At 14.6% G+C, this 72,089-nt stretch overlaps 4 protein-coding genes across 4 annotated transcripts; 3 read left to right on the top strand and 1 right to left on the bottom strand.

Annotated features, from left to right (window-relative positions):
* Positions 1–21,717: 21,717 nt before the first annotated feature.
* CORC01_04101 (uncharacterized protein) lies at positions 21,718–21,849 on the bottom strand (the record flags this gene model as incomplete). The annotated part of the gene is made up of 1 exon (XM_022615749.1): positions 21,718–21,849. A coding segment is annotated over one exon (132 nt), but the record flags the coding sequence as incomplete, so codon positions are not given.
* An 8,507-nt stretch (positions 21,850–30,356) lies between these two features.
* CORC01_04100 (uncharacterized protein) lies at positions 30,357–30,527 on the top strand (the record flags this gene model as incomplete). Its single annotated transcript, XM_022615748.1, has 1 exon — positions 30,357–30,527. A coding segment is annotated over one exon (171 nt), but the record flags the coding sequence as incomplete, so codon positions are not given.
* Positions 30,528–56,503: 25,976 nt separating this feature from the next.
* On the top strand, positions 56,504–56,653 carry CORC01_04099 (uncharacterized protein; the record flags this gene model as incomplete). The annotated part of the gene is made up of 1 exon (XM_022615747.1): positions 56,504–56,653. A coding segment is annotated over one exon (150 nt), but the record flags the coding sequence as incomplete, so codon positions are not given.
* A 452-nt stretch (positions 56,654–57,105) lies between these two features.
* CORC01_04098 (uncharacterized protein) lies at positions 57,106–57,309 on the top strand (the record flags this gene model as incomplete). Its single annotated transcript, XM_022615746.1, has 1 exon — positions 57,106–57,309. A coding segment is annotated over one exon (204 nt), but the record flags the coding sequence as incomplete, so codon positions are not given.
* Positions 57,310–72,089: the final 14,780 nt, after the last annotated feature.

The raw sequence follows: 72,089 nt of genomic DNA, 5'->3' as shown, positions 1-72,089 counted from the left end.
AAGTTATAAAGATAAAGCGCAAAAGGAATTTTTTCTTTTTTAAATCTTTTTATATTATTTTTAATAAAATTAATATATTAATACTTAATAAAAACTTTAATAATAAAACTATAAAGACAAGGCGTAAAGGGATCTTTTTTTTTTTTAAATCTCTCCGTAATACTTTTAATTAATTTTATAATTAATATAAAACGCTCAACAGAACTAAATATAAATATAAACTTTTTAAAAAAAAAAGACATAATAATAATATTAAAAGCGATAATATCGGGAATAATAATATTAAAAATAAATTCACGTCGAAATCATTATTATAAATCTTATTAAAATTATTAAAAATAGTAAAAAAGGGCCGTAAGTTAAACCGGTAAACGCTTAATAAAAAATTACTATTAGGGTTAATAATAAAGTTATATTAAAACGGTTTAATAACGCTTCGATTAAAAAAAGGATTAATAATAAGGTCGATAAAAAAACTACGAAGGTTTAATTTACTAGACTTAATAAAAGATATTTTATTCTTAAACGAATTTTTATTATTAAATATAGTTTAATAAAATGATTTTATATTAAAACTTTTATATTAATATTTAAACAACGGCTTCGCGGTAACGATATTATTATTAAAACTAAATTCTATTTAACGCTTCGTAAATTTTTAAAAAGTTTAAATATAAATATTATAAAAAATAAAAACGGAGCTAATAATTATTATAACGTAAATCGGAATTAAATTATTAAAATAGTTAATAATAATAATATAAAAAGTAATTTAAATTTTAAATCGTAATAGCGGACGAACTTTTTTATTTTTAAGATTTTAAAAATAGAGCTTATTAATAATGAATCGGTTAATATTTTTATATAAAACGGAAGTATAATTATTATTTTAAAAATAGGTCGGCTATATAAAAATAAGCCGGTTAGTAATCTTTTTAAAAGTAGTTATTATACCGGCCTAGGTATTAATTAGTAGCGAATATACGCAAAGAGCTTATTAAATAAACTTATAAATATTTAAATAAAAAGTATTAAATAGTTTTTAATAGATATCGCTTTTTAAATTATAATTTATTTAAAATACGCTTTGCTTATATTAAAAGAAGGATCTTTAATATAAATATTAATTAAACCCTAAGCTAAACTTAACGTTTTAAAAACGTCGATAATATATTAGTACGCTTAAAAAAGAAGTCGGTTTTAAACCTTAAGTTTATAAAACTTTATAAACCGGTTTTAAATCGCTTAAGCGGCGCCGTGAAGCTTAATAAGGATCTAAATAAATTAATTAATAAATATATATAAAAAAAAGGCGAGGATAAACGTACTATAAAACATTTTTTTTTTAAAACAGAGTAAATAATATATTTCTTTATATAATCTTTATAAACATATATAAATATCTCAATATCGCGATAAAATAATATTAAATAACTAAAATAAAAAGCATTATTAATAAGGCCGGTAAAGCCGACCTTAAAATCGTAATCCTAATTAATAATTTTAATAATTCGTAAGATAATATTTATTATAACGACGGCGATAATAAAATAAATTAATTAAAATATAAAATTATATAAATAAGTATTAAAAAAATAAGTTTATAAAATTTTAATAAGATTTAGGTATAAAAGAAAAAAAAAAAAAAAAAAAAAATAAAAAAAAAAAAAAAAAATAAAAAAATAAAAAAAAAAATAATAAAAAAAAAAATTTAAAAAATTTTAAAAAGAATTAAGAAAAAAAAAAAAAAAAAAAAAAGAGAGTAATAAGACAAATAAAAAACGAAATATTAAATTATAAAAATAAATAAATTATTTTTATATAATAACGACCGTACGCCGCCGATCCGTTATTAAAAAAAGTAATAATAAAAAGAATTATAATAATAATATTAAAAAAAAAGGGGATATAAAAAACTTATAATATATAATTAAAAACGGTATTATTATAACCGCCACGAATTAATAATATAAAAAAAAAATCATTATAATTATAATAAACGGATTAAAACCTTTATAGCGTTTTAATATTAATAGGTCGCCGGGGGTTACGATGCCGTAAAGCCCCCGATAGGGGCTAGCCGGTCGCCTAACGACGGCACATATTAATAATATTCCATTTTAAAGACCGAAGCTTAAGGAAAAGAAAATAATTATAAAAATATCGCTACCATATACTATATTAATATAACTACTTTATATTTAAATAACGATAACTTAATAAATCTTTAGCCTTACCGGGCTAGGTTAAATTTTAAAAAACCGGCGATAGTTTTAAAAATTTTTAAATTTAAGTTTTAAAATTACGATAAGCCTATTTTTATATTTTTCTTAATCTAAGTACTTAGCTATATTTTTATATATATTTAAATCTTAATTATAAATAGATTTTTTATAATATCTTATTTATTATTATTTAATTATTTATTAAACGGTCGTCCGTTTTATAATTTTATAATTATTTATTTTATTTATTTATAAACGTCCGTTTTTTATTTTATTATATAATTATAATTACGTAATATATTTATAATTCTTTTATTTTAAAAAAAGTCGTTTAGGTTTTATAAAATAGGGCCTTAGTTTAGTAATCCGTATTAAATTAAAATATTAACTTTTTTTTTAAAAAAGTTTAGTTTTTAAACTTATAAATAAGTTATTTATTCTTAAATTAAAAAATTATTAAAAAAGAAATTTGAAATATACTAATATTATATTAAATTAAATTAAAAAATTAAAATCGTAAATAATTACGTTTCGTCGTCGTTTATTATATATTATTTATTTTTTAATAAAAGTATAAAAATAATATTATATTTAAATTATCGTTTTTAAAATATTTATTATTGAATTCTTTTTAATTTTAATATTTATAAAATATATTATTATTTAAATATTTTATATATCATTTTTACTAATATTATTTATATTTATAAATATTTATAAGCCGTTTTTTATAAATTTTAATTAATAAATATAATATTTAATAATAAAATCCGATCGTTTTAATTATAAAAAATAAATAAAAAAATCACGTTTTTAAAAGAAAATTATAAAGTTATAAAAAAAACTAAAAGTTATTAAAAAACTTAAATTAAATTAAATAAGTTATTATTTAAATTAGAACGTTTTTATTTTTTAAAACGAATAATATTTAAAAAGAGTTATATTATATTAAAAAAGTTTTTTAAAAACACCGAGAGCGTCTCGTTAATAGCTTAAAAAATATAAGCTAATAATATTTTAAATATTTTTAATTAGGATACTATAATAATTAAAAGTTTTAAATTTAATTTTAATTTCAATATTTTTTAAAAAGTTATTAAAAGTTTTAAAAGTTCGTAATAAGTTTTTATATATTATTTTTGTATTCGTAATCTTTTTATTTGATAAAATATTTTTATTATTTATTTTTGGTTCGGTAGTTAATAATTTATTTTAATTTTATATTTTAATTTATTAATTTTAATAATAATATGATTCGTTATATATAAGTTTTTAAATATTAATTTGAAAAATAAAATATAAAAAACTAATATTACGATTTAATACGTATTACTAGATTAGGGCCCTACCCTATAGGACCTACGGCGGCTATTATATTATATAAATAATAATAAAAACTTAAACAGCTCGTTTTAAAATAAAAAAACTATAAATAAATTAGGTAATTATAACTATATAATAAAATAAAAAACGAATATTTATGAATATATAAAACGGATAATTATAATAATATAAAACGGACGATCGTTTAATAAATAGTTAAATAATAATAAATAAAATATTATAAAGAATATATTTATAATTAGAATTTATATTAAAAATAAATAAAGCTAAGTTTAAAAATAAACATTTATAGTTTTTTTAATAATTAATTTCGTATTAAATTTTATAATTATTTTTTATTATTTTTATTAAAAACTTATTTAATAAGATTATAATTAATTATTAAAAGCTTTATTTATTTTATAATTTATAAATAATAATTTCTTTAAAACTATTTTTATAACGATTATTATTTATAAATATTATAGCCCCGACTTTTATTAATATAAACTTAATTATAATTAATTAGTTATAATATTTTAATTATTTTTATTTAATACGTTAATTTTATAAAACTTAATTAAATAGTATAAACGATATTTTTTAAAATAACTTTATTAACTTCTTTATTTAATTTTTTTAAAAAAAGCTTATTTTTTTTAAAATTTTAAATAAAAAATAAAAAGTATTAAAAATTTTAATAAAAAAATCGATTTTATTTTAAAAATTTATTTTAAAATAAAGAATCGTTTTAAAAAAAAAACGAAAATATCGTTTAAATATAAATAATATTTAACGAAATTATAAATAATTTAAAAACGAAAATTAAAAAAACCGAATTTTTAATTAAATAAGTTTATAAATTTTAAATAGTTATTAATATTATTATTACTTTTTTTAATAAAAAATAATAAAAACTTAAATTTAATATATTTATTATTTTTAATAATACTTTTAAAACTTTAAAAAGATTTTTAATTTAAATTAAAAAAATTTAAAATTTTTATTATAAAGATTTTAATAATAAAATGAAAAAAGTTATATATATTATTAATATTTTTAAAAAACGAGCTTTTAAATAATTTAAACCTTTTTAAAAAAAAGTATTTTAAAAAAAAAACTTTTAATAAATACTTTATTAAAATTTAAGATATTTATTATAATTTTAAAGGGTTTAAAAAAGCTTTTAAATTATATTTTTTAAAACTTAAATAAGAAATAGTAAGCTAAGCGCGATATATTATAACTTTAATAAATTAAATTAATAAAGGATTATTATTAAAATAGTAAATACGTTAACCTTTTTTATTTACTTTATTTAATAATATTATGTCGCAAGAGGTCCAGCGCACAGCCACGTGTAGCTAAGGTAATACCCGCTTAAATACGCCTACTAACTTATTTCCTAAGCGCCCTTAGCCGGTATATTTACCTAATTAGTTTATAAAATATCCTTTTAAAAAAATAAATATTTTAAATTATAAAAACGACGTTTCTACGCTCCCGGCCTATTATAATTATAAATTTAGCTCTTATAAACCCCTTTTTTAAAATATAAAAACGGACGAGTATTTTTATTATTTTAAAATTTACGAAAACGTAAAACGCTTATTAATAATATTAATAACTATTTAAATTTTTATATTTAACAATAATTAATATTTTAATATAAAAACGGATTAATTAATTTAATATATTAGTTTTTAAATATATATAAAAAACGCGTTCGTTTAAAATCTTATCGATTTAAATATAAAAAACGTTAATAACGACGATATACGATTATTAAAAAGATTAAATTTTATTAAATTAATCGCTAAGCGTATTATTAAATTAAAAAATAATTATTATAAATAGTTAACCGTTTAAAAAAATAATAATAATAAAAACGAAATCTAAACGCTTAACGATAATAAAATTAATTAAATTTAAATTCTTTTAATTAATAAGCTTACGAAACTACGTTTTATTAAGTTTAACGATATTAAAAATAAATATAAACGACTTATTAAAAACTATATTAATTAAAACTAAATATAAATAATAATTATAATAAATTACCGAACGATTAAATTTTTTATTTTTTAAATAGTTAATTTATAAAAGTTTATAAATACCTAAATAAAATTCTTATATAAAAATAAAATTAACTTTTAAAAGTTTATATATATATTAATATATAATTTAATACTTTTTAAATTTACGACTTTTTTTATAATTTATAAAGAGTATAATAATATACTTTTTAAAACTTTTTAAAATAACGTCTTTTTAACTATTTAGTATTTTAATTAATATAAAGTATATAAGCGATCTCGGGCTTATAATATATTTAAAATCTAAAGGGTTTTAATAATAAAAAGCTTTTTTAAAATTATTAAAACCCGCTTCGTATTAACTTAAGTAATATAAATATTTAACGAGCTTATTATAAATAAAAATCTTAAGCGTTTTATTTTAATTTTAAAAAAATATAAACGGATTTTTAAAATCTTTTATTAAAAAAACTAGTTTTTAAAAAACGGTAATAAAGGTTTTAGCTTTTTTATTATTTTTAAAAGACATTTAGATAAGTTTAATAATTAAAAAACGATATTTAAAACCTATTTATATAAAAAAATTATTATTAGTTTTTATAAAACTATAGAAAAATCTAAAAAGCTTTTATAAAAATATTTAAATATATAAAAGAGCTTATAAATAAAAAAGCGGTTAAAATAAAAGACTGAGTAATATTATTAGTTTTCGATTATATTTAAATTAAATATTAAAAAAAGAGTAGTTAATTAATAATATTAAAAGCGTATATTAAAAAAATTAAAAAGATAATAAAACCCGTTTAGAAAATTATTTTAAAAACGTTATAACGGTTATTATTTTTAATAATAATAAAAGATTATAAAAAAGCGGTTTTATAAGCTTTTTAATATTTTTAATACTTTTTAAAAAACGCTATACCTTATTAAATAATATAGTTTATAATAATTATAAAAAATACTATTTAATTAATAATAAGGCCTTATTAAAAAAAGGTTTTTATAAACCTTATTTAAAAAAAGAATTTATAAAAGCGGGTATTATTTATATTTATATTATAAGAATAGGTATTAAGGTCCTTAAGAAAGCTTTTTATAATAAAAAAGGCTTTAATATTAAAAACCTCGTCTTAAAAAACGTCGTTATTATAAAAAGATTTTACATTAATATTATTTTTAAAACGCACCTATCGAAAACTAAAATTTAATATTATAACCTCGATACGACTTTATATTTTAAAAATATAAATAAAAATATAATAATAGCTTAACTATTTAAAAAAAACAATTTTTTTTTAATATAAGCTTATTATTTATTATATTATAACCCGCTTTTTAATATTAATAAGCTTTTTATATTTTATAATAACGGTTTAGTTTAATATTTTATTATACTGTAAACCCGATTTTAACATAGCTTATACGAATAGAATAAATAATATAATAATTTAGTATTTTTAAATTAGTTATTTAAAACTAAAAGCTTTTTAAAATCTAATTCGTAACGTTTAAAAAGTAAATATAAAAAGGCTATTAAAAATAGAATACGAATACTACGCTTTTATATATATATAAAAAGTAATTTTTAAATCCTTTTTAAAAAATCAAGTTTTAAAACCGTATTATTATATATTTTAAAACTTTTTTGACTTTTTAAAATTTTTTAAAAACTATTTTTAATTATTTATAATTAAAAATAAATACTTTATAAAGCTTTTTAAATTCTTTTTAAAAAATAAATAAATAAAATTAATTTTTAAAATCGTAAAAACTTTTAAATTTTAAATACGCCGTTAAAAAAACTTAGTAATTTATAAAATCTATATAAATAATAAAAAAACAATAATCGTTATATATAAAAAAACCCCGTTTTAAATATAAATAAAAAATAAAAAGATCGATTTAAAACTCTTTTTTATATATATAAAAAACTAATAAAAAAAGATAAGCGTATAGAAAAAAAAACGATTATTAAAATATTAAAATAAAGCTAATAATTAAATTTTTAAAAGGCTTATAAAACGAATATATATTAATAAAAATATTCCTTTATAATATTTTACTATATTAAAATATAATCTAAAAATCGCTTAACTAAATAAAGAAAAAGTAATTTAAATAATATTTTAAATAGTAAGCGCTTAAGTTTATTTATAAATCAATTTAAGACCTATATTTATATTAAAAAGGCCTTTATACTTATAATTATAAAGCTTATTTATTTTTTAAAAAATTATAAAAAAGGAATTTAAAAAAAATATTATAAAATATTTCCGTAAGGGTATATTGGATATTTTATTAAATACGTAATAAATATTTATAACTTATATAAGATTTAAGTTTTTATATTTAAATAAGTAATAATTATACGTAATATATATTTTAATAAGACTACCTTTTATTTAAAAAATATTATTACGGAAGCACTATTTATTATTACGGCTAATTTAATTATCGAAAATATTTAAAAACCTATAAATATTACGAATATTATTTTTAAGCTCCTAAGCGTTTCAAATATAAATAAAAGCGAGCTTATTTAAAAAACTATTAAATTTAAAATATTTATTTAACTAATTTAAATTATAATTCCTATGTTAAAAAACGTTAAAATATTTAAGATAATTTTTATAAAAAAAAAGAAGATTAATAACCCCTAAATAAACCTTTAATACCGAAAGTATATTAATAGTTATAAATAAAGAACCGACTATTATAAAATCTAAAAGTTTAGGAATTATATTATTAAACATATAAATAATTAATAACTTAAAAATAATATTTAATAATAACGACGGAGCTGAGTACTTAGACTTAATATTATAAAAAAGGCCGGGTAAATTAAAAACGTAATTATTAACGTTATTTTAATAAATTATATTAAAAAAAAAACGAAAAAGAATAATAAAAGTATATAAACCGTTTATATATAAAAACGTACGGATTTAAAAAACGATAATAAATTTTATAATTATATATAATTTCGTTAGGTAATTAAAAAGTATAAAAAACGGATTTTTAAACGGCCTAAATTATAATTTTTTATAAACTTACTTTTTTAATTAAAAAGTACGATATTACGATTATAATTTTATATATCGTATACTTTATAAAATATTATAAGCCGTAATATAAAATAATTAAATTAAATATAATACGACTATTAACTAAAAAGTAATATATATTAAAAATCTCTTAAAAGTTTTAAAAAGTTAAAAAGAACTTTTTAAACTTTTAAACTATTTATAAAAACCTTTTATTAAAATAGTTTATAAAGAATTAAAAAAGTTAAAAAAAAAAAAAAACTTAAACGGTTATTAACCGTTTAAAAGCGTATATAAAGCTATTTTTATTAAAATAAGTATTTATATATAAGCTCGATTAATATAATAAACTTAAACGTTATAAAACGCGGATCTATATTTATATCGACTTATAATTAATTATAATTTATAATATATACATAATAACGCTTATAACTAAGATTTTCAAATTAATAATAGCTTTAGTAACGTAATTCGATTTAAAATTATTTTAATATAATATTATAAACGCCTTCTTAAATATAAAAGTTAATAAATACAATAAACTAATTACTTATAAGCTTTTAAATAAATTTAAAATTAATAAAAAATATATTTAACTTAAGAAAGTTTTATATAGACTTTATAACGCGCTTTATTTATAATATAAAACGTTCTTAAATATACTTAAAGGCCTAGGCCTATTTTTAATAATTAAAAATCCTTATATATATTAAAATCCGAACTATAAAATTATTATTATTTTCTATATAAATAATATCTTTATACTCTTTTATAAAAATTATAAATAATACATAGCTACTATCGTTAATATTATAAAAATAATATATAAATTATAAAATAAAAAACTTATAAAATACTATTTAAAAGTTTAAATTATATAAAATAAAAAAAATAAAAAGATCTATTTTATATATAACGCTTATATAAAAAATATAACTAAAAAATTCGACTTTATAAATAATATTTATTTAGCTACGCTATTATAAACAATTTAAAAATATATAAAAACTAATTTATACTTATATAAATAAAAATATATTAAAAAAAAATAAAATCGGTTTTTTATATTTTAATATTAATACGTCTAGACTATATATAAACGGTTTTAACACTATTTAAATATTTTAAAAACCTAAATCCTAAATACTTTTAAATAATAAACTAAGTTATTAAATATTTATATAAAATACGCTATTTAATAATTTATTATGATATATAAAAAAGTAAAATAAACTAAGGATTTAATTATAACCTATCTTTATTTATAACCAGCGATACTTTTTTTATAAACGATAAAGCTATAAGAAAATCGTTATAAAAATATATTATAATACTTTTTAATAACCTAATTTAATAAAAAGCGTTTAAATAATTAATAATAACGACCTTTATAACTAAAATAAAACTCCTTTATTTATAAAAAACTATTAAAAAAATAATAATATTATAAAGACTTTTTTATAACTTTATATTTAATTTAAAAACCCCTTATATAGTTTATTACGATAATAAATAAATAATTAAATTAATAATAACGGATATAAAAAAGGTTTTTATACGCTTATATTATATAAATATTTAAAATATATAACTTTATTAAAAATACGTTATTAACCGCTTAAAAATTAAATATATAATTACGAAAAATATATTAATAAACGGTTTTATAAAGAACTTAAATAAAAAGAATTCTTAAATTTTAAAACTTGTTTAAATTTAATAAATATATAAAAAATAATTATAAAAGAAATATAAATATAAAAAATTAATAATTTAATTATAACCTAAACTTTAAAAAGCGCTTACCAAAAAATAATTTACCTTATAAGGCTATATTAAATAAAGATTAATTACTTTATAAAACTATATTAAAAATAAAAATAATAAAATAAAAACAATAGCTTTAAAAAGCATATTAAATCGCTATTATTAATAATAACGTAAATAAAAAATCGCTTTTTTAATAACGTTAAAATATAACGGCTTTTAATAATAAAATTAATAAAATATATAAAAGCGTTATTATTATTATTTTATTAAAAAGAATTATTTATAATAATAAACTTAGCCTTTTTTTTAATTTTTTTAAAAATAAAAAAGGATTTAAAACCCTCGGCCTTATAAACAGTAGCGTAAATATAATTAAAAATTTAATATTATTAATTAAAAATTTATAAAATAGATTTTTAAAAATTTATATAAAAGTTAATAAGGGGGTTATTAATTAAAAAGCTTATTAAACAAACTATAAATAAATAAATATTAAACTAAATAATTATATAAATACGATTATTTTAAAAATATTTAATATATTTATTTTTAATATAAAAAGCCTTTTTTATAATAATAAAACGTATATAATACCCTCCGGTATTTTTATTAAACTTTATTAAAATAAAATAAAAAATATAAAAAACGGGATTTAAAATATTAAACTTTTTTTTACGCTCTTTTTTATTATAATAATTTTATTTTTAATTTTATTTTTAAATATAATTATAAATAAAACTATATTAATTTTAAATTTAATTAAAAATTTAACCGTTTTAATAAAAATAATATAAATATTAATACTTTTTTTCAAAAAGAAATTATTTAAATATATTAAAAATAACGTTTTAAAAAGTTTAAAAAAAAATTTATAGGCTTTAATAACGGTTTTTTTAAAAACGTTATTAAAAACGGTTTTATAATTTATTTTCTTAACCCGTTATTTAAGTTTTAAACGTAAAAGCTTTTCTTTTTTAAAGTCGGTAGCGTCGGGGTTTTTAAAATTTTATAACTCTTTACCCTCCACCACCTCCTCCTTAGGATCCTCAAGGCCCTTATTAATAAGCTCATTAACCTCCTCCTCGGCGACCTTTTTAATAATAGCGTCGGCGGCGCGTCTAACGGCGGCGGCGGCGTAAGCAACGGCCCTCTCGGCCTTAGCGGCGTAGGCCTTCTCGGCGGCGGCCTATTTAAAAAAAGTAATGCCGGCTATTATATATATATATATTTAATTACTATATTATAATCTATTAATATTAAAAAAGGGTTACGTAAGGCTAAAAACTAATTTAAAAAACTTATAAAAACGATTTATAAAAAAGTTAAAAAAAAAAAGACATTTAATAAAAAAGTAAATAATAAAAAAAAGGTATTTTTATTATTTATTAACCCGTTTAAATAATAGCTTAATAACCGACCTTATAATAATTTATTTATTAATAAATACGTATAATAATAATAATAACGCGCTTATACGAATATATTATAACGCTATTATTTATAAAATAATATAAGATTATTATTTTTAACGAGTTCCTTTTATTAAACTTATTTTTTTTTATTAATTATTTTTATATTTATTTAAAAAAGGATATAAAAAGGATTTATATACGTAATTTAATTATAAATAGCTTTATAATTAAAAAGGTATATCGTAAAAGGTTTAATATATAGCTATATATAATTAAGGTAGTACTTATTTAAATACGCTTATTAACTTATTTCTTAAGCGCCCTTAGCCGGTATATTTACCTAATCGGTTTATAAAATATTTTTTTAAAAGGATAAGTATTTTAAATTATAAAAACGACGTTTCTACGCTCCCGGCCTATTATATATTATATAAGTAAACTATATATTATATTAATTTATGGAAAATGTAAATTAATATAGATATTAATTATATAAGCAAAACTGCTTATATAAGCTTACGTAAGTAATCGAACGTATTAAAAATTAACGGAACGCTTTTATTACAACTAGTTAGTCGTAATAAGGTTTATATTAATAAAAATCGGGGCTACGATATTCGTAAATAATAGTCGTCATTAAAATAGCTTTAAAAAAGTTATTATTTATAAATCGTTAAGTAAAAAGGCTTCGGTAATTAATTATAGTTTTATTAATAAAGTTTTTAATAAAAATAACTAAAAATAATCATTAAATTTAATATAAAAATTAATTATTAAAAAAGTTATAAAAGTTTATTTTTAAACCTAACTTAAGCTATTTTATATATAAATCTTAATCGTAAATATATTTTTTATAATATTTTATTTATTATTATCTAATCGTTTATTAAATAATCGTCCGTTTTATATTTTTATAATCGCTTATTTTATTTATTTATAAGCGTTCGTTTTTTATTTTATTATATAATCGTAATTATAAAATTTATTTATAATTTTTTAATTTTAAAAGGAGCTATTTAAATTCTTATTATTATATATATAATATAATAGCCGTTATAAGTTTTATAAAATAAGGCCTTAATTTAATAATACGTATTAAATTATAATGTTAACTTTTTTTTTAAAAATTTAATCCTTAAGTTTATAAATAAGTTATTCGTTCCTAAATTAAAAAATCGTTAAATATTTTTATTAAAATATATTAATATTATATTAAATCGAATTAAAAAATCAAAATCGTAAATAATTACGTTTTATTATTATTTATTATATATTATTCGTTTTTTTAATAAAAATATAAAAATAATACCGTATTTAAATTATTGTTTTTAAAATATTCGTTATTTAGTTCTTTTTAATTTTAATATTTATAAGATATATTATTATTTAAATATTTCGTACGATATTTCTATTAATATTATTTATATTTATAAGCTTTTTATAAATAGTTTTTTATAAATTTTAATTAATAAATATAATAAATCGTTTAATAATAAAATTTGATTATTTTAATTATAAAAAATAAACGGAAGAGTTACGATTTTAAAAAAAAGTTATAAAATTATAAAAAAAAGCTAAGGGTTATTAAAAAGCTTAAATTAAATTAAATAAATTATTATTTAAATTAAAATATTTTCCTTTTTAAAAGCAAATAATATTTAAAAAAAGTCGTATTATATTAAAGGAATTTCTTAAGGATATTAAGAGTATTTTTTTAATAGCTTAGGAGGTATAAGTTAATAATATTTTTAACGTTATTAATTAAGACGCCGTAATAACTAAGAGTTTTAAATTTAAATTTAATTTTAATATTCTTTAAAAAGCTATTAAAAATTTTAAAAGTTCGTAATAAGTTTTTATATATTATTTTTATATTTATAATTTTTCTATTTAATAAAATATTTTTTATGTTCTTTTTTAATTCGATAGTTAATAACTTATTTAACTTCGTATTTTAATTTATTAAGTTTAATAATAATACGATTTTTAATATATAATTTTTTAAATATTAATTTTAAAAATAAAATATAAAAAATTAAATAATATCGTTATTACGACCCAACACATATTGCCAAACTAAGGCCCTACCCTATAGGACCTACGGCGGCTACTATACTATATATATAATAATAACGGCTCCCCTTAAAATAAAAGAATTATAAATAAATTATATAACTACGATCGTATAATAAAATAAAAAACGGACGCTTATAAATAAATAGAATAAGCGATTAAAAAAATATAAAACGGATAATCGTTTAATAAACTGTTAAATATTAAATAAATAAAATATTATAAAAAATATATTTATAATTAAGATTTATATATAAAATAGCCTAAGCTAGGCTTAAAGATAGATTTTTATAGCTTTTTTAATAATTAATTCTTATATTAAATTTAATAATCGCTTTTAATTAATTTTATTAAAAATTTATTTAATAAAATTATAATTAATTACCGAAGCTTTACTTATTTTATAATTTATAAATAATAGTTTTATTAAAACTATTTTTATAATAATTATTATTTATAAATATTATAGCCCTGATTTTTATTAATATAAACTTTATTATAATTAATTAATTATAATATTTTAATTATCTTTATTTAATAAGTCGACTTTACGAAAACTTATTAAATAATACGAACGATATCTATCGAATCCTTTTTTAATAAAGGTAAAAAGCTTTAGGTTTTAGACGCCGAGCTAGCCTAAGCCGAAAGAGATATAAAAATACCCGACGTTAAAAATAATTTTAATAAGGACGCGGTCTTTAATAAAATAATATATATTAAAATACGTTATATTATTAATTAAAATATTTAATATAATAAAAAACTAACGGACTTTTTTAATATTATTATAATTTAATTAACGGAAGCTTAAGCTAAAAACGATTACGATATCGTTTATATATAAAGATTATTTAACGCTATATTTAAAAAACTTAATATTAAATATAAAAAGATTTTAAAACTTACTAAATAAATAAATACGCTTTAAAACGCCGTTAATATTATTATTACCCTTTTTACCAAGGGACAATAAAAGCTTAAATTTAACATATTTATTATTTTCGACAATATTTTTAAAACCTTAAAAAGATTTTTAATTTAAATTAAAATTTTTTAAAATTTTTATTAAAAAGATTTTAATTACGAAATTAAGAAAATAATATACGCCGTTAGCTTTTTTAAAAAATAAGTTTTTAAATAGTTCGAACTTTTTTAAAAAGAATATTTTAAAAAGGAAACCCTTAATAAATATTTTACTAAAATATAAAATATTTATTATAATTTTAAAAGATTTAAAAAAGTTTTTAAATCGCTTTTTTAAAACCTAAATAAAAAATAATAAACTAAACGTAATATATTATAATTTTAATAAATTAAATTAGTAAAGGACTATTTAGCTAAATTTAAACGACTTAGCGCTTAATTTAATCTTATTAACGATATTAAGATTTTTATATTTTATTAAGGATTAAAAGACGAAGTTAAGGACGAAATTATTAAACTTAATAAGCTAAAAAAGATTTTTTAATATATTAAACTTACGATTAAAATTAATAATCGCTTTTATAAAAAAAAAAAAGAAAAAAAAATAATAATAAAAACTTAACTTAGGACGTAAATATTAATAACAACCTTAATATAATTTTAACTAAAAAAACTATTATAATAAGAATAATAATCTTTAATAAATTATTACTTATAAATAACATAACGGACTTATAAATCTTAATATAATAAATCGAGACTAATCCTATTAAAAAAAAAAATTTAAATATTATAATTACGATAAGTTAAGATATATAGCTAAGGACTATAAATAACTTAAACGAATTTAATAACGATTTATTCTTAAAAAATAAATTAATATTATTTTTAAAAAAGTACTTTATAAATTATTTTTTTAGACCGTATATTATAACGATAACTACTTTATTTATTAAGATAATAAAGAATAATTAGGATAGTATTTTAAAAAACCTTTTAATAGGACCTTTACTATAATAAATAAATAAAAAGTAGTCTAACGCTTTAAAATTATTAAAAATTATAATAAAGAGTATATTTAAATATTATTAATAATATACGAAGTAGTTAAGATATAACTTATTAACTTTCTTAACTAAGTATAAACCTTTACGATAATAAAAAATAGATTAAAAAAAAAATAATAATTAAAAATAAAAACGACTTATTTTAATTAAAAAATAAGATTTTAACCCGTAAAATACGGATTCTAAATAAATCTATTTATATAATATAACGAATACCTAATAAAATAATTTAATATTATAAATATCGCTTTTTAACGATAAAAAATTATAATAAAAACTATATCCGTATTTTAATTAATTATTATAAAGTTAGCCGATTATTAAAAAAAAACGATTAAATATAAAAATAATACTCGCCTTATTTTAATAACGATTTTAAAAACGATTAAAAACTAAAATAAAAAAAGACTATTTTTAATTAAAATATAAAATCGATAAAAAAATAGATATTATATATTTAATCTACGGACTTTAAATATTAAAAAAACGTTATTATTAATATATTAAAAAACTAAACAAGGCTTATTATATAATAAACGTTTATATTCCTTAATATCTAATTATAAAGATAGTCCTTATTATTTTATAATAGCGGTTATATAAATAATTTAAAATAATAACGAAAAACGATATATTCTACTTAAAACAAAACTTTTTTATATTTAAAAAAAAATTAAATTAAATAACTTAAATAAAAAAATTATTAACGATATATTTATAAAATCTAGTATTAAAAGATTAAATTATAACCCCTTTTTAAATAATATTAATATATTAAACTACGAATAGCTAATAAGTTAATAATCGCTTTATAACTTAGACGAACCTCGCGACGTTGTTTAATAATATATTTAATTAAAAATCGATTATAAAATACTATCTAATATTAACGATTTTATTATTAAAAAAAAAGCCGATTTAAATAAACAACTAAAATAATAAAAATCTATAAGCTTTTAAAAAGAACTAAATTAATTCACTAAGGACCTAAAGGACTACCTATATAACCGATATATTCTAAATATATAATTTAATATTAAAATATTTAAAAACTATAAATTATTTTTTAAAAAGAGAGAACTTATTAATAAAGAAATAAACGATATTTACGATATTATTAACGTATTATAATTATTTATTAAAAGATAAAAGCGTCCTAATTTAATAATTAATTACGAACGGCTTATAAAAAAAAAACGGGTATTAACCTTCAAAATATTAAAAAACTAAATATATTAATTATAAAAGAATAACGAAAGGCGGCTAAAATAAATAAGTTTTTATATTTTATAATACTTTTTAATAAAGAATATTTATAATTTAATTTTTAAATAAATAGATACGATATAAACGCTATTATTAATAATAGTACTTAAGGAATTTTTATTTTATTAAAAACGATAAATAAATATAAATTATTATAAGTATAGAAAATAAACCCGTATACTTTATAAACAATAAAAAAAGAATAAGTTAATTATAACGATAAATATATTAACTAAAAGACTATATACCTCACAATATATATTAATAATTAACTAAAATAATTAAAATACGATATTATAAAGATTAAAAATACTAACGTTATTTTAAGAATTTCATAGTTACGAAAATATAATTTATAAATAAATTAGAAAACCGGCCAACTTTATTAAATAGACTTAGTTATTAAACGATTTAAAAAACAGGGTTTAAACGAATCTTATATAATACTTAATAAATAAAAATAAATTAAATATATCGCTTTTATTAAAACGATAAAACTTATTAAAATATTTATATTTAATACGGACAATTAAGGATCGGACTTATTTTAAACTATATTTAAAAAATATTAAATTTATATAAAACTATTCGTTTTAAAAAAAGAAATAGGACTATTAAAATATAATAATTAGGATATAAAAATCGAATTAAAAAAAAGAATATAATTTAAGTTTTTTTTATTATACTTTATAAATTAATTTAAACGCAATAAATTCAATAAGTATATCGACAATAAATTTAAAAAAGGTTATATTAAACTATTATCCTTTTTAATAAAAATATTAATCTTTTTTATATTTAAAAAAGTAAAAAAAAGCTTAAACTTATAATTAATTATAAAGGATTTAATAAAATTATTAAAAAAAATTACTACTTATTACTCTTTATTACAAAACTTAAGGAAATATTATACGGAGTTTAATAATTTATTATAATAAACCTTAAAAGAGTATTTAATTAAATTAAAATTAAAAAAAAAAACGAATAGAAAACGGTATTCCGAACTTATAAAGGATTTTATAAATATTTAATTATACTTTTCGGACTTATTAACATACCCGCTATATTTTAAATAATAATTAATTACGTATTTAAAAAGTATATTAATATTTTTATAATCGTTTATCTTAATAATATCCTTATTTTTTTTTTTAATTTCGAAATATATAAAAAATACGTTTATATAATATTTTAAAAACTTTAAAACGTAAAGTTTTTCATTAAGCCTAATAAATACGAATTTTATATATAAAAAATAGATTTCCTTAACTATATAATTATATTAAAATAAATTTATATATAGGTATTTAAAATAATAATAATTAAAAACTAGCCTATATTTATTAATATTAAAAACGTATAATTATTTTTAAAATTTATTAACTTTTATTAATAATTCCTTAAAAACTACGCTAATATTATTAAACTTTTTAATAACTTAATAAAAAAAAACATAACTTTTATTTAAGATAAAAAATATAAAAAAGTTTTTAATAAAATTAAAAATTTAATTACTTTAGAATTAATAATTATAATTCCGGATTTAAAAAAACCGTTTAAAATTAAAACCGACGCCTCGAACTTCGCTATAAAAGCTATTTTAAAATAATAAAATTAATAAAGAGTACTTTATTTTTATATATTCTATTTTAAAACGTTCTATAAAATAGAATTAAATTAATAAATTTATAATAAAAAATTAATAATTATAATTAAAACTTTTAAAAAATAAAAATTATAACTTTTAAATACTAAATACGAAGTTACTATTTATATAGATTATAAAAACCTTATTAACTTTATAATAAATAAAAATCTAAATAAATAATAAATTAAATAAAATAAATTCTTATCCGAATTTAATTTCTAAATTACTTACTAAAAAGGTTTAAAAAATAGTAAAATAAACGCTTTTAATAAATAACTTAATTACGAAGTTATAGTCCTTAAAGAAATATAAATAATCCTTAAATATAACGATAATAGTAATCTTATACCTATTATAAAACTCTTTATAATAGCTAAAAGAGTTAATACTAGCCCGTTTAAAAAAATAACTCCTAAACTTATTATAAAAGTTTATAATATTTAAATATATAGTTATTAAAGTATTATAAAAATATAAAAACGGATTCGTTAATATTATAATAAAACCACTATAAAAGCAAAAGTTATTAAAACTATTAAGGACTACGATATTTATAAGAAAAGTAAAAACAGCCTTTATAAACCTTATAAAGAACTATAATTACTACTAATGCCCCTAGAGGTATAGTACTTAACTTTTTAAGACTTTATTATTAAATTATTAAAATCTAAAGAGCTATTAATAAATATATAATACGATAGTATTTTAGTTATCGTCGACTAACTTAATGGTTTATTTATTTTATATTATATAAAAAAATAAGTAATATTAAAGAATTAATATATACCTTTTTTAAAATAGTTATTACTAACTATAGTTTACCTAAAAAAAATAATATCTAATAAAAATAAGTTATTTATTATTAAGTTTTAAAAATTTTTAATTTCGTAGCTCGGTATAAATTATAAACTATCGACCTTTTTTTATTTATAAACCGATAAATAAACGGAAAAGATTAACTAAATTCTTAAAATATACCTCCGCTATTATATAAATTACGACTAAAATAATTAAATAGTACTATTATTAATAGCTTAATTTATATATAATAGCGTAGTTAACGAAAATATAAAAAAATCCCTTTTTTATTTTAATTATAAATTCTAATTAACTATATATAAAAAAGTACGCAAAGGACTATAGGCTATAAAAGCCGTAATAAACGTAAATAAACTTAAAAAGATTTAAAAAAAAGCCTTTTTAGACCTTAAGTTTATATAATAGTGTATAAAAAAATATATCGATAGATTAAAAATTAATAAATTAATTTTAAAAAAAAGAGATAACGTATATCTCCTTCGCTATAATATTAAAATAAAACGACTAAATAATAAATTAAATTATAAAAAACTTAGACCTTTTAAAATTATTAAAAAAGTTTCATTAATTAATTTTAAATTAAAATTCTTAAATACAATATAATATTACCCGGTTTTTTATATTTTATTTTTAAAACCGATATTTAAAAACTTATATACTAAAGATCGTATTATTATCAAATTTAATAAACTAAAATACGAAGTCGAACGAGTTATCAATTACCGAACTAAAAAAGGACGTAAAAAGTATTTTATTAAATAAAAAGATTATAAATATAAAGATAATATATAAGAACTTATTATGAACTTTTAAAACTCTTAATAGCTTCTTAAGGAATACTAAAATTAAACTTAAACTTAAAATTCCTAACTATTATAATATCTTAATCGATAACACTAAAAATATTATTAACTTACGCCTCCCGGGCTACTAAAGAAATACTCTTAGTATTTTTAAAAAATTCTTTTAATATAATACAACTTTTTTTAAATACTATTTGCTTTTAAAAACGAAAATATTTTAATTTAAATAACGACTTATTTAATTTAATTTAAGTTTTTTAATAGGCCTTAGCTTTTTTTTATAATTTTATAACTCTTTTTTAAAACCGTGACTTTTTTACTTATTTTTTATAATTAAAACGATCGGACTTTATTATTAAACGATTTATTATATTTATTAATCGAGACCTGTAAGAAATAATCCTTAGGAAACTTATAAATATAAATAATATTAATAAAAGTATTGTATAAAATACCTAAATAATAATATATTCCGTAAATATTAAAATTAAAAAAAACTAAATAACGAACGCTTTAAAAACGATAATTTAAATATAATATTATTTTTATATTTTTATTAAAAAAGCGAATAATACGTAATAAATAATAACGAGATATAGCTATTTACGATTTTAATTTTTTAATTCGGTTTAATATAGCGTTAGCGTATTTTAATAAAAATATTTAATAATTCCTTAATTTAAAAATAAATAACTTATTTATAAACTTAAGGACTAGACTTTTAAAAAGAGGAGTTAATATTACGATTTAATATATATTATTAAATTAAGGCCCTGCCCTATAAGACCTATAACGGCTATTATATTATATATATAATAATAACGGCTCTTTTTAAAATAAAAAAACTATAAATAAGTTATATAACTACGATCGTACGATAAAATAAAAAACGGACGCCTATAAATAAATAAAACGAGCGATTAAAAAAATATAGGATAGACGACCGTTTAATAAACTATTAAATAATAAATAAATAAAATATTATAAAAGATATATTTACGATTAGGACTTATATATAGGATAGCCCGAGCTAGGCTCGAGGATAGATTTTTATAACTTTTTTAATAATTAATTTTTATATTAAATTTAATAATTATTTTTAATTAACTTTATTAAGAACTTATTTAATAAGATTATAATTAATTACCGAAGCCTTACTTATTTTATAATTTATAAATAATAGTTTTATTAAAGCTATTTTTACGATGACTATTGTTTATAAGTATCGTAGCCCCGACTTGTGTTAATATAAACTTTACTACGACTAGCTGGCCGTAATAATCGTATCGTATTTAAGAGTTTTATTTAAAATTAATTAATAAAACTTTTTTAATAATTTTAAAAGGTTTAAGTTTTTTATAATTTAACTTATTATTTAATCGTTTCGGTTTAATATTATAATAAAAAAGATATATATTATTTCCTTTTTTTAAAATTATTTTATTAATTTTTAATTTATTAACGTATTTTTCTATATATTATTATATAAATTTAAAATTTAAAAAAGCTTTTTTTTTAAATTCTTTTAAATTTATTTACGTTTATTACGGCCTTTATAATTTATAATCCTTTATATACTTTTTTATATATAATTAATTAGAATCCGTAATTAAAATAAAAAAGAGATTTTTTATATTTTTATTAATTACGCTATTATATATAAATTAACTTATTAATAATAATAATATTTAATTATTTTAATCGTAATTTATATAATAAAAACATATTTTAAAAATTTAGTTAATTTTTTTCGTTTATTTATCGATTTATAAATAAAAAAAAATTAATAATTTATAATTTATATCGAATTATAAAATTAAAATTTTTTAAAATTTAATAATAAATAGCTTATTTTTATTAAAAATTATTTTTTTTAAATAAACTATAGTTAATAATAATTATTTTAAAAAAAATATATTAATTCTTTAATATTACTTACTTTTTTATATAATATAAAATAAATAAACTTAATAAATCGGTCGACGATAATTAAAATACTATTATATTATATATTTATTAATGATTTTTTAAATTTTAATAATTTAATAATAAAGTTTTAAAAAATTAAATACTATATTTTTAGCGGTATTAATAAAAGTTATAGTTTTTTATAAAGTTTAGAAAAACTATTTTTATTCTTTTATAAATATCGTAATTTTTAATAATTTTAATAACTTTTATTTTTATAACGGATTTATTATAATATTAATAAATCCGTTTTTATATTTTTATAATACTTTAATAATTATTTATTTAAATATTATAAATTCTTATAATAAGTTTAAAAATTATTTTTTTAAATAAGTTAATATTAAATTTTTTAATTATTATAAAAAGTTTTATAATAAATATAAAATTACCGTTATTATTATATTTAAAAATTATTTATATTTTTTTAAAAACCGTAATTTCGTAATTAAGTTATTTATTAAAAATATCCGTTTTATTATTTTTTAAACCTTTTTAATAAATAATTTAAAAATTAAATTTTAATAAGAATTTACTTTATCTAATTTATTATTTATTTAAATTTTTATTTATTATAAAATTCGTAAAACTTTTATAATTTATATAAATAATAACTTTATATTTAATATTTAAAAATTATAATTTCTTTTTTTTTAAAAATTTTAATTATAATTATCAATTTTTTATTATAAATTTATTAATTTAATTTTATTTTATAAAATATTTTAAAATAAAATATATAAAAATAAGATACTTTTTATTAATTTTATTATTTTAAAATAGCTTTTATAACAAAATCCGAGGCGTTAATCTCGATTTTAAATAAATTTTTTAAATTTAAAATCGTAATTATTAATTTTAAAATAATTAGGTTTTTAATTTTATTAAAAACTTATTTATATTTTTTATTTTAAATAAAAGTTATATTTTTTTTATTAAGTTATTAAAAGGTTTAATAATATTAATATAATTTTTAAAAAATCGTTAATAAAAGTTAATGAATTTAAAAAATAATTATATATTCTTAATATTAATAAATATAAACTAATTCTTAATTATTATTATTTTAAATATTTATATATAAATTTATTTTAATATAATTATATAACTAAAGAAATCTATTTTTTATATATAAAATTTGTATTTATTAAACTTAGTAAAGAGTTTTATATTTTAAAGTTTGTAAAATATTATATAATCGTATTTTTTATACGTTTTAAAATTAAAAAAGAATAAAAATATTATTAAAATAAACGATTATAAAAATATTAACGTACTTTTTAAATACGTAATTAACTATTATTTAAAATATAACGGGTGCGTTAATAAGTTTAAAAAATATAATTAAGTATTTATAAAATCTTTTATAAATTTAAAATATCGTTTTTTATTTATCTCTTTTTTTAATTTTAATTTAATTAAATATTCTTTTAAGGTTTATTATAATAAATTATTAAACTCTATATAATATTTCCTTAAGTTTTATAATAAAAAGCAATAAATAATAATTCTTCTTAATAATTTCGTTAAAGTTTTTATAATTAATTATAAATTTAAGCTTTTTTTTACTTTTTTTTAAATATAAAAAAGATTAGTATTTTTATTAAAAGAAATAATAGTTTAATATAACCCCTTTTAAGTTTATTATTAATATATTTATTTAATTCGTTACGTTTAAATTAATTTATAAAGTATAATAAATAAAACTTAGGTTATATTCTTTTTTTAATTCGATTATTATATTTTAATTACTATATTTTAATAATCCTATTTTTTTTAAAGCGAATAGTTTTATATAAATCTAGTACTTTTTAAATATAATTTAAAATAAGTCCGATTTTTAATCGTTTATACCGAGTATAAATATTTTAATAAGTTTTATTATTTTAATAAAAACGATATATTTAATTTATTTTCGTTTATTAAATATTACGTAAGATTCGTTTAAACCTTTTTTTTAAATCGTTTAATAATTAAATTTATTTATTAAAATTAGCCGGTTTTTTAATTTATTTATAAATTATATTTTTATAATTATAAGATTTTTAAAATTACGTCGGTACTTTTAATCTTTATAATATCGTATTTTAGTTATTTTAATTAATTATTAATATACATTATAAAGTATATAGTCTCTTAGTTAATATATCCGTTATTATAATTAAATTCTTTTTTATTATTCGTAAGGTATATAAGTTCGTTTTTTATATTTATAATAAGCTATATTTATTTACTATTTTTAATAAAATAAAAGTTCCTTAAACGCCGCTATTAATAATAACGCTTATATCGTATCTATTTATTTAAAATTTAATTTATAAATATTCTCTATTAAAGAATATTATAAAATATAAAAAATTATTTATTTTAGCCGTTTTTCGTTATTTCTTTATAATTAGCGTACTTAGTTTTTTAATATCTCGAGGGTTAATACTCGTTTTTCTTTTATAAGCCGTTAGTAATTAGTTATTAAATTAAAACGCTTTTATTTTTAATAAGTAAATATAATATATTAATATTATCGCGAATATCGTTTATTCTTTTATTAATAAGTTCTCTCCTTTTAAGAAATAATTTATAATCTTTAAGTATTTTAATATTAAATTATATATTTAGAATATATTAGTTATATAAGTAGTTTTTTAAATCCTTAATAAGCTAATTTAGCTTTTTTTAAAAGCTTATAAGTTTTTATTATTTTAATTATTTATTTAAATCGGTTTCTTTTTTAATAATAAAATCGTTAATATTAAGTAATATTTTATAATCGATTTTTAATTAAATACGTCGTCGAGCAACGTCACGGGTTTTATTTAAATTATAAAATAATTATTAGCTTATTAGCTATTTATAATTTAATATATTAATATTATTTAAGAGGGGGTCGTAATTTAGTCCTTTAATATTAAATTCTATAAATATATCGTCAGTAATTCTTTTATTTAAATTATTTAGTTTAATACTTTTTTTAAATATAAAAAAGTTTTATTTCAAACGAAATATATTATCTTTTATTATTATTTTAAATTATTTATTTATTTATTATTATAAAATAATAAGGACTATTTTTATAATTAAATATTAAAAAATATAGGCGTTTATTATATAATAAGCCTCGCTTAGTTCTTTAATACGTTATTAATAACGTTTTTTTAACATTTAAAATTTATAAATTAAATTTATTTCTTTATCGATCTTATCCTTTAACTAAAAAAGATCTTTTTTTATCTTAACTTTTAGTCGTTTTTAAAATTATTATTAAAATAAAGCGAGTATTACTTTTACATCTAATCGTTTTTTCCTTAATAATCGGCCTGCTTTATAATAACTAATTAAAATATAAATATAATCTTTATTATAATCTTTTATTATTAAAAAGCGTTATCTATAATATTAAATTATTTTATTAAGTATTCGTCGTATTATATAAATAGATTTACTTAAAATCCGTATTTTATAAGCTAAAATCTCGGTTTTTAATTAAATTAAGTCGTCTTTAATTTTAATTATTATCTTTTTTTCTAATTTATTTTTTATTATTATAAAGGTTCGCGCTCGATTAAAAAAACTAATAGGTTATATTCTAGCTACTTTATATACTATTAATAATATTTAAATATATTCCTTATTATAATTTTATAGCTAGCTAAGAGTATAGAAACGTAATTTTTATAATTTAAAATACTTATCCTTTTAAAAAGATTTTTTATAAACTAATTAAATAAATATACTATTTAAAAGCATTTAAAAAGTAAGCTAATAAGCACACTTAAACAGGTATTACCTTAGCTATATATAGCTATATATTAAACTTTTTATAATATACCTTTTTAATTATAAAGCTATTCGTAATTAAATCGCGTATATAAATCCTTTTTTTATTATTTTTAAATAAATATAAAAATAGTTAATAAAAAAATAGGTTTAATAAAAAGAACTTATTAAAAATAATAATCCTATACTATTTTATAAATAATAGCGTTATAATATATTTATATAAACGCGTTATTATTATTATTATATATATTTATTAATAAATAAATTATTATAAGGTCGGTCGTTAAGTTATTATTTAAATAAGCTAATAAATAATAGAAATTTCTTTTTTTATTATTTACCTTTTTATTAAATCTTTTTTTTTTAATTTTTTTATAAATCGTTTTTATAAATCTTTTAAATTAAATTTTAGCTTTATATAACCCTTTTTTAATACTAATAAATTATAATATAATAATTAAATATATATATATAATAGCTAATATTACCCTTATTAAAAAGGGCGCTGCTGAGCGTGCTAAGGCCGCCTACGCCGCTAAAGCTAAAAAAGCCGCTATTTACGTCGCCGCTACTATTAAATACACTATTAACGCCGCCGCTATTAAAAAGCGCACCGCTAAGGCCGCTATTAAAGCCGCTATTAACAAAAAGGTTAACGAGTTTATTAATAAAAACCTTAAGGACCTTAAAAAAAAAATAAAAAAAAAAAAAGAGTTAAAAGATTTTAATAATCTTTTTATTACCGACTCCGAGAGCGAAAAGTTTTTATATTAATAATTTAAAAAATAAAAAGCTAAAAAGGTAATTAATAAAGCCGTTTTTAAATATTATTAAAACCGCCGCTATTAAATGTAATAAATTTTTCTTTTTTTTAAACTTTTTAAAACGTTATTTTTAATATTAAAATAATTTATAAATAAAAAAAATATTAATATTTATATTGTTTTTATTAAAACGGTTAAATTTTATTTAAATTTAAAATTAATATAGTTTTATTTACGGTTATATTTAAAAATAAAATTAAAAATAAAACTATTATAATAAAAAAAATATAAAAAAAAAGCTTAATATTTTAAATTTTATTTTTTATATTTTTTATTTTATTTTAATAAAGTTTAATAAAAGTATCGGAATATATTATATATATTCTATTATTATAAAAAAGGCCTTTTATATTGAAAATAAATATATTAAATATTTTTAAAACGATCGTATTTATATTATTATTTTATTTAATATTTATTTATTTATAATTTATTTAATAAGCTTTTTAATTAATAACCCGTTTATTAATTTTTATATAAAGTTTTAAAAATCCATTTTATAAACTTTTAATTAATAATTTTAAACTTTTATTTACGCCCGCTCCGTTATTTATATAACTAAAAGCCTTAAGTTTTTTTTTATTTTTAAAAAAGTTAAAAAAAAAGTTAAGTTTATTATTATAAATAGTTTTTTTTAATAAAATAATAATAATAACGCTTTTATATACCTTATTCGTTTTATTATTAAAAGCTATTATATTTTTAATAATATTAAAAAAAAGACTTTTTATTTACGCTATTATTAATAATAATAATTAAATACGCTTTCCGAGGCTATTATTTTCGTTTTTATTATTTTTATTTTTTAATATAATTTTATAAAATAATCAAATTTTATTTAATATAATTTTATAAAGTAAATTATTTTTTAATAAGCGTTTTTTAAAATTCGGGTTATAATTAAATTATTAATTTTTTATATTTATATTTCTTTTATAATTATTTTTTATACGTTTATTAAATTTAAATAAGTTTTAAAATTTAAAAAAATTTTTAATTAGGTTTTTTATAAAACCGTTTATTAATATATTTTTTACAATTATATATTTAATTTTTAAATACTTCATAACGTATTTTTAATAAAACTATATATTTTAAATATTTATATAGCGTAAGTATATAAAAACCTCTTTTATATCCGTTATTATTAATTTAATTATTTATTTATTATTATAATAAATTATATAAAAAGTTTTTAAATTAAATATAAGGTTATAAAAAGGTTTTCGTAACGTTATTATTTTTTTGATAATCTTTTATAAATAAAGGAGTTTTGTTTTAATTATAAAAGTCGTTATTATTAATTATTTAAACGCTTTTTATTAAATTAAGTTATTAAAAAATATTATAATATATTTTTATAACGACCTTTTTATAACTTTATTATTTATAAAAAAGGTATCATTAATTATAAATAAGGATAAGTTATAATTAAATTTTTAACTTATTTTACTTTTTTATATATTATAATAAATCGTTAAATAGCGTATTTTATATAAATATTTAATAATTTAATTTATTATCTAAAAATATTTAAAATTTAGGTTTTTAAAATATTAAAATAATATTAAAACCGTTTATATATAATCCGGACGTATTAATATTAAGGTAAAAAAACCGATTTTTTTTAATATATTTTTATTTATATAAATATAAATTAGTTTTTATATATTTTTAAATTACTTATAAATAATAACTTAATTAAATAAATATTATTTAAAAAGTCGAATATTTTAGTTATATATTTTATATATATATTATATATAAAATAAAGTTTTTTATTTTTTTTATTTTATATAATTCGAACTCTTAAATAATATTTTATAAATCTTTTATTTTATAATTCGTATATTATTTTTATAATACTAACGATAATAGCCGCGTATTATTTATAATTTTTATAAAAAAATATAAAAATATCGTTTATATAAAAAATAATAATAATTTTATAATTCGGATTTTAATATATATAAAGATTTTTAGTTATTAAAAGTAGGCTTAAGTTTTTAAATATATTTAAAAACGTTTTATATTATAAATAAGGCGCGTTACGAAGTCTATATAAAGCTTTTTTAAATTAAACGTATTTATTATTAATTTTAAACTTATTTAAAAATTTATAAATAATTAGTTTATTATATTTATTAATTTCCGCGTTTAGAAAGGCGTTTATAATATTATATTAAAATAATTTTAAATTAAACTATGTTATTAAGGTTATTATTAATTTAAACGTTTTAGCCGTAAGCGTTATTATATATATATTATAAATTATAACTAACGTATATATATAGCGAGTCGCTTATTATAGCGAGTCGCTTACTTCTAAATACCCTTTTACTATTTATATAAGTTAATTAAGTTATATTATATAAAATTAATTAAAACTATTTATTAACTTCTTTTTTAAAAATTTCTTAAACTATTTAATATATTTATATATTATATCTAGTTTTTCTATAGTTATCGTATTACCGCCCGCGCGATTCAACCCTTTTTATATAAATATTTTTTTAATATATATTTTCGTTTTTAATATTAATAACCCTTTTTTTTATTTAGATTACCTCGGCCTTAATAGTATTAAATAAGCTTTTAAAATATAGTTATATGTTTTTAGCCCTCCGGCGTTTATTTAATATTTTATTTACTATATAAAGCCCGTAGTATTTAATTTTAATAAAAGCTAATTTATATATTAATTTATTAATACTTTTAACTTATAAATTAATAGTTTTATATAAATATATTAATAAATTATATTAATAATTATAAATCCGTTTTTTAAATAAAATAAAGCTTTATACGGCGTTATATATTATAATTAATATTTTTAAGTCCTAAAAGCCCTAGCTATTTAAATATAAATTAAATAATATTAACGTTTTTAGCTTAAAATCTAGGCGGGAAATAATTATTTTTAAATTAAAAAATATAATTTTAGCTTATTTAAAACTAATTCGTACGTTTTTTTTATTTATTAAAATAAAAAAGGCTATTTTAAAAATAAGAAAAAAGTCGTTTTTAATAATATACATAATTTATATTTATATTATTTTTTTAATTTTTTTATTATATAAAACTTTTAATAAGCTAAAATAATTAATATTAAAAAACTAAAGCTCGTATAATAAATAGGGAGGTATATAAAAAGCGATAATACTACGCTCTTTATAATAATTATCGAATTTAGTTAATTTATAATTATTATAACTATGAAAAATTAAAAGCCGCTTAATACTTTTTATATAATATTTTATATATTTTTTAAAATACTTTAGTTAATTTAGGCCGATTTTATTTATAATTTATTTATTTTTATTAAAGTAGATACGTTATTCGGGAGGGAATTAATTATTAATATATTATAAAAAAAGGTAATATTTACTTTTTATAATAATATACGGAGACAGCGCTTAGCTATTTATATATATATTTTAAATAATAAAAACCTATTTTTAATTACTAAGCTATTTTATATAAAGCTTTTTATAATAATTAAAAATTATAATAACCTTTATATACGAAAATATTCTTATTAAAAAGCCCGTTTTATTAAAATTATAAATATTATAATTATATATTCCGTATTTTATAATCGTATTTTATACGAAGGTAAATTAAGTTTAGATAATTATAAAATCTTTAATTAATACTTTTTAATAATCGATTTTATATTAAAAACGCGTTTTTAATTATAATTAATATTATATAAAATTCTTTATTTATCGCGGTTTAATATACGTCGCGTCGTATTTATTAAAAAAATAATCGGTTATATTTTATATATTATTAAATCATAATAAAAACTTTTAATTAATTAAGTAAATAACTTATTCGAAAATCACGGTTTTTTTTAAAAAGATTATTTTTTTTAAATTCATATAAATTTTATATTAAAATAATAAGCTAGCGTATCGGTCGTAAAGTATTATTTTTAAAATATTATAAATAAAAGCTATTTTTTGTATAGATAAATTTAAATTGTTTTTAATAATTTAAAATATAAAGATAATACGACGCTTATTTAAAAAAGAATTTATAATTATATATAAAAAAAAATAATTATTAAGATAAAAAGTATAAAAAGAAAAGAAAGTAGGCGACTCGCTATGATAAGCGACTCGCTATGTATATACGTTAGTTATAAGTTATTATAAATATAAATCCGCGCTTTATAATATTTAAGTTTATTATATTAATTAAGTTTATATATAAATATTTATTTTAATAAAAATAGCTTCGTATACACTTTTAAATACTTAATAACTATTTAGGTTTTTTTTTTTTAACTTTTTTAGTTTTTTATAAACTATTTTAATAAAAAGCTTTTATTAATAGTTTAGAAATTTAAAAAATTCTTTTTAACTTTTTAAAACTTTTAAAAAATTATTAATATAAATTATTTTTTAATTAATAATTATATTATATTTAATTTAATTATTTTATATTATAGTTTATAATATTTTATAAAGTATACGGTACGTAGGATTATAATTATAATATCGTATTTTTTAATTAAAAAGGTAAGTTTATAAAAAATCTTAATTTAAGCTATTTAAAAATCCGTTTTTTATACTTTTTAATTATTTAATAAAGTTATATATAAATATAAAATTTATTATTATTTTTTAAATCCGTACGCTTTTATATATAAACGGCTTATATACTTTTATTATCTTTTTTTATTTTATTTTTTAATATAGTCTATTAAAATAACGTTAATAATTATATTTTTAATCCGCTCGGCCTTTTTTATAATATTAAGTTTAAATATTCGGTTTTATTATTATTATTAAATATTATTTTTAAATTATTAATTATTTATATACTTTATAATATAGTTCCTAAACTTTTAAATTCCGTAACAATTGGTTTTTTATTTATAATTATTAATATACTTTCGGTATTAAAAATTTATTTAAAAGTTATTAAATTTCTTTTTTTAAATATTATTTTAAATATTTTAACGTTTTTTAATATAAAAATTACGATTTAAATTAATTAAATAGGTATTTTAAATTTAATAATTTTTTAAATAAGCTTATTTTTATTTATTTTTAAAACGCTTAAGAGTTTAAAAACCGTACTTATAATATTTATAAATTTTTAAATATTTTTAATAATTAAGCTAATTATAACTATAAATAATATTTTTATAATATTCTTTTTTAAATAAAAAGTAGTTTTATCGAAATATATATTACGTATAATTAATATTTATTTAAATATAAAAACTTAGATTTTATATAAGTTATAAATATTTACTATATATTTAATAAAATATTTAATATACCTTTATAGAAATATTTTATAATATTTTTTTTTAATTTCTTTTTTATAATTCTTTTAAAAATAAGTAAGTTTTATAATTATAAATATAAAGGCTTTTTTAATATAAGTATAAGTTTTAAATTATTTTATAAATAAAACTAAGCGTTTATTATTTAAAATACTATTTAAATTATCTTTTTTTTATTTAATTAAATAGTTTTTAAATTATATTTTAATATAATAAGATATTATAAAAGAATATTTTTATTAATATATATTTATTTTATAAGCTTTTTAAAAGTTTAGTTATTAATTTTATTTTAATATTTTTAATAATTGCTTTTTTTTATATATTTATATTTTTTTATTAGTTTTTTTATATATATAAAAAAGAGTTTAAAATCGATCTTTTTATTTTTTATTTATATTTAAAACGGGGTTTTTTAATATATAGCGATTATTTCTTTTTTATTATTTATATAAATCTTATAAAATATTAAGCTTTTTTAATAACGTATTTAAAATTTAAAAACTTTTACGATTTCGAAAATTAATTTTATTTATTTATTTTTTAAAAAGAATTTAAAAAGCTTTATAAAATATTTATTTTTAATTATAAATAGTTAAAAATAGTTTTTAAAAAGTTTTAAAGAATTAAAAAAGTTTTAAAATATATAATAATATAATTTTAAAATTTAATTTTTTAAAAAGGATTTAAAAAGATTTTTTTATATATATATAAAAGCATAATATTCGTATTTTATTTTGAATAATTCTTTTATATTTATTTTTTAAATGTTATAAATTAAATTTTAAAAAGCTTTTAGTTTTATATAGTTAATTTAAAAATATTAAATTATTATATTATTTATTTTATTTATATAAACTATATTAAAATCGGGTTTATAATATAATAAAGTGTTAAATTAAACCGTTATTATAAAATATAAAAAGCTTATTAATATTAAAAAGCGGGCTATAATATAATAAATAATAAGCTTATATTAAAAAAAAAAGTTTTTAAATAATTAAATTATTATTATATTTTTATTTATATTTTTAAAATATAAAATCGTATTAAAACTATAATATTAAATTTTAGTTTCTAATAAACGTATTTTAAAAACGATATTAATATAAAAGTTTTTTATAATAACGACGTTTTTTAAAATAAAGTTTTTAATATTAAAGCTTTTTTTATTATAAAAAGCTTTTTTAAAATTTTTAATTTTAATTTTTATAATATAAATATAGATAATATTCGTTTTTATAAATTTATTTTTTAAATAAAATTTATAAAAACCTTTTTTTAATAAAGCCTTATTATTAATTAAATAATATTTTTTATAATTATTATAAATTATATTATTTAATAAAGTATAGCGTTTTTTAAAAAATATTTAGAATATTAAAAAGCTTATAAAACCGCTTTTTTATAATTTTTTATTATTATTAAAAATAATAATTATTACGACGTTTTTAAAATAATTTTTTAAATAAGTTTTATTATTATTTTAGGTTTTTTAATATACGTTTTTAATATTATTAATTAATTACTTTTTTTTTAATATTTAATTTAAATATAATTAAAAATTAATAACATTATTTAATTTTTTATTTTAACCACTTTTCTATTTATAAATTCTTTTATATATTTAAATACTTTTATAGAAATTTTCTAAACTTTTTTATAATTTTATAAAAATTAATAATAATTCTTTTTATATAAATAAATTTTAAATATTATTTTTTAATTATTAAATTTATTTAAACGTTTTTTAAAAATAATAAAAAAGCTAAAGCTTTTATTATCGTTTTTTAAAAATTAAATTTTTTAATAAAAGATTTTAAAAATTCGTTTACATTTTTTTAAAATTAAAATAAAACGTTTAAGATTTTTATTTATAATAAGTTTATTAAATATTTATATTATTTAAGTCGGTATAAAATGGGTTTTAATAATTTTAAAAAAGCTTTTTATTATTAAAACTTTTTAAATTTTAAATATATTATAAACCTAAAATTATTTATATATTTTATATTAATTAAAATATTAAATAATTAAAAAAACGTTATTTTAAAAAGTTTTAAAAAATACGTTATTATATTTTTTATAAATTATTAAAAAGGTTATAAATTTAAAAAGTATTAAATTACGTTTTAATATATTTATAAACTTTTAAAAATTAATTTTATTTTTATATAAGAGTTTTATTTAAATATTTATAAGTTTTTATAACTTAATTATTTAAAAAATAAAAGATTTAATTATTCAATAATTCGTTATAATTATTTTTTATATTTAATTTTAATTAATATAATTTTTAATAAGTTATTTATATTTATTTTTAATATTATTAAATTCAATAAAACGTAGTTTTATAAGCTTATTAATTAAAAGAATTTAAATTTAATCGATTTTATTATTATTAAGCGTTTAAATTTTATTCTTATTATTACCGTTTTTTTAAATAATTAACTATTTATAATAATTATTTTTTAATTCGATAGTACGCTTAGCGATTAATTTAATAAAGTTTAGTTTTTTTAATAATTATATATTATTATTATTAATATTCTTTATATTTAAATCGATAAGATCTTAAATAAACGTATTTTTTATATATATTTAAAAGTTAATATATTAAATTAATTAAGCTGTTTTCGTATTAAAGCGTTAATTATTATTAAATATAAAAAGTTAAGCGGTTATTAATATTATTAATAAGCGCTTTACGTTTTTATAAATTTTAAAATAATAAAAATATTTATTTGTTTTTATATTTTAAAAAAGGGGTTTATAAAAATTAAGTTTATAATTATAATTAATTAAGAGTATAAAAATATAGTTTTTATAATTTAAAATATTTATTTTTTTTAAAAAGATTTTTTATAAACCGATTAAATAAATATATCGTTTAAGGGCGTTTAAGAAGTAAGTTAAGAGGCGTTTTTAAGCGGGTACTACCTTAGCTATATATAGCTATGCGCTGGACCTCTTGCGATAAGTTTTTAATAATCTTAAAGTATTAAATTACTTTTTACTTATTTATTATAATAAAGGTTTTACTAAAGGGTTTTTTAAAATATTATTTTAATTATTTTTTATTATTTTAATAAATAAAGTAATTATCGTTATAATATATAGTTTAAAAAAGTAATTTATAAAGTATTTCTTTAAAAATAATATTAATTTGTTTTTTAAAAATAGGTCGTTATTAAATTCGTTTAGGCTATTTATAGTTTTTAATTATATATCTTAACTTATTATAATTATAGTATTTAAATTTCTTTTTTTAACGGGATTAGTTTCGTTTTACTATATTAAGGTCTATAAGTCTATTATATTATTTATAAATAATAGTTTATTAAAAATTATTATTTTTATTATAATAGGATTTTTAATTAAAGTTACGTTAAAATTATTATTAATATTTACGTCTTAAGTTAAGTTCTTATTATTATTATTTTTTTTATAAAAGCAGTTATCGATTTTAATTACGAATTTAATATATTAAAAAAAATCGTTTAGTTCGTCGATTCTAATAAGTTCGTCCTTAACTTTATCTTTTAATTTTTAATAAAATATAAAAATCTTAATATCGTTTTAAATACTAAGGCGTCTAAACTCAGCTAAATAGTCTTTTATTAATTTAATTTATTAAAATTATAATATATCGCGCTTAGCTTATCGCTTTTTATTTAAATTTTAAAAAAATAATTTAAATACTTTTTTAAATTTTTCAAAATTATAATAAATATCTTATATTTTAAAAAAGGATTTATTAAAGGTTTTTTTATTAAAATACTTTTTTAAAAAAAGCTTAAACTATTTAAAAACTCGTTTTTTAAAAAAGCTAGCGGCGTATACGATTTTCTTAATTTTATTATTAAAGTCTTTTTAATAAAAATTTAAAAAGTTCTTAATTTAAATTAAAAATCTTTTTAAAATTCTAAAGGTCTTATTAAAAATAATAAATACGTTAAATTTAAACTTTTATTATCCTTTATTAAAAAGGATAATAACAATATTAATAATATTTTAAAACGTATTTATTTAATTAACGAAGTTTAAAACTTTTTAACGTTCGTTTTTAAATCTTTTAAATATAGCGTTAAATATTCTTTATATCTCGGTAATATCGCGGTCGTTTTTAATTTAAACTTTTATTAATTAAATAATAATAATATTAAAAAAGTCCGTTAGTTTTTTATTATATTAAATACCTTAATTAACGACGCAACGTATTTAAATATATATTATTTTATTAAGGACCGCGTCCCCAATAAAATTATACTTAACGTCGGGTATTTTTATATCTTTTTCGGCTTAAACTAACTTAATATCTAAAGCCTAAGGCTTTTTACTTTTATTAAAAAAAGATTTAGTAAATATTATTTATATTATTTAGTAAATTTTCGTAAAGTCGATTTATTAAATAAAAATAATTAAAATATTACGGTTAACTAATCATAAAAAGGTTTATATTAATAAAAGTCGGGGCTATAATATTTATAAATAATAATCGTTATTAAAATAGTTTTAAAAAAACTATTTTTTATAAATCGTTAAATAAAAAAGCTTCGGTAATTAATCGTAATTTTATTAATAAAGTTTTTAATAAAAATAGCTAAAAGTAATTATTAAATTTAATATAAAAATTAATTATTAAAAAAGCTATAAAAATTTATTTTTAAACTTAATTTAAGTTATTTTATATATAAATCTTAATCGTAAATAAACTTTTTATAATATTCTATTTATTATTATTTAATTATTTATTAAATAGTCGTTCGTTTTATATTTTTATAATCGCTTTTTTTATTTATTTATAAACGTCCGTTTTTTATTTTATTATACGATCGAAATTATATAATTTATTTATAATTCTTCCGTTTTAAAGAGAGCCGTCTAAGTTATTATTATTATATATATAGTGTGGTAGCCGCCGCAGGTCCTATGGGGCAGGGCCTTAGTTTAGTAATACGTATTAAGTCGTAACAGCTTTAGAGCTTTTTTTTTATAAGATTACGTATTACGATTACGTAATTACTTACAAATAGGCTTATTAATTCGATCTTTATTAATAAGCTATAGAATATTTTAGTAAGAGGTTTTTATATTTATATAAAGGCGTAGTTTTACCTACTTAGACCTTTCTTTAAGTAAGTAACTCCTTATATAGTAATTTAACTATATTATTCTCTATTATTTTTCAAAGACTTTAGTTATTTACGTATTATTACCCCTTTATTTATATATTTTTATTTCTATATAAATATTATATATTCTTATCTTTTTATAAGAATATATTTATTTTCTACTTTTTAAAGCTATTATATAAGAATTATTTAGCCGAATTTAAGCGATTTAGTATTTAACTTAACTTTATTAATAATATTAAAATTTTTATATTTTATTAAAGATTAAAAAACGAATTTAAGAACGAAATTATTAAACTCAATAAATTAAAAGATTTTTTTTTAATATATTAAATTAGCGATTAAAATTAATAATAGGTTTTATAAAAAAAACCATAATAAGAATTATTATAAAAGGTCCAGCGCACAGCCACGTATAGCTAAGATAGTACCCGCTTAAATACGTTTATTAATTTATTTCTTAAACGCTTTTAACTAATATATTTACTTAATTTATTTATAAAATATCCTTTTCAAAAAATAAGTATTTTAAATTATAAAATAAAGTTTTTATATTCTTGATTTATTATAATTATAAATTTAATTTTTATAAACCTTTTTTTAAAAATATAAAAATAACTAAGTATTTTTATTATTTTAAAACTTATGAAAATATAAAATACTTATTAATAATATCGATAATTATTTAACCTTTTATATTAAATAATAATTAACGCCTTAATATAAAAACGGATTAATTAATTTAATATATTAACTTTTAAATATATATAAAAAACGCGTTTATTTAAAATCTTATTAACTTAAATATAAAAAATATTAATAATAATAATATACGATTATTAAAAAAACTAAACTTTATTAAACTAATCGCTAAGTATATTATTAAATTAAAAGATAATTATTATAATTAATTAATTATTTAAAAAAATAGTAGTAATAAAAGTAAAATTTAAACATTTAATAATAACGAATTCGATTAAATCCAAATTCTTTTAATTAATAAACTTACGAAACTACGTCTTATTAAATTTAATTATATTAAAAATAAATATAAATAACTTATTAAAAATTCTATTAATTAAAATTAAATATAAATAATAATTATAACGAGCTATTAAATAATTAAATCTTTTATTTTTTAAATAATTAATTTATAAAAGTTTATAAATATTTAAATAAAACTTTAATATAAAAATAAAATTAATATTTAAAAGCTTCTATATATATTAAAATACAAATTAACATTTTTTAAATTTATAACTTTTTTAATAATTTATAAAAAATATAATAATACATTTTTTAAAGCTTTTAAAATAATATTTTTTAAATTATTTAATATTTTAATTAATATAAAATATATAAGCGATTTTAAGTTTATAATATATTTAAAATTTAAAAGATTTTAATAATAAAAAGCTTTTTTAAAATTATTAAAACCTATTTTATACCGACTTAAATAATATAAATATTTAATAAACTTATTATAAATAAAATCTTTAAATATTTTATTTTAATTTTTAAAAAAATATAAACGGAATTTTAAAATCTTTTATTAAAAGAATTAGTTTTTAAAAAACGATAATAAAAGTTTTAATTTTTTTATTATTTTTAAAAAACGTTTAAATAAATTTAATAATTAAAAAATAATATTTAAAACTTATTTATGTAAAAAGAATTATTATTAATTTTTATAAAATTATACAATAGTTTAAAAAGCTTTTATAAAAATATTTAAATATATAAAAAGATTTATAAATAAAAAAATAATTAAAATAAAAAATTAAATTATATTATAATTTTTAATTATATTAAAATTAAATTATTAAAAAAAGTAATTAATTAATAATATTAAGAGTATATATTAAAAAAACTTAAAAAATAATAAAACTTATTTAAAAAACTATTTTAAAAATATTATAATAATTACTATTTTTAATAATAATAAAAGATTATAAAAAAACGATTTTATAAACTTTTTAATATTTTTAATATTTTTTAAAAAACGTTACGTTTTATTAAATAATACGATTTATAATAATTATAAAAAATATTATTTAATTAATAATAAAGTTTTATTAAAAAAAAGGTTTTATAAATTTTATTTAAAAAACTTTTTTATAAAAATAAATATTAAAAATTTTAAAAAAGTTTTTTATAATAAAAAAAGTTTTAATATAAAAAACTTTATTTTAAAAAACGTTATTATTATAAAAACTTTTTATATTAATATCGTTTTTAAAATATATTTATTAAAAATTAAAATTTAATATTACGGTTTTAATATAATTTTATATTTTAAAAATATAAATAAAAATATAAATAAAAATATAATAATATTTTAATTATTTAAGAAAAAACCTTATTTTTTTTAATATAAGTTTATTATTTATTATATTATAGCCCGTTTTTTAATATTAATAAACTTTTTATATTTTATAATAATAGTTTAATTTAATATTTTATTATATTATAAACCCGATTTTAATACGGTTTATATAAATAAAATAAATAATATAATAATTTAATATTTTTAAATTAACTATTTAAAATTAAAAACTTTTTAAAATCTAATTTATAATATTTAAAAAATAAATATTAAAAAACTATTAAAACTAAAATATAAATATTATATTTTTATATATATATAAAAAATAATTTTTAAATTTTTTTTAAAAAATTAAATTTAAAATTATATTATTATATATTTTAAAACTTTTTCGATTTTTTAAAAATTTTTAAAAACTATTTTTAATTATTTATAAATAAAAATAAATATTTAATAAAGCTTTTTAAATTTTTTTTAAAAAGTAAATAAATAAAATTAATTTTTAAAATTATAAAAGTTTTTAAATTTTAAATACACTATTAAAAAAGCTTAATAATTTATAAAATCTATATAAATAATAAAAAAATAATAATTATTAAATATAAAAAAACTCTATTTTAAATATAAATAAAAAATTAAATAATTAATTTTAAATTCCTTTTTATATATATAAAAAAATTAATAAAAAAATAAATATATAAAAAAAAAGCGTTTATCAAAAGTATTAAATTAAAATTAATAATTAGATTTTTAAAAAGCTTATAAAATAAATATATATTAATAAAAATATTCTTTCATAATATCTTATTAAATTAAAATATAATTTAAAAATTATTTAATTAAATAAAAAAAATAATTTAAATAGTATTTTAAATAATAGTATTTAACTTTATTTATAAAATAACTTAAGATTTATATTTATAATAAAAAGGCTTTTACGCTTATACTTATAAAGCTTATTTATTTTTAAAAAAAACCGTTAAAGAAAATAAAAAATATTATTATAAAATATTTTTATAAAGGTATATTAAATACTTTATTAAATATATAATAAATATTTATAATTTATATAAAATTAAAATTTTTATATTTAAATAAATAATAATTATATATAATATATAACGTATATATATAGCGAGTCGCCTATCATAACAAGTCGCCCATTTTTAAATACCCTCTTATTATTTATATAAGTTAATTAAGTTATATTATACGAAATTAATTAAAACTACTTATTAGCCTCTTTTTTAAAAGTTTCTTAAACTATTTAATATATTTATATATTATATTTAATCTTTTTATAATTACCGTATTACCGCCCGCGCGATTTAACCCCCTCTATACAAATATCTTTTTAATATATATTTTCGCTTTTAATATTAATAACCCTTTTTTTTATTCGGATTACTTTAGCCTTAGTAGTATTAAATAAGCCTTTAAGACGTAATTATATTTTTTTAGCCCTCTAGCGCTTACTTAATATTTTATTTACCATACGAAGCCTATAGCACTTAGCTTTAATAAGAGCTAATTTATATATTAATTTATTAATACTTTTAGTTTATAAGTTAATAACTTTATATAAATATATTAGTAAGCTATATTAATAATTATAAATCCGTTTTTTAAATAAAACAGAGCTTTATACGGCATTATATATTATAATTAATATTTTTAAGTCCTAAGAGCCCTAGTTATTTAAACATAAATTAAATAATATTAACGTTTTTAATTTAAAATTTAAGCGGGAAATAATTATTTTTAAATTAAAAAGTATAATTTTAGCTTATTTAAAACTAGCTCGTACGTTTTTTTTATTTATTAAAATAAAAAAAGCTGTTTTAAAAGTAAGAAAGAAGTCGTTTTTAGTAATATACGTAATCTATATCTATATTATCTTCTTGATTTTTTTATTATATAAAGCTTTTAATAAGCTAAAATAATTAATATTAAAAGGTTAAAGCTCGTACGATAAATATAAAAATATATAAAAAGCGATAATATCATATTTTTTATAATAATTATCGAATTTAATCGATTTATAGCTATTATAATTATTAAAGATTAAAAGCCGTTTAATACCCTTCGTACGAGATTTTATATATTTTTTAAAATACTTTAACTAATCTAGGCCGATCTTATTTATAGTCTATTTATTTTTATTAAAATAAATACGTTATTTAAAAAGGAATTAGTTATTAATATATTACGAGAGGAGGTAATATTTATTTTTTATAATAATATACAAAGGTAGCGCCTAGCTATTTATATATATATTTTAAATAATAAAAACTTATTTTTAATTATTAAGCTATTTCGTACGAGGCCTTTTATAATAATTAAAGGTTATAATAACCTTTACGTACGAAAGTATTCCTATTAAAAAGCCCGTTTTATTAAAATTATAAATATTATAATTGTATATTTTATATTTCGTAATCGTATTTTATATAAGGGTAAATTAAGCTTAAATAATTATAAGATCCTTAGTTAATACCTTTTAATAGTCAATTTTATATCGAAAACGCGTTTTTAATTATAATTAATATTATATAAAGTTTTTTATTTATTACGGTTTAATATGCGTCGCATCGCGTTCAGTAAAAAGGTAATCGATTATATTTTATATATTGTTAAGTCGTAATAAAAATCCTTAATTAATTAAGTTAATAATTCGTTTAAAAATTATAGTTTTTTTTAAACAAATTATTTTTTTTAAATTTATATAAATTTTATATCAAAGTAATAAGCTAATACGTCGGTTACGAAGTATTATTTTTAAGATATTATAAATAAAGGCTACTTTTTATATAAATAAATTTAGGTCTTTTTTAATAATTTAAAATATAAAGATAATACGACTTTTATTTAAAAAAGAATTTATAATCGTACGTAAAGAAAAATAATTATTAAAATAGAAGGTATAGAAAGAAAAGAAAATAGGCGACTCGCTATAATAGGCGACTTGCTATGTATATACGTTATTTTAATAAAATTACTTTTTATTTAAAAAAGAATATTATAAAAACATTATTAATAATTACTATTAATTTAATTATTAATAATATTTAAAAATTTATAAATATTATGAGTATTTTTTTAAACTTTTAAACGTTTTAAATGTAAATAAAAGCGAGCTTATTTAAAAGATTATTAAACTTAAAATACTTATTTAATTAATTTAAATTATAATCCTTATATTAAAAAACGTCGAAATATTTAAAATAATTTTTAAAAAAAAGAGAAATTAATAACTTTTAAATAAACTTTTAATACTAAAAATATATTAATAATTATAAATAAAGAACTAATTATTATAGAATTTAAGAGCCTAAGAATTATATTATAAAACGTATAAATAGCTAATAATTTAAAAATAATATTTAATAATAACGATAAAGCCGAGCACCCGGATTTAATATTATAAAAAAAGCTAAGTAAATTAAAAATATAATTATTAATCCTATTTTAATAAACTAAATTAAAAAAAATAAAAAAGAAATAATAGAAATATATAAGCCGCTTATATATAAAAATATACGGACTTAAAAAACGATAATAAATTTTATAATTATATATAATTTCGCTAAGTAATTAAAAGGTATAAAAAATAAAGTTTTAAATAGCTTAAATTAAAATCTTTTATAAACCTACTTCTTTAATTAAAAAATACGATACTACGATTATAATTTTATATATTATATACTTTATAAAATATTATAAGCCGTAATATAAAATAATTAAATTAAACGTGATATAATTCCTTAATTAAAAAGTAATATATATTAATAATCTTTTAAAAACTCTAAAGAGTTAAAAAGAATTTTCTAAGCTTTTAAATTATTTATAAAAGCTTTTTATTAAAATAATTTATAAAAAATTAAAAAACTTAAAAAAAAAAGAATTTAAATAATTATTAACTATTTAAAAACGTATATAAAGCTATTTTTATTAAAATAAATATTTATATATAAACTAAATTAATTTAATTAATTTAAATATTATAAAAAGAGGATTTACGTTTATAGCAATTTATAATTAATTACGATTTATAATATATATAAAATAATATTTATAATTAAGACTTTTAAATTAATAATAGCTTTAATAACGTAATTTAATTTAAGATTATTTTAATATAATATTATAAATATCTTTTTAAATATAAAAATTAATAAATACGACGAACTAATTATTTATAAATTTCTAAATAAATTTTAAATTAATAAAAAATATATTTAATTTAAAAAAGCTTTATATAAACTTTATAACGCGTTTTATTTATAATATAAAACGTTTTTAAATATATTTAAAAACTTAAATATATTTTTAATAACTAAAGATCTTTATATATATTAAAATCCGAATTATAAAACTATTATTATTTTTTATATAAACGATATTTTTATACTTTTTTTATAAAAATTATAAATAATATATAGTTATTATTATTAATATTATAAGAATAGTATATAAGTCATAAAATAAAAAATTTATACAGAATTATTTAAAAGTTCGGACTATATAAAATAAAAAATATAAAAAAGTTTATTTTATATATAATACTTATATAAAAAATATAATTAAAAAATCCGATTTTATAAATAATATTTACTTAATTATATTATTATTTATAAATAATTTAAAAATATATAAAAACTAATTTATATTTATATAAATAAAAATATATTAAAAAAAAATAAAATTAGTTTTTTATATTTTAATATTAATACGTCCGGACTATATATAAACGGTTTTAATATTATTTTAATATTTTAAAAACTTAAATCTTAAATACTTTTAAATAATAAATTAAGTTATTAAATATTTATATAAAATATGCTATTTAATAATTTATTATAATATATAACAAGGTAAAATAAATTAAAAACTTAATTATAATTTATTTTTATTTATAACTAATAATACCTTTTTTATAAATAATTAAATTATAAAAAACTCGTTATAAAAATATATTATAATACTTTTTAATAACTTAATTTAATAAAAAGCGTTTAAATAATTAATAATAACGACTTTTATAATTAAAATAAAACTCTTTTATTTATAAAGAATTACTAAAAAAATAATAACGTTATAAAATCTTTTTTATAATTTTATATTTAATTTAAAAACCCTTTATATAATTTATTATGATAATAAATAAATAATTAAATTAATAATAATAAATATAAAAAAAGTTTTTTTATACTTACGTTATAAAAATATTTAAAATATATAATTTTATTAAAAATACGCTATTAATTATTTAAAAATCGAATATATAATTATAAAAAATATATTAATGAATAGTTTTATAAAAAACCTAATTAAAAAAAAATCCTTAAGTTTTAAAATTTATTTAAATTTAATAAATATATAAAAAATAATTATAAAAAAGATATAAATATAAAAAACTAATAGTTTAATTATAATTTAAACTTTAAAGGGCGCTTATTTAAAAATAATTTACTTTATAAAGCTATATTAAATAAAGATTAATTATTTTATAAAGTTATATTAAAAATAAAAATAATAAAAACGAAAATAATAGCCTTAAAAAGCGTATTTAACTATTATTATTAATAATATAAATAAAAAATCTCTTTTTTAATATTATTAAAAATACAACGGCCCTTAATAATAAAATATATAAAATATATAAAAACGTTATTATTATTACTTTATTAAAAAGAACCGTTTATAATAATAAACTTAGCTTTTTTTTTTAATTTTTTGAAAAATAAAAAAAAAACTTAAAGCTTTTAGTTTTATAAATAGCGGAGTAAGCGTAAATAAAAACTTAAAATTATTAATTAAAAACTTATAAAACGGATTTTTAAAAACTTTTATAAAAATTAATAAAAAGCTTATTAATTAAAAAGCTTATTAAATAAATTATAAATAACCGAATATTAAATAAAATAATAATATAAATACGACTATTTTAAAAATATTTAATATATTTATTTTTAATATAAAAAGCCTTTTCTATAATAATAAAACGTATATAATATACTCCAATACTTTTATTAAACTTTATTAAAATAAAATTAAAAATATAAAAAACAAGATTTAAAATACTAGGCTTTTTTTTATATTTTTTTTTATTAAAATAATTTTATTTTTAATTTTATTTTTAAACTTAACCGTAAATAAAGCTATATTTATTTTAAATTTAAATAAAAATTTAGCTATTTTAATAAAAGTAATATAAATATTAATATTTTTTTTTATTTATAAACTATTTAAATATATTAATAATAATATTTTAAAAAATTAAGAAAAAAAACTTATTAAGTTTAATAACGGCGGTTTTAATAGCGTTATTAAAAGCGGCCTTATTAATTACTTTCTTAGCTTTTTATTTTTTAAATTATTAATATAAAAGCTTTTTATTTTTGAAGTCGGCAGCGAAAAATTATTAAAGTTTTTTAACTCTTTTTTTCTTTTTTACCTCCTTTTTAGGGTCCTTAGGGCCCTTATTAATAAATTTATTAACCTCTTTATTAATGCCGGCTTTAATAATAGCCTTAGTAATATATTTTTTAATAACGGCCGTGTTAATAATATATTTAATAACGGCAGCGGTATAAATAATAGCTTTCTTAATTTTAATAGTATAAATAGTTTTAATATACTCGGCGGCGCCTTTTTTAATGAAAGTAATACCGGTTATTATATATATATATTTAATTATTATATTATAATTTATTAATATTAAAAAAGGGTTATATAAGGCTAAAAACTAGCCTAAAAGATTTATAAAAACGATTTATAAAAGAACTAAAAAAAAGAAAAGATTTAAAAAAAAGCGAGTAATAAAAGAAAGTATTTTTATTATTTATTAGCCTATTTAAATAATAACTTAATAACCGACTTTATAATAATTTATTTATTAATAAGTATATATAATAATAATAATAACGCGTTTATATAAATATATTATAACGTTATTATTTATAAAATAGTATAAAATTATTATTTTTAATAAGTTATTTTAATTAAACCTATTTTTCTTTATTAATTATTTTTATATTTATTTAAAAACGATAAAAAAGGGATTTATATACGCGATTTAGTTATAAATAGCTTCGTAATTAAAGGGGTATATTATAAAGAATTAATATATAGCGATATATAACTAAAATAATACCTATTTAAATACGTTTATTTACTTATTTCTTAAGCACTTTTAGCTAGTATATCTACTTAATCGGTTTATAAAATATCCTCTCAAAAAGATAAGTATTTTAGATTATAAAAACGACGTTTCTATGCTCCTAGCCTACTATAAAAATTTAATTTAAGACGTAAATATTAATAATAACCTTAACGTAATTTTAATTGAAAATATTATTATAATAAAGATAATAATATTCAATAGTCTACCGTTTATAAATAATATAACGGATTTATAAACTTTAATATAATAAAGCGAAACTAATCTTATTAAAAAAGAATTTAAATATTATAATTATAATAAGTTAAGATATATAGCTAAATATTATAAATAATTTAAACGAATTTAATAACGACCTATCCTTAAGAAATAAATTAATATTATTTTTAAAAAAGTATTTTATAAATTATTTTCTTAAACTGTATATTACGACGATAATTACTTTATTTATCATAATAATAAAGAATAGTAAAGAGAGTATTTTAAAAAATCTTTTAATTGAATTTTTATTATAATAAATAAATAAAAGTAGTTTAATATTTTAAGACTATTGAAAACTATAATAAAAAGTGCATTTAAATACTATTGATAATATATGAAGTAATTAAAATATAATTTATTAGCTTTTTTAAACGAGCGTAAACTTTTACGATAATAAGAAATAAATTAAAAAAAAATGAAAATAATTAAAATTAAAAACGCCTTATTTTAATTAAAAACCGAAATCTTAGCTTATAAAGTACGGATTCTAAATAAATTTATGTATATAATACGACGAATATTTAATAAAATAATCCAATATTATAAATAACGCTTTTTAATAATAAAGGATTATAACGAAAATTATATTCGTATATTAATTAGCTATTATAGAGCCGGTCGATTAATTAAACGACTAGTTATAAAAATAATATTCGTTTTATTTTAATAATTATAATAGTATAGCTAAGTACTTAGATTAAAAAAGATATAAAAATAAGCTTATTAAAATTTTAAAATTTAAACTTAAGGATTTTTAAAACTATTATCAATTCCTTAAAATTTAACTTAATTTAATAAGGCTAAAAATTTAGTAAGCCGTTGCTATTTAAATATATCGTAATTAAATTAATATAACGTATAATAACGGTATTTTTATAAATAAAAATTTTAAGTTTTAAATTTTAAAACGGAATATTATTAATATATATTTTTGTTAAACGGCCGGCTAGTTTTTAATAAAGGTTTTATAATATTATAACCCCCGGCGACTTATTAATATTAAAATATTATAACGATTTCAATCTATTTACTATAATTATAATAATTCTTTTATATTATTAATTTATAATAATTATAATAATACCGTTTTCAATTATATATTACGAATTTATATATATATATATATATTTTTAATATTATTATTATAATTCTTTTTATTATTACTTGTTTTAATAATAAGTCGGCGATATATAATCGTTATTATGTAAAAATAATTTATTTATTTTTATAATTTAATATTTTATTTTTTATTCATCTTATTATTTTCTTTTTTTTATATTTAGGTTTTATTAAATTTTATAAACTTTTTTTTAATATTCGTTTATATAATTTTATATTTTAATAAATTTGTTTTATTATCGCCGTTATAATAATAAACATTATTTTATAAATAACCGAACTTATTAATTAAAATTATAATTTTAAAATCGGTTTTATTTATTTTAATAATAATATTTTTTATTTCGGCTATTTAATATTATTTTATTATAATATTAAAAAGTCTATATATATTTACAAAAACTATATAAAGAAATATATTATTTATTTCGTTTTAAAAAAAAAGTATTTTATAATACGTTTATCTTTTTTTTTTATATTTATTAATTAATTTATTTAAATCTTTATTAAGTTTTATAACGCCGCTTAAGCGACTTAAAATTGTTTTGAAATTTTTATAATCTTAAAGTTAATAAAAAACTACCCTTTTAGGCTTATTAATATATTATGAATATTTTTAAAATTTTAAATTCGATATAAAATTTAATTTATATTTATATTAAAAATCTTTTTTTTAATATAAATAAGTATTACGACCCAACATGCATAATAGGACTAGGGACTCGCCCCGCAGGCCTGCGGCGGCTATTATATTATATATAATATAAGATATAAGAATATATATATTATCCTTACGGAATAGAAAAACTATAAATAAGTTATATAATAATAATAGAAAAACTATAAATAAGTTATATAATAATAAGATAAGGAACTCCGTATATTTAATATATAAAATCTGTTTTTTTAATTAAATAGATCTCGTATTTTAGGAATATAAGAGTTGTTAAATAAATATATAAATAAAGGATATATTTACGATTAGGATTTATATATAAAATAGCTATGAACTAGGCTTAAGGATAGATTTTTATAGCTTTTTAATAATTAATTTCGTATTAAATCTTACAATCGCTTTTAACTATTTTTATTAAAAACTTATTTAATAAGATTATAATTAATTATTAAAGCTTTTTTGTTTTACGATTTATAAATAATAGTTTTTTTTAAAATTGTTTCAATAACGATTATTATTTATAAATATCAAAGCCCTGATTTTTATTAATATTAACCTTATTACGATTAGCTAGCCGTAGTATTTAATTATTTTTATTTAATAAATCGATTTTATAAAAACTTATTAAATAATATAAACGACATTTATTTAATTTTCTTTTTGCTAAGGGTAAAAAACCCTAAGCATTAAATATTAAATTTATTTAAACCGAAAGAAATTTAAAAATGCCCGACGTTAAATATGACTTAGACGGGGACGTAGTCCTTAATAAAATAATATATATTAAAATATATAACGTACATACATAGCGAGTCGCCTATCATAACGAGTCGCCCACTTCTAATTACCCTCTTACTATTTATATAAATTAATTAAACTATATCGTACGAAATTAATTAAAACTACTTATTAACCTCTTTTTTAAAAATCTCTTAAACTACTTAATATATTTATATATTATATCTAATCTTTTTATAATTATTATATTATTATTTATATAATTTAACCCCTTTTATATAAACACCTTTTTAATATATATTTTCGTTTTTAATATTAATAACCCCTTTTTCTACTCGGATTACCTCGGCCTTAACAACATTAAATAACCCTTTAAAACGTAGTTATTTTTTTTTAACCCTTTAGCGCTTATTTAATATTTTATTTACTATATAAAGCCCGCGGCATTTAGCTTTAATAAAAGCTAATTGATATATTAAATTATTAATACTTTTAGCTTATAAGTTAATAACTTTATATTAATATATTAATAAGCTATATTAATAACTATAAATTCGTTTTTTAAATAAAATAAAGCTTTATACGGCGTTATATACTATAATTAATATTTTTAAGTCCTAAAAGCCTTAGCTACTTAAGCATAAATTAAATAGTATTAGCGTTTTTAGCTTAAAATCTAAATAAGAAATAACTATTTTTAAATTAAAAAGTACAATTCCAACCTATTTAAAATTAACTTATATGTTTTCTTTATTTATTTAAAAAAGGCTATTTTAAAAGTAAAAAAGAAGTCGTTTTTAGTAATATACGTAATCTATATCTATATTATCTTTTCGATTTTTTTATTATATAAAGCCTTTAATAAGCTAAAATAATTAATATTAAAGAAGTTAAAGCTTGTACGATAAATAAGGAGGTATATAAAAAGCGATAATACTATGCTTTTTATAATAATTATCGAATTTAATTAATTTATAACTATTATAACTATTAAAAATTAAAAGCCGTTTAACACCTTTTATATAAAACTTTATATATTTTTTAAAATATTTTAACTAATCTAAGCTAATCTTATTTATAATCTATCTATTTTCGCCAAAGTAAATACGTTATTTAAAAAAGAATTAGCTATTAATATATTATAAAAAAAAAATTTACTTTTTATAATAATATACAAAAATAACGCCTAGCTATCTATATATATATTTTAAATAATAAAAACCTATTCTTAATTATTAAACTATTTTATATAAAGCTTTCCATAACGATTAAAAGTTATAATAACTTTTATATACGAAAATATTCTTATTAAAAAGCCCGTTTTATTAAAATTCTAAATATTATAATCGTATATTCTATACTTTATAATCGTATTTCGTACAAAAATAAACTAAGTTTAAATAATTATAAAATCCTTATTTAATACTTTTTAATAATCGATTCTATATTAAAACGCGTTTTTAATTATAATTAGCGTCGTATAAAATATTTTATTTATCGTAATCCAATACGTATTACGTTATATTTATTAAAAGAATAATCGGCTATATTTCGTACGTCGTTAAATTATAATAAAAATCCTTAATTAATTAAATTAATAACTTATTCGAAAATCATAGTATTTTTTAAAAAAGTTATTTTTTTTAAATTTATATAAATTTTATATTAAAATAATAAGCTAATACGTCGGTCGTAAAATATTATTCTTAAGATATTATAAATAAAAGCTATTTTTTGTATAAATAAATTTAAATCTTTTTTAATAGCTTATAATATAAAAATAATACGATTTTTATTTAAAAAGAAATCTATAATTGTACGTAAAGAAAAATAGTTATTAAAATAAAAAGTGTAGAAGGGAAGGAAAGTAAGCGACTCGCTATAATAAGCGACTCGCTATATATATACGTTAAGGTTATTAACTAGAATATTTAATATAATAAAAAATTGACGGACCTCCTTAACACTACTACTACTTAGTTAATAGAAATTTAAACTAAAAACGACCACGATATCGCTTATATATAAAGATTACTTAACGCTATATTTAAAAAATTCTATATTAAACGTAATAAGGCTTTAGAATTTACTAAATAAATAAATACGTTTCAAAGTGCCGCTAATATTATTACTACCTCCTTTAGTAAAGGACGATAAAAACTTAAATTTAATATATTTATTACTTTTAATAATACTTTTAGAATTTTAAAAAAAGAATTTAATTTAAATTAAAAACTTTTAGAACTTTTATTAAAAAGATTTTAATAACGAAATTAAAAAGGTTATATATACTATTAACTTTTTTAAAAAATAAGCTTTTAAATAGTTCGAATTTTTTTAAAAATAATATTTTTAAAAAGAGTTTTTTAATAAATACTTTATTAAAACATAAAATATTTATTATAATTTTAGAAAGTTTAAAAAAGTTTTTAAATTATTTTTTTAAAATTTAAATAAGAAATAATAAGCTAAGCGCGATATATTATAACTTCAATAAATTAAATTAATAAAGGACTATTTAATTAAATTTAAATAATTTAATACTTAATTTAATCTTACTAACGATATTAAGATTTTTATATTTTATTAAAAATTAAAAAATAAAGTTAAGGACGAACTTATTAAAATTAACGAATTAAACGATTTTTTTTAATATATTAAACTTATAATTAAAATCAATAACCGTTTTTATAAAAAAAATAAAAAAAAAGCTAAACGACGATAGGAACTTAACTTAGGACGTAAATATTAATAATAACTTGAATATAATTTTAATTAAAAATATTAATATAATAAGAATAATAATTTTTAATAAACTACTATTTATAAATAATATAACGGACTTATAAACTTTAATATAATAAAATAAAATTAATATTATTAAAAAAAAGAATTTAAATATTATAATTACGATAAGCTAAAATATATAGCTAGGGATTATAAATAACCTAAATAAATTTAATAATAACCTATTTTTAAAAAATAAATTAATATTACTTTTAAAAAAGTACCTTATAAATTACTTTTTTAAACTATATATTACGATAATAATTACCTTATTTACTAAAATAATAAAAAATAATTAAGATAATACTTTAAAAAACCTTTTAATAGAACCTTTATTATAATAAATAAATAAAGAATAGTTTAACGTTTTAAAATTATTAAAAATTATAATAAAGAATATATCTAAATATTATCGATAATATATAAAATAATTAAAATATAACCTATTAATTTTTTTAAATAAGCGTAAACCTTTATGATAATAAAAAGTAAATTAAAAAAAAGGATAATAATTAAAACTAAAAACGATTTATTTTAGTTAAAAAACGAGATTTTAGTTTATAAAGTACGGATTCTATATAAAACTATTTATATAATACGACGAGTATTTAATAAAATAATTTAATATTATAAATATCGTTTTTTAATAATAGAGGATTATAATAAAAACTATATCCGTATTTTAATTAGTTATTATAAAGCTGGTCAATCGATTAAACGATTAGCTATAAAAATAATATTTATTTTATTTTAGTAACGATTTTAAAGACGATTAAAGGCTAAAACGAAGGAAGACCTCTTTTAATTAAAAGACGAGATCGATAAAGAAATAAATCTAATTTATAAACCTTAGATATTAAAAGAGTACTATTAGTAACGTATTAAAGAACTAAACGAGGCTTATTATATAATAAACGCTTATATTCCCTAATATTTAATTATAAAGATAGTCTTTATTATTTTGTAATAACGAATAAATAAATAACTTAAAGTAATAATGAAAGACAATATGCTCCGCTTAAAGTAAAACTTTCTTATATTTAATAAAAAAACCTTATATAAGCTTACCTTTATATTTATATTAAATATAAATAATATAATTAATAAAGATATTATAAAGATAAATAATTTAAATAAAGAAACTATTAATAATACGTTTATAAACTCTAATACCGAGAGACTAAATTACGACTTCTTTTTAAATAATGTTTAAATATCGGATTACGAATAGCTTATAAGTTAATAATCGTTTTATAATTTAAACGAACCTCGCGACGTCGCTCGACGACGAGCTTAATTAAAAATTAATTATAGGATATTATTCAATATTAACGACTTTATTATTAAAAAGGAAGCTAATTTAAATAGGTAATTAAAATAGCTAGAATCTATAAGCTTTTAAGAAGAACTAGATTAACTTACTAAGGACCTAAAGAATTACCTATATAATTAATATATTCTAAATATATTATTTAATATTAAAATGTTTAAAAATTATAAATTATTTCTTAAAAAGAAGGAACTTATTAATAAAAAATTAAATAATATTTACGATATTATTAATATATTATATTTATTTATTAAAAAATAAAAGCGTCCTGATTTAATAATTAATTACGAACGGCTTATAAAAAAGAACGGGTATTAACCTTCGAAATATTAAAAAATTAAATATATTAATCGTAAAAAAATAACGAAAAACGGCTAAAATAAATAAATTCTTATACTTTATAATACTTTTTAATAAATAATATTTATAAATTAAACTCCAAATAAATAAATACGATATAAGCCTTATTATTAATAGCGGCGTTTAAAAAATCTTTATTTTATTAAAAATAGTAAATAAATATAATTTATTATAAATATAGAAAATAAACTTATATATTTTATAAATAATAAAAAGAAAATAAATTAAATATAACGACGTATATATTAACTAAAAGACTATATACTTTACGATATATATTAATAATTAACTAAAATAATTAAAATATGATATTATAAAGATTAAAAATACCGACGTTATCCTAAGAATCTTATAATTATAATAATATAACTTATAAATAAATTAAAAAACCGGCTAATTTTAATAAATAGATTTAATTACTAAACGATTTTAAATTTTTTTTTAAATAAGTCTTACGTAATATTGAACGAACGAAAATAAATTAAAAATATCGCTTTTACTAAAATAATAGAACTTATTAAAATATTTATATTTCATACGAACGATCGAAGATCGGACCTATTTTAAATTATATTTAAAAAATATAAAATTTATATAAAACTATTTACTTTAAAAAAAATAAGACTATTAAAATATAATAAATTTAACGAGTATATTAATAATAAATTTAAAAAAAGTTATATTAAATTATTATCCTCTTTAATAAAAATACTAATCTTTTTTATATTTTAAAAAAATAAAAAAAAAGCTTAGATTTATAATTAATTATAAAAAACTTAATAAAATTATTAAAGAGAATTACTATTTATTACTTTTTATTATAAAACTTAAAGAAATATTATATAGAGCCTAATAATTTATTATAATAAACTTTAAAAAAATATTTATTTAAATTTAAATTAAAAAAAGAAATAAATAAAAGACGGTATTCCGAATTTATAAAAAACTTTATAAATATTTAATTATACTTTTCGAACTTATTAACGCACCCGCTATATTTTAAATAATAATTAATTATATATTTAAAAAGTACGTCGATATTTTTATAATCGTTTATTTTAACGAAATTTTTATCTTTTCTTTTAATTTTAAAATATATACAAAATACGTTTATATAATATTTTAAAAACTTTAAAATATAAAGCTTTTTACTAAGCTTAATAAATATAAATTTTATATATAAAAAATAGATTGTTTTAATTATATAATTACGTTAAGATAAATTTATATATAAATATTTAAAATAAAAATAGTTAAAGACTAATTTATATTTATTAGTATTAAAAATATATAATTATTATTAAGATTTATTCATTTTTATTAATAATTCCTTAAGGACTACGCTAATATTATTAAACCTTTTAATAATCTAATAAAAGAAAATACGACCTTTATTTAAAATAAAAAATATAAAAAAGCTTTTAATAAAGTTAAGAACTTAATTATTTCGGAACTAATAATTATAATTTTAGACCTAAAGAAACTATTCAAAATCAAAACTAATATTTTAAATTTCGCTATAAGAGCTATTTTAAAATAACAAGACTAATAAAAAGTACTTTATTTTTATATATTTTATTTTAAAATATTCTATAAAATAAAACTAAATTAATAAATTTATAATAAAGTATTAATAGTTATAATTAAAACTTTTAAAAAATAAAGACTATAGTTTTTAAAACCTAAATATAAAGTTATTATTTATATAAATTATAAAAACTTTACGAATTTTATAATAAATAGAAATTTAAATAAACGATAAATTAAATAAAGCGAATTTTTATTAAAGTTTAATTTTTAAATTATTTATTAAAAAGGTTTAAAAAATAATAAAATAGACGCTTTTAATAAACGACCTAATTATAAAGTTAAAATCCTTAAGGAAATATAAATAATCTTTAAATATAATAATAATAATAATTTTATACCTATTATAAAACTCTTTATAATAACTAAAAGAATTAATATTAACTTATTTAAAAAAATAATTCTTAAGCTTATTATAAAAATTTATAATATTTAAATATACGGTTATTAAAGTATTATAAAAATATAAAACCGGATTTACTAATATTATAATAAATCTATTATAAAAGCAAAAGTTATTAAAACTATTAAAAATTATAATATCTAAAAAAAAATAAACATAGCTTTTATAAGCCTTATAAAAAGCTATAACTACTATTAATACTATTAAAAATATAATACTTAATTTTTTAAGGTTTTATTATTAAATTATTAAAGTTTAAAAAATTATTAATAAATATAGAATACGATAATATTTTGGTTATCGTCGACCGATTTATTAAATTTTTTTATTTTATATTATATAAAAAAGTAAGTAATATTAAAGAATTAGTATATACTTTCTTTAAAATAGTTATTATTAACTATAATATACCTAAAGAAATAGTTTTTAATAAAAATAAGCTATTTATTATTAAGTTTTAGAGATTTTTAATCTTATAATTTAATATAAATTATAAATTATAGACCCTTTTTTACTTATAAACCAATAAAAAAATAAAAGAAATAAACTAGATTTTTAAAATATACTTTTATTATTATGTAAATTACGATTAAGATAACTAGGTATTATTATTATTAATAGCCTAGTTTATATATAATAGCGTAGTTAATAAAAACATAAAAAACTCCTTTTTTTATTTTAATTATAGATTTTAATTAATTATATATAGAGAAGTACGTAAAGGATTATAAATTATAAAAGCTATAATAAACGTAAATAAATTTAAGAAAATTTAAAAAGAAGCCTTTTTAGATTTTAAATTTATACCGTAACGTATAAAAAATATACTAATAAATTTAAAATTAGTAAACTAATTTTAAAAAAGGGAGATGAAATATATTTTTCTTATTATAATATTAAAACGAAGCGAGTAAATAATAAGTTAGATTATAAAAAATTTAGACTTTTTGAAATTATTAAAAAAGTTTTACTAATTAATTTTAAACTAAAACTCTTAGATATAATACGATACTATTTAGTTTTTTATATTTTATTTCTTAAGCCGGTACCTAAGGGCTTATATATAAAAGACCGTATTATTATCGAACTTAATAAACTAAAATACGAAGTTAAATAAATTATCGATTACTATATTAAAAATAGATAATAAAAATTCTTTATTAAATAGAAAGACTATAAATATGAAAATAATATATAAAAACTTATTACGAACCTTTAATATTTTTAATAACTTTTTTATAATTATTAAAAAAATTAACTTTAATTAATAAACTTAACCCTTAAAACTCTTCGCTAAACCTATAATCGCCCTAAAAAAGATCATTAAAAATACTAATAACCTAAAAATCGCTTATTACTTATCTTTAATAAATATTTAATATTAAAAAGATGTTTTTTTTTTCTAACTCTTATATTCTTTAAATAAAGGTTTTAATATAATACTCCTTTATTTTCTTATAAATAATACGAATTTAAGTAAAACGACTAGCCGCTTTAGTAACTTCGGACTAGATCCGAGCTAGTTTTTTATAAAGATTTAATAAAATATTAATAACTTACTCTTCTTTCTTTTCCTATTTCTAATACTAATCGCTTAATCTTTTTATTATAATTAATTAATTTAATAAATAATAATAAAAAATAGAATATATACTCACAACTCAACGATACGACTTAACTATTATAAATATATTTTAAATTCTTATAACTTTAATAAGTCTTCGCGTTTTTAATTATTTAGTAAGTACGTTTTATACGAAAATAATAAGTATAAAATATAACATTATTAAAATTAAAACGATTAAAAACGTCGTTATAAATACTTCGAAATATTATTAATTTGGATTTATTCAAAATATGTTTTTTAATACGACCTAATATCATATTAATATATAATAATAAATATAATTAACTACTTTATAAATTTAGGTAACGAACGCGTATTTATAAGTCTATAAGACTAGACTTTTAAAAAAGAGACTTAATATTACGATTTAATATATATAATAAGACTAGGGATTTACCCCGTAGGCTTACGGCGGTTATTATATTATATATAATATAGGATATAGAAATATATATATTATCCTTACGGAATAAAAAAATTATAAATAAATTATATAATAATAAAATAAAGAATTTTATATGCTTAGTATATAAAGTCCGTTTTTTAATTAAACGGATCCCGTATCCTAAGAATATAAAAACCGTTAAATAAATATATAAATAAAAGATATATTTATAATTAGGATTTATAAATAAAATAGCTACGAGCTAGGATTAAAAATAAATTTCTATAGCTTTTTTAATAATTAATTTCGTATTAGATTTTACGATCGCTTTTAATTATTTTTATTAAAAACCTATTTAATAAGATTACGATTAATTACTAAAGCTTTTTTATTTTACGACTTATAAATAATAGCCTTTTTAAAACTAATCTAATAACGATTATTATTTATAAGTATCGTAGCCCTGATTTCTATTAACATAAACCTTATTACGACTAGCTAGCCGTAATAATAAGGCGCGTTTTAAATAAATTATAATTTAAAAAACAATATTTATTAAAAAGTATTTAATATTTTTAATTTAAATATTTATAAATTTATTTAATAAGCTTTTTACGTATATTTATTATTAATTAATATTTAGGCCGGTATGATAATTAATTTTTGAAAGATTAATAACCGGTTTATTTTTATATAATTAATTTATTTCTAAAATAATAATCGTATTTCCGCTTTATAAAAAAACATTAACCGATTCGTTATTAATAAGTTTTATTTTTAAAATTTTAAAAACAAAAATATTCGTTTGCTATTACAATTCGAAATTTGAATTATTTTTTATATTATTATTATCGATTATTTTAATAATTTAATTTTAATTTACGTTATAATAATTATTAATTCCGTTTTTAGTTTTTATAATATTTATATTTAAACTTTTTAAAAACTCGCGAAGTATTAAATAGAATCCGATTTTAATAATAATACCGTTATTAAAAAGCCGGTATTTAAATATTAATATAAGGCTTTTAGCTTAGGTTTATTTAATTAAATTATATTTAATAAAAAAAATTCGTTTAATAACGAATTATCTTTTATTAAATCCGGTAAATTAAGTTTTTATAATATTTTCGTTAACCTTATTATTAACCTTTTTTTTAATTAAAATGTTAATAGCCCACTTTAAAATAACTTTATTGTTAATTTTAATAATAACTTTTTAATAATCGTTTATTAATTTATTTTATAACCTTTTCCCGCCGTTTTTAATAATTTTAACGAGATTTATAATAACAATTTTAATTTATTTATTTTTAATATTATTATTTTTAATACTATTAATAGCTTTTAATATTATCGTTTTTAATATTATTATTATATCCTTTTCTTTTTAAAAAGTCTACATTTATATTCAATTTTGTTAAACGTTTTATATTAATTATAAAGTTAATTAAAAATATTATAAAACGATTTAGAGAAAAAGGATCCTTTTACGCTTTATCTTTATAGCCTTATTATTAAAACTTTTATTAAGCGTCACTATATTAATTTTATTAAAAATAATATAAAAAGATTTAAAAAAAAATCCCTTTACGCCCCGTCTTTATAACCCTATTATTAAAACTCTTGATAAATATTATTATATTAATTTTATTAAGCCGCCCTTAAACGTTAACCCCCGTCGTAATATATTTTTTAATAAATTAAATAAAATTATTATAGCTTTTATTATTTTTATATTATTGAATAATTATTTTAAAAAGTATTTGTTTTCCATTCTATTTATAGTTATAAACGCTTTCGTTTTATATATTTTTAATTAACTTTTTATGCTTAGCGCACTTTCTTTTAATATATTTAAAAAGAATACTAATAGCGATTATTATTTTATTAATTATTACGCTTTTCTTAAAAAGTATTATATTATTATTAATAATTATATTAATTATTTTTAGGGAATTGATATACGGGCATGATTCTTACACGGGCACAATAGCTATATACTATTATTAGCTTAAAAAAGCTATTACTCTATTTTAATTCCACCGGTCCTACCTAAAATATTTAAGATTTCTTTTAATATATAATTACGATACGTCGTTTATTTAGTTAAGGCTTTATTACTATATTATTTATATTAAGATCTCTTATACTTAAATCCGCCCCTTCGTTATTAAAGCGTAACTTACTATATTTAGCTAAGAGCTCGAGCTTAAATAATAAGCTTAATTTAAAACGGTAATATAATAAATATTTTTTTACCTCGCGACCTTTTATAATTAATAATTCAAATATAAATATTAATAATTATTATAACCTTAGCGACGATAATATATTTAAAAATACTTTTATTTTTTATTTAAACCGGTTTTTTTAAATTATTTAATTATATAACTTATTTAAAAACGATACGGCACTTATTAAAATATAAAATAATTATAAAATCTTTTTTTATAAGATATTTTTAATAATAACTATTTAAACTTATTAAATTATTATATTAATACTTAGCTTAAAATACGGTCTATTTTTTTCATATTTTATTTTTAAGTTTATTTTATTAAATAAAAAGTATCGACTTATATAAACTATTTTTATAAAAGAGTTTAAATTTATATTACGTTTAATTAAAAAAGTAATAAAAAAAAGGTAATAGTTAATTAAAAAACTTTTTAATTCTTTTAAATAAGTTCGATGATAGCGATAAAAATAAGGTTATTTATTATACTTATTTAATATATTTATTTTATTACTTTTACTTTTATACTCTTTTTTTATTATTTAAAATATCCTTTTACCAATTTTTAAATAAATTTAATAATTTTATTATTATAAGGTTTTTATTTTTTAAGTTAACACTCGTCTTCGCTTTTATTTAATTTAATTTTAGATTTATAAATTTTCGGTAATTTAGAACTTATAATTAACGTTTTATTTAATCAAATTAATATATTTATTAAAAAAATAGGTTTAGTATTATTCGTTAATATAAATATATATATAAAAATCAAAAAATAAAATATATATTTTAATACGATCGCTTTAGTAAACTATAGCTTATTAAAGGTACGGGGTTACGTTAATAAAAATCGTAAAAATATAGTTATAAATAAATAATTATTATTAAAATAAAAAAAAAGGGCGCTTAGCTTTTATAATACTATATTAAAACCGAGTATATTTAATATAACTACGGGCTAAGCCTTAGTTTTTTAATATATCCTTTATATTAAAAGCTTATATTATTAACTAAAAGAGCTATTAAAACTATTAGCCGCTAAATTAATATTAAGGCCCGTAATATTTATATTATTCTTTAAGAATAATTTTTAAATTCTATATTTATTTAACGGGATATTTATAATATTAAAGCTTTTATAAATAAATAAAAATTAAATAGTTATTTGTTAATAGCCTTTTAATAAAGCTTTTTAATAAATTAAAAGTGTTTTATATTATAAAGTAGGTTTATAATAAGCTTAATCGGCTTATTAGCTTAATATAAATTTTCCTATTTCATTTTTTAATATAAAGGCGCTTTTTAGAAGTAATTAGTTTAGTAATATATATAATACGAATTATTTCAAACTTCCGCTATTTTAAATTATTAATTAGATATATATTAAATTTATTTTTAAAATAATACTAGGCCTTATAAATAATAAGAGATTAAAAAGGTTCTAGTTTTTTATAAAAAATATCCGTTAATTAATTAATTAATATTCGATTCGCTTATTAAATATTATTATTACCGATTATAATAAATAAATAAAGGCCGCCTTAGCTTACGAATTTACTAATATATAATAATAGCTTTATATTTATTATATTAATTTTAATATTATATTTAAAGCTAAATAAAAATAAATAAAAAAAAACAGCTAAAAGGTACCGGTAATAATTTAGATTATAAAAACGATATCAAGTTTTTAAAAATATTAATAATAGAATTAAGCAACGAGGACTAAATATATATTTATATATTTATTAATAATTGAATTTTCTATATATATTACGGAGTTTTTATAATATAAAAGCTTATTATTTTTATTAAAATCGAAGTTATTTTTAAAAAAATATAAAATAATCTTTATAAAAAGTTTAATAATTAATAATTAATATTTTATTATTTTTACAGGATATGTTTTCCTATTAAAACTTAATAGGCTCGTTATTATATTCGAAAATATCAAAATTTTAGTATTTATATTATTTTAAAGACCGGGTTTAATAATAATAATATTAAAAGCTATTTTTTTAATAGCTTAAATTATTTATACCGATTTATTAATATTATATAGGATATAATTTAAAACTAAGAGTTACGGTTTACGTAGTCCTATATAAAAGATAAAGTATTAATTACTTATTAATATACTAAAACTAATTCGGAATATTTCAATAAATTCCAAGGTATATTTTTTTTAAAATATTTAAAATTAATTATAAAATAACATTAAATAATAAAGATAATATTACCGACGGGTAATTATTTACGGCCCCTTCTTATTAAAAATTATATAAATAATTTAATATAAGGAAATCTATAAGAGTATGAGTTAATAAATAAGTATTATAAACGAGTATTTAAAAAAGGAGGTACGAATAAGAGATATTAATTAGTAATAATAATAAGGCCGTCTTTTAACAGACGCGATTATCTAAATAGGGCTTTAATAAAATTCAATATTAATTTATTATTTATTATATATTATAATAAAAAGATTTAAAGTGTATAGAAGTCAAAGATGAATATAATATAATTTAATATAAAATAATTTAAATAAATATATTAAGATAAAAAAATATTAGTAAAGGAGCCTTTACTGCTTTTAGGACGAAGTATCTATGGTTTGTATATTTTTTTAGGCTAATGACAGTGTATAGCTGTCATGCCTGTGTTAGAGTCATGCCCGTATATTAATTGTTTATGCCCGTGTACTAATTCTTTATTTTTAATAGATCGTTATAATGTTTAAATAAAATAGCGTAACTTATTAAATATTTAATAATATATTAATAAAACTCGTCGTATCGCCGCTTTGTATATTAAAATTAAAACTGATATTATTTATAAATACAAACGTCGCTATATTTTATTAATTAATTTAAATCGACCGGTTAATTAATAAAAAAAAGTTTCATATTTTTAATGTTATTAAAATTTCTTTTCGTTATAATACCGGTATATATTTATTATTTTTATTATATTACTATTTTTAACTACGTATTATTTATTAATCGTCTTATTTATTATAAAATTTATATATTTATTTTTTAAATTTTTAGACCTTTTTTATTATATTAATTAAATATAATAAAAGCTTTTATATATTATATTTTATTAATTAACCTTTCTATTTAATTAAATAACGTATTTAGTTTTTATAAGTTTATTTATTTATAATTTTTTTTATTTCTTATTTTTTTAAATCGTTTTTTAACTTCGGTAATTTTATATTTATATTATTAATATTTCGGTAAGTGTTTTAAAATTTAATTAATATTACTAAAAAAACGTTATATATTTTTTAATATTATTTTAAAAAATAAACTTAATAAGTTTAAAAACCGATCTTTTTAGTAATTATAATTTATATAAAACGGGGTATTAACTTTTTATTTTTAAATTAAAAACTTTTTATTAATAAACTAATAACTTATCCTAAATAATATTTTTAAACTTTTTATTTTTAAACTTTAAATTTTTAATTATATTTTTTTATTTATACCTTAACTACCTTTTATTATTATTTTTACGTTTCGTATTTTAAATTTATTATATATATATATATTTTTTTTTAATATTTTAAATTATAATTTTTAAAATTAAAAAAACGTATTTAATATATTTAAAATTATAATTATATAGCGGTTTTATTAATAAGACTCCGGTTATTAAGTATTAGCTATTATTATATATAAATTCGGCTTTTAGGAGTTATATAGCCTATTTAACGAGCTTTTAGTATAAATAAATAAATATTCTTTTAATATTTAATAAGTTTTTTTTATTTATCTATCTATTTAAAAATAATAAATAATAAATAATCGACGGTGTATAGCTTATTTCTTTATAGATTTTTTTTAAAAACGGTTAATAATAAATTTATTTTTATTATTAATTATCTTTTTAAATACATTGAATTTATATTTAGTATTTTTATGTAAATAATATATTAATTAAAACGCCGTAATGTTTTTTTAAATTTCTAAAAATATTAGAAACTTCGTTAGTTTATATATTATAATAAAAATATCATTATATTTAGTACCGTCGTTAAAAAAACTTAATATGAACTTTATAATAAAATTTAAATTAATTTTTAAAGTAAATATATTAACATAAATAATAATAAAAACTATTTATATAATTTATATTATAAAATATATGTTTTTTATTACGGTTCGTAATTTATTATATATTTTTTAACGTTTAAAAAAACGTTTTTATAATAAAATCTATAGGTTTATTTATTTTTGTATACCCTGACTTTAAGTTATTATGATATTAATAAAGGATTTCTTTTTATAAAAAAGCCTTTTTTAAAATAATTAATTTCTTTTTATAAAATAAAATATTTTTAACATTTTAATAATAGCCTTTTTTTTATTAATTAACCTATTAACTTTTATTACTTATATTTAACAATTTTTATTTTTATTTTAAAAGTTTTAAATTAGATTTTTTAAAATATTAAATAGCTATTAAAATAATATTATTTCTTACTTTATAAATCTTTTTATAATTCTTTTAAAAATATATTATATTAAGATATTTATTTTAGCTTTTAATAACGTTTTATTTTTAATATATTATTATTAAATTTAGTTTTTTATTATTTTATTTTATTATAAATAATAATTATTATAATATTTATAATATAAATAATTAATTTAAAAAATACTTATTGAATTATAAATATAAAACTTATATTTTTAACCGTTCATATTATAAAAATAAATACTCTTATTATTTCGGATTTCTTTTTTAATATTAAAACTTTTTATTAAACTTTTAATAATAATTTATTAATAAGGCTTAGTTTATTAATAAAAGTTAATAATATGTTTTTATAATTTATTTTCTTTTTTATATAATTTGGTCTTTTTAATAGCTTATTAACTAAATTCGTTACGTTTATTTAATATTAAATATTAAAATTAAATATTGATAATTTATATATTTATTTAATAAGCTTTTTATAAAAATTTCATACCGACGTATTAATTACGTTTTAAAAAGCTTAATAATTCATAAATATAATAAACTTTTTTAAAATATTTTATAAATAACGTATTTAATAATCTAAGTTTTTTATAATAATAAAAAGTTTTTATTATCTCGTCGTTTATTTTTATTTTATATTAATAAATTTTTAATTAAAATATATTATAAAACGCTATTATATTTTTATTATTTATAATAAAATACTTAATAAAACGTTTTATAATATATTTATTTTAATTTTTATTTTATTAAAAAAGTCTTTATAATAAACATAATGATTAAAAAAAAGCGATTTTTAATTTATTAAAAGCTTTTTATATAATAATAAATTAATAAAGAAATTAATTTTTTTTAAATTTATTTTTCTTTTAAAAAAGTTATTATAAATATTACGATTTTAAATATTTAAAAATAAATATTTTATAAAAGTTATAAAATTTTAAAAATATTTAAATTCTTTTATATATAAAAAGCGGCTTTTATTTAATAATAATTCGTATTTTATTTATTTATTAATATATTTCTTAAGAAAATTATATATTTAAAGAATTCTGTTTCTTATTAATAAGAATAATATTTACTAAGCTAAATATATAAATAAAATCGTTACAAATATTAGAAATTTGTTTAAAATTATTTATATATTATTCTTTTATTTTAAAACAAACTAAAAATATTATTTATATATATAATATAATATGTATTTAATAAATTAATAATTGCTTAATAAATATGTATTTAAAATAAAGTTAATATATTTATAAGTTTAAATAATATTATTATATATTTAAAATTTTTATTTTTAATAAAAAACGTTGTTTTTTATTTATTAATTAATTTAATACTTTTTAAGTTTATAACTCTTTTAATAATCCATAAAAAATATAATAACGTACTTCTTAAAGCTTTTTAAAATAACGTTTTTTTAATTACTTACTATTTTAATTAATATAAAGTATATAAGTAATCTTAAGCTTATAATATACTTAAGGTTTAAAAGTTTTAATAATAAAAAGCCTTTTTAAAATTATTAAAACCCGCCTTATACCGACCTAAATAATATAAATATTTAATAAACTTATTATAAATAAAAATTTTAAACGCCCTATTTTAATTTTAAAAAAATATAAATAAATCTTTAAAATCTTTTATTAAAAGAATTAGTTTTTAAAAAATAATAATAAAAGCCTTAGCTTTTTTATTACTTTTTAAAAACGCTTAGATAAATTTAATAATTAAGAAATAATATTTAAAATTTATTTATATAAAGAAAGTTATCGTTAATTTTTATAAGATTATAAAAAAGTTTAAAAAGCTTTTATAAAAGTATTTAAATATATAAAAAGGCTTATAAATAAAAAATAATTAAAATAAAAAACCGAGTTATATTATTATTTTTTAATTATATTTAGATTAAATATTAAGAAAAAAAGTAATTAATTAATAATATTAAAAATATATATTAAAAAAATTAAAAAGATAATAAAACTTATTTAAAAAACTATTTCAAAATATTATAATAATTAATATTTTTAATAATAATAAAAAATTATAAAAAAGCAGTTTTATAAGCTTTTTAATATTCTTAATATTTTTTAAAAAACGTTACGCTTTATGAAATAATACGGTTTATAATAATTATAAAAAGAATTATTTAATTAATAATAAAGCCTTATTAAAAAAAGTTTTTATAAATTTTATTTAAAGAATTTTTTTATAAAAGCGGGTATTATTTATATTTATATTATAAAAATAAATATTAAAATTTTTAAAAAAACTTTTTATAATAAAAAGAATTTTAATATTAAAAACCTCGTTTTAAAAAACGTTATTATTATAAAAAGGTTTTATATTAATATCGGTTTTAAAATATGCTTATTAAAAATTAAAATTTAATATTACGGTTTTAATATAATTTTATATTTTAAAAATATAAATAAGAATATAATAGTAATTTAATTATTTAAAGAAAATTCTTTTTTTTAATATAAATATATTATTTATTATATTATAGCCCGCTTTTTAACTTTAATATGCTTTTTATATTTTATAATAACGGTTTAGTCTAAAATTTTATTATTTTATAAACTTAATTTTAATATAGTTTAAAAAAATAAAATAAATAATATAATAATTTAATATATTTAAATTAGTTATTTAAAAATAAAAGCCTTTTAAAATTTAATTTATAATATTTAAAATATAAATATAAAAAGGCTGTTAAAAATAAAATATAAATATTATACTTTTATATATATATAAAAAATAATTTTTAAATTTTTTTTAAAAGATTAAGTTTTAAAACCGTATTACTATATATTTTAAAACCTTTTCGATTTTTTATAATCTTTTAAAAACTATTTTTAATTATTTATAATTAAAAATCAATATTTTATAAAGCTTTTTTAATTCTTTTTAAAAAATAAATAAATAGAATTAATTTCTAAAATTATAAAAATTTTTAAATTTTAAATACGCTATTAAAAAACCTTAATAATTTATAAAATCTATATAAATAATAATAAAAAAATAATTATTATATATAAAAAGACCCCGTTTTAAATATAAATAAAAAATAAAAAAATTAATTTTAAACTTTTTTTTATAAAATTAAACAAATTAATAAAAAGAAGTAAATATATAAAAAAAGAAATAATTATTAAAAATATTAAAATAAAGTTTATAATTAAACTTTTAAAAAGCTTATAAAATAATAAAGAATATTCCTTTATAATATTTTATGATATTAAAATATAGTTTAAAAATCGCTTAATTAAATAAAAAAGAATAATTTAAATAATATTTTAAATAAAAAATATTTAAACTTATTTATAAATTAATTTTAAACCTATATTTATATTAAAAAAGTTTTTATATTTATAATTATAAAACTTATTTATTTTTAAAAAATATAAAAAAGGAATTAAAAAAAAATATTATAAAGTATTTTTATAAAAGTATATTAAATACCTTATTAAATACGTAATAAATATTTATAACTTATATAGGATTTAAGTTTTTATATTAAAAAAAAATAATTATATATAATATATATTTTAATAAAACTATTTTTATTTAAAAAAAATATTATATAAATATTATTTATAATTATAATTAGCTTAGTAATTAAAAATATTTAAAGGTTTATAAATATTATAAATACTATTTTTAAATTTTTAAATATTTTAAACTTAAATAAAAACGAGCTTATTTAAAAATTTATTAAATTTAAAATACTTATTTAATTAATTTAAATTATAATCTTTATATTAAAAAATATTAAAACGTTTAAAATAGTTTTTAAAAAAAGGAAAGGATTAATAACTTTTAAATAAATTTTTAATATCGAAAATATATTAGTAATTATAAATAAAAAACCGATTATTATAAAATTTAAAAGTTTAAAAATTATATTATAAAATATATAAATAGTTAATAATTTAAAAATAATATTTAATAATAATAATAAAACTAAGTATTTAGATTTAATATTATAAAAAAAGCTAAGTAAACTAAAGGCATAATTATTAATATTATTTTAATAAACTATATTAAAAGAAAATTAAAAAAAAATAATAAAAATATATAAGCTATTTATATATAAAAACGTATAAACTTAAAAAATAATAATAAATTTTATAATTATATATAACTTCGCTAAGTAATTAAAAAATATAAAAAACGAATTTTTAAATAGTTTAAATTTATTACGACCTAACACGCATTACTAAACTAGGGCCCTGCCCTACAGGACCTACGGCGGCTACTATATTATATATATAATAATAAAAACTTAAACGGCCTCTTTTAAAACGAAAGAACTATAAATAAATTATATAATTACGATCGTATAATAAAATAAAAAATAAACGCTTATAAATAAATAAGACGGGCGATTATAAAAATATAAAACGGACGACCGTTTAATAAATAGTTAAATAATAATAAATAAAGTATTATAAAAGATATATTTATAATTAAGATTTATATATAGGATAGCCCGAGCTAGGCTTAAAGATAAACTTCTATAGCTTTTTTAATAATTAATTTTTATATTAAATTTAACGATCGCTTTTAATTATTTTTATTAAAAACTTATTTAATAAAACTACGATTAATTATTAAAGCTTTACCTATCTTACGACTTATAAATAATAACTTTATTAAAACTATTTTTATAACGATTATTATTTATAAATATTATAGCCTTAACTTCTATTAATATAAACTTTATTACGATTAATTAGCCGTAATACTTTAATTACTCTTATTTAAAAAGTCGATTTTATAAAAAACTTACTAAATAATACGAACGATATTTACTTAATTTTTTTTTAATAAAAATAAGTAACCCTAAGCTTTAAATACCGAACTTTCTTAAGCCGAAAAAGATTCGGAAATGCCCGATATTAAATTTAATTCCGACAAAAATATAGTCTTTAATTAAATAATATATACCTAAATATATAAAGCCGTTAAAAAAAGCGTTAAATATAATAAAAAACTAAATAAACTTTTTAATATTAATACCGCTCGATTAATAAAAACCTAAGTTAAAAACGACCGTAATATTATTAAAATATAAAGAATATTTAATATTATATTTAAAAGATTTAAAAATAAATATTAAAAAGTTTTAAACTTCATTAATTAAATAAATACGCTCTAAAATACTACTAATATTATTACTACCTTTTTTAATAAAAAATAATAAAAACTTAAATTTAATATACTTATTACTTTGAATAAGACCTTTAAAACTTTAAAAAAATTCTTAATCTAAATTAAAAACTTTTAAAACTTTTATTAAAAAGATTTTAATAATAAAATTAAAAAAGTTATATACGCCGCTAGCTTTTTTAAAAAACGAGTTTTTAAATAGTTTAAGCCTTTTTAAAAAGAATATTTTAATAAAAAAACTTTTAATAAATATTGATTTAAAATATAAAATATTTATTATAATTTTAAAAGATTTAAAAAAATATTTAAATTACTTTTTTAAAATCTAAATAAAAAATAATAAACCGAGCGTAATATATTATAATTTTAATAAATTAAATCGGTAAAGGACTATTTAGCCGAGTTTAAATACCTTAGCGTTTAGCTTGATTATATTAATAATATTAAAATCTTTATATTTTATTAAAAATTAAAAAACGAAATTAAAAATAAACTCATTAAGCTCAATAGACTAAATAATTTCTTTTAATATATTAAACTTATAATTAAAATCGATAACCGTTTTTATAAATAAAAAAAAAAAAAAAAAAAAAAAAAAAAAATAAAAAAAAAAAAAAAAAAAAAATAAAATAAAAATAAAAAAAAAAAAAAAAAAAAAAAAAAAAAAAAAAAAAAAAACCGGTAATAAAAACCTAACTTAGGATATAAGTATTAATAATAACTTTAACGTAATTTTAATTAAAAACACCGTTATAATAAGAATAATAATTCTTAATAAATTACTATTTATAAATAACATAGCGGACTTATAAACCTTAATATAATAAAACGAAACTAATCCCGTTAAAAAAAGAAATTTAAATATTATAATTACGATAAGCTAAGATATATAATTAAAAATTATAAATAACCTAAACGAATTTAATAACGACTTATCCTTAAAAAATAAATTAATATTACTTCTAAAGAAATACTTTATAAATCGTTTTTATAAACTATATATTATAACGATAACTATTTTATTTACTAAAATAATAAAGAATAATTAAAATAGTATTTTAAAAAACTTTTTAATAAAACCTTTATTATAATAAATAAATAAAAAGCAGTTTAACGCTTTAAGACTATTAAAAACTATAATAAAAAGTATATTTAAATATTATTAATAATATAAAAAATAATTAAAATATAACCTATTAGCTTTCCTAAATAAACGTAAACCCTTACGATAATAAAAAATAAATTAAAAAAAAATAATAACTAAAAATAAAAACGACCTATTTTAATTAAAAAACGAGATCCTAGCTTATAAAATACGGATTTTAAATAAATTTATTTATATAATATAACGAATACCTAATAAAATAATTTAATATTATAAATAGCGCTTTTTAATAATAAAGAATTATAATAAAAATTATATTTATATCTTAATTAACTTTTATAAAGCCGACCAATTATTAAAAAAAAAAGCGATTAAATATAAAAATAATACTCGCCTTATTTTAATAATAACTCTAAAAACGATTAAAAACTAAAATAAAAAAAGACCTTTTCTAATTAAAATATAAAATTAATAAAAAAATAAATATTATATATTTAATATACGGACTTTAGATATTAAAAGAATATTATTATTAATATATTAAAGAACTAAACGAGGCTTATTATATAATAAATATTTATATTTTTTAATATTTAATTATAAAAATAGTCTTTATTATCTTATAATAACGATTATATAAATAATTTAAAGTAATAATAAAAAATAATATACTTTATTTAAAATAAAACTTTCTTATATTTAAAAAAAATATTAAGTTAAATAATTTAAATAAAAAAACTATTAACGATATATTTATAGAATTTAGTACTAAGGGACTAAATTACGACCCCTTTTTAAATAATATTAATATATTAAACTACGAATAGCTAATAGGTTAATAATCGCTTTATAACTTAAACAAACTTTAC

The sequence above is a fragment of the Colletotrichum orchidophilum genome (genome assembly GCF_001831195.1).
Source record: "Colletotrichum orchidophilum strain IMI 309357 chromosome Unknown Scaffold_26.1, whole genome shotgun sequence".
Taxonomy (NCBI): domain Eukaryota; kingdom Fungi; phylum Ascomycota; class Sordariomycetes; order Glomerellales; family Glomerellaceae; genus Colletotrichum; species Colletotrichum orchidophilum.
This window is presented reverse-complemented; position numbering and strand designations above follow the sequence as displayed.